At 37.1% G+C, this 72,089-nt stretch overlaps 1 pseudogene; it reads left to right on the top strand.

Annotated features, from left to right (window-relative positions):
* The first annotated feature begins 13,354 nt into the window (after positions 1-13,354).
* Positions 13,355-50,986, top strand: LOC132677037 (elongation factor 1-alpha 1 pseudogene; annotated as a pseudogene).
* The last annotated feature ends 21,103 nt before the right edge of the window (positions 50,987-72,089 follow it).

The raw sequence follows: 72,089 nt of genomic DNA, 5'->3' as shown, positions 1-72,089 counted from the left end.
TTATTCATTCATCCAACGATGGACATTTGGGTTCTTTCGATACTTCGGCTATTGTTGATAGTGATTCTATAAACATTGGGGTGCATGTGTCCCTTTTTTTTTTTTAATTTTTTAATATATGAAATTTACTGTCAAATTGGTTTCCATACAACACCCAGTGCTCATCCCAAAAGGTGCCCTCCTCAATACCCATCAACCACCCTGCCCTCCCTCCCACCCCACATCAACCCTCAGTTAGTTCTCAGTTTTTAACAGTCTCTTATGCTTTGGCTCTCTCCCACTCTAACCTCTTTTTTTTTTTTTTTTTTCCTTCCCATCCCCCATGGGTTTCTGTTACGTTTCTCAGGATCCACATAAGAGTGAAACCATATGGTATCTGTCTTTCTCTGTATGGCTTATTTCACTTAGCATCACACTCTCCAGTTCCATCCACATTGCTACAAAAGGCCATATTTCATTTTTTTTTATTGCCACGTAGTATTCCATTGTGTATATAAACCACAATTTCTTTATCCATTCATCAGTTGATGGACATTTAGGTTCTTTCCATAATTTGGCTATTGTTGAGAGTGCTGCTATAAACATTGGGGTACAAGTGCCCCTATGCATCAGTACTCCTGTATCCCTTGGATAAATTCCTAGCAGTGCTACTGCTGGGTCATAGGGTAGGTCTATTTTTAATTTTCTGAGGAACCTCCACACTGCTTTCCAGAGCGGCTGCACCAATTTGCATTCCCACCAACAGTGCAAGAGGGTTCCTGTTTCTCCACATCCTCTCCAGCATCTATAGTCTCCTGATTTGTTCATTTTGGCCACTCTGACTGGCGTGAGGTGGTATCTGAGTGTGGTTTTGATTTGTATTTCCCTGATAAGGAGCGACGTTGAACATCTTTTCATGTGCCTGTTGGCCATCCGAATGTCTTCTTTAGAGAAGTGTCTATTCATGTTTTCTGCCCATTTCTTCACTGGGTTATTTGTTTTTTGGGTGTGGAGTTTGATGAGCTCTTTATAGATTTTGGATACTAGCCCTTTGTCCGATATGTCATTTGCAAATATCTTTTCCCATTCCGTTGGTTGCCTTTTAGTTTTGTTGGTTGTTTCCTTTGCTGTTCAGAAGCTTTTTATCTTCATAAGGTCCCAGTAATTCACTTTTGCTTTTAATTCCCTTGCCTTTGGGGATGTGCTGAGTAAGAGATTGCTACGGCTGAGGTCAGAGAGGTCTTTTCCTGCTTTCTCCTCTAAGGTTTTGATGGTTTCCTGTCTCACATTCAGATCCTTTATCCATTTTGAGTTTATTTTTGTGAATGGTGTGAGAAAGTGGTCTAGTTTCAACCTTCTGCATGTTGCTGTCCAGTTCTCCCAGCACCATTTGTTAAAGAGACTGTCTTTTTTCCATTGGATGTTCTTTCCTGCTTTGTCAAAGATGAGTTGGCCATACGTTTGTGGGTCTAGTTCTGGGGTTTCTATTCTATTCCATTGGTCTATGTGTCTGTTTTTATGCCAATACCATGCTGTCTTGATGATGACAGCTTTGTAGTAGAGGCTAAAGTCTGGGATTGTGATGCCTCCTGCTTTGGTCTTCTTCAAAATTACTTTGGCTATTCGGGGCCTTTTGTGGTTCCATATGAATTTTAGGATTGCTTGTTCTAGTTTCGAGAAGAATGCTGGTGCAATTTTGATTGGGATTGCATTGAATGTGTAGATAGCTTTGGGTAGTATTGACATTTTGACAATATTTATTCTTCCAATCCATGAGCAGGGAATGTCTTTCCATTTCTTTATATCTTCTTCAATTACCTGCATAAGCTTTCTATAGTTTTCAGCATACAGATCTTTTACATCTTTGGTTAGATTTATTCCTAGGTATTTTATGCTTCTTGGTGCAATTGTGAATGGGATCAGTTTCTTCATTTGTCTTTCTGTTGCTTCATTGTTAGTGTATAAGAATGCAACTGATTTCTGCACATTGATTTTGTATCCTGCAACTTTGCTGAATTCATGTATCAGTTCTAGCAGACTTTTGGTGGAGTCTATCGGATTTTCCATGTATAATATCATGTCATCTGCAAAAAGCAAAAGCTTGACTTCATCTTTGCCAATTTTGATGCCTTTGATTTCCTTTTGTTGTCTGATTGCTGATGCTAGAACTTCCAGCACTATGTTAAACAATAGCAGTGAGAGTGGGCATCCCTGTCGTGTTCCTGATCTCAGGGAAAAAGCTCTCAGTTTTTCCCCGTTGAGGATGATGTTAGCTGTGGGATTTTCATAAATGGCTTTTATGATCTTTAAGTATGTTCCTTCTATCCTGACTTTCTCAAGGGTTTTTATTAAGAAAGGGTGCTGGATTTTGTCAAAGGCCTTTTCTGCATCAATTGACAGGATCATATGGTTCTTCTCTTTTTTTTTGTTAATGTGATGTATCACGTTGATCGATTTGCGAATGTTGAACCAGCCCTGCATCCCAGGAATGAATCCCACTTGATCATGGTGAATAATTCTTTTTATATGCCGTTGAATTCGATTTGCTAGTATCTTCTTGAGAATTTTTGCATCCATATTCATCAGGGATATTGGCCTGTAGTTCTCTTTTTTTACTGGGTCTCGGTCTGGTTTAGGAATCAAAGTAATACTGGCTTCATAGAATGAGTCTGGAAGTTTTCCTTCCCTTTCTATTTCTTGGAATAGCTTGAGAAGGATAGGTATTATCTCTGCTTTAAACGTCTGGTAGAACTCCCCTGGGAAGCCATCTGGTCCTGGACTCTTATTTGTTGGGAGATTTTTGATAACCGATTCAGTTTCTTCGCTGGTTATGGGTCTGTTCAAGCTTTCTGTTTCCTCCTGATTGAGTTTTGGAAGAGTGTGGGTGTTTAGAAATTTGTCCATTTCTTCCAGGTTGTCCAATTTGTTGGCATATAATTTTTCATAGTATTCCCTGATAATTGCTTGTATCTCTGAGGGATTGGTTGTAATAATTCCATTTTCATTCATGATTTTATCTATTTGGGTCTTCTCCCTTTTCTTTTTGAGAAGCCTGGCTAGAGGTTTGTCAATTTTGTTTATTTTTTCAAAAAACCAACTCTTGGTTTCGTTGATCTGCTCTACAGTTTTTTTAGATTCTATATTGTTTATTTCTGCTCTGATCTTTATTATTTCTCTTCTTCTGCTGGGTTTAGGCTGCCTTTGCTATTCTGCTTCTATTTCCTTTAGGTGTGCTGTTAGATTTTGTATTTGGGATTTTTCTTGTTTCTTGAGATAGGCCTGGATTGCAATGTATTTTCCTCTCAGGACTGCCTTCGCTGCATCCCAGAGCGTTTGGATTGTTGTATTTTCATTTTCGTTTGTTTCCATATATTTTTTAATTTCTTCTCTAATTGCCTGGTTGACCCACTCATTCGTTAGTAGGGTGTTCTTTAACCTCCATGCTTTTGGAGGTTTTCCAGACTTTTTCCTGTGGTTGATTTCAAGCTTCATAGCATTGTGGTCTGAAAGTATGCATGGTATAATTTCAATTCTTGTATACTTATGAAGGGCTGTTTTGTGACCCAGTATATGATCTATCTTGGAGAATGTTCCATGTGCACTTGAGAAGAAAGTATATTCTGTTGCTTTGGGATGCAGAGTTCTAAATATATCTGTCAAGTCCATCTGATCCAATGTATCATTCAGGGCCCTTGTTTCTTTATTGACTGTGTGTCTAGATGATCTATCCATTTCTGTAAGTGGGGTGTTAAAGTCCCCTGCAATGACCACATTCTTATCAATAAGGTTGCTTATGTTTATGAGTAATTGTTTTATATATCTGGGGGCTCCGGTATTCGACGCATAGACATTTATAATTGTTAGCTCTTCCTAATGGATAGACCCTGTAATTATTATATAATGCCCTTCTTCATCTCTTGTTACAGCCTTTAATTTAAAGTCTAGTTTGTCTGATATAAGTATGGCTACTCCAGCTTTCTTTTGGCTTCCAGGAGCATGATAAATAGTTCTCCATCCCCTCACTCTCAATCTAAAGGTGTCCTCAGATCTCAAATGAGTCTCTTGTAGACAGCAAATAGATGGGTCTTGTTTTTTTATCCATTCTGATACCCTATGTCTTTTGGTTGGCGCATTTAGTCCATTTACATTCAGTGTTATTATAGAAAGATATGGGTTTAGAGTCATTGTGATGTCTGTATGTTTTATGCTTGTAGTGATGTCTCTGGTACTTTGTCTCACAGGATCCCCCTTAGGATCTCTTGTAGGGCTGGTTTCGTGGTGACAAATTCCTTCAGTTTTTGTTTGTTTGGGAAGACCTTTATCTCTCCTTCTATTCTAAATGACAGACTTGCTGGATAAAGGATTCTCGGCTGCATATTTTTTCTGTTTAGCACACTGAAGATATCGTGCCAAGCCTTTCTGGCCTGCCAAGTTTCAAAGGAGAGATCAGTCACGAGTCTTATAGGTCTGCCTTTATATGTGAGGGCACGTTTATCCCTTGCTGCTTTCAGAATTTTCTCTTTATCCTTGTATTTTGCCAGTTTCACTATGATATGTCGTGCAGAAGATCGATTCAAGTTACGTCTGAAGGGAGTTCTCTGTGCCTCTTGGATTTCAATGCCTTTTTCCTTCCCCAGTTCAGGGAAGTTCTCAGCTATAATTTGTTCAAGTACCCCTTCAGCACCTTTCCCTCTCTCTTCCTCTTCTGGGATACCAATTATGCGTATATTATTTCTTTTTAGTGTATCACTTAGTTCTCTAATTTTCCCCTCATACTCCTGGATTTTTTTATCTCTCTTTCTCTCAGCTTCCTCTTTTTCCATAACTTTATCTTCTAGTTCACCTATTCTCTCCCCTGCCTCTTCAATCCGAGCCGTTGTCGTTTCCATTTTGTTTTGCATTTCGTTTAAAGCGCTTTTCAGCTCCTCGTGACTGTTCCTTAGTCCCTTGATCTCTGTGGCAAGAGATTCTCTGCTGTCCTGTATACTGTTTTCAAGCCCAGCGATCAATTTTATGACTATTATTCTAAATTCACTTTCTGTTATATTATTTAAATCCTTTTTAATCAGTTCATTAGCTGTTGTTATTTCCTGGAGATTCTTCTGAGGGGAATTCTTCCGTTTGGTCATTTTGGAGAGTCCCTGGCGTGGTGAGGACCTGCAGGGCACTTCCCCTGTGCTGTGGTGTATAACTGGAGTTGGTGGGCGGGGCCGCAGTCTGCCCTGATGTCTGTCCCCAGCCCACTGCTGGGGCCACAGTCAGACTGGTGTGTGCCTTCTCTTCCCCTCTCCTAGGGGCGGGATTCACTGTGGGGTGGCGTGGCCCATCTGGGCTACTTGCACACTGCCAGGCTTGTGGTGCTGGGGATCTGGCGTATTAGCTGGGGTGGGTAGGCAAGGTGCACGGGGGGTGGAGGGGCAGGCTTAGCTCGCTTCTCCTTAGGTGATCCACTTCAGGAGGAGCCCTGTGGCAGCGGGAGGGAGTCAGATCCGCTGCCGGAGGTTTGGCTCCGCAGAAGCACAGAGTTGGGTGTTTGCGCGGAGCGAGCAAGTTCCCTGGCGGGAACTGGTTCTCTTTGGGATTTTGGCTGGGGGATGGGCGGGGGAGATGGCACTGGCGAGCGCCTTTGTTCCCTGCCAAGCTGAGCTCTGCCGTCCGGGGGCTCAGCAGCTCTCCCTCCCTTTGTCCTCCAGCCTTCCCGCTTTCAGAGCAGAGCTGTTAACTTATGACCTCCCAGACGCTAAGTCGCGCTTACTGTCGGAACACAGTCCGTCCGGCCCCTCCGCTTTGCCAGCCAGACTCGGAGGCTCTGCTTGGCCGGCGAGCCGCCCCTCCGCCCCGGCTCCCTCCCGCCAGTCCGTGGAGCGCGCACCGCCTCGCCGCCCTTCCTACCCTCTTCCGTGGGCCTCTCGTCTGCGCTTGGCTCTGGAGACTCCCTTCTGCTAATCCTCTGGCGGTTTTCTGGGTTCTTTAGGCAGGTGTAGGTGGAATCTAAGTGATCAGCAGGACGCGCGGTGAGCCCAGCGTCCTCCTACGCTGCCATCTTCCCTCCAACCCCTGCATGTGTCCCTTCAAAACAGCACACCTGTATCCCTTGGATAAATACCTAGTAGTGAAGTTGCTGGGTCGTAGGGTAGTTCTATTTTTAATTTTTTTTTTTTTTTTTGAGGAATGTCCATGCTGTTTTCCAGAGTGGCTGCACCAGTTTGCACTCCCACCAGCAGTGCAAGAGATCCTCTTTCTCCTCATCCTTGCCAACATCTGTTGTCTGACAGGTGTGAGGTGGTATCTCATTGTGGTTTTGATTTGTGTTTCCCAGATGATGAGTGATGTTGAGCATTTTTTCATGTGTCAGTTGGCCATCTGGATGTCTTCTTTGGAGAAGTGTCTATTCATGTCTTTTGCCCATTTGTTCACTGGATTCTTTGTTTTTTTGGGTGTTGAGTTTGATAAGTTCTTTATAGATTTTGGATACTAACTCTTTATTTGATATGTTGTTTGCAAATAACTTTTCCATTCTGTCGGTTGCCTTTAGTTTTGCTGATTGTTTCCTTCACTGTGCAGAAGGTTTTTATTTTGATGAGGTCCCAGTAGTTTATTTTTGCTTTTGTTTCCCTTGTCTCCAGAGACGTGTTGAGTAAGAGGTTGCTGCAGCCAGGATCAAAGAGGTTTTTGCCTGCTTTCTCCTTGAGGATTTTGATGGCTCCCTGTCTTACATTTAGCTCTTTCATCCATTTTGAGTTTATTTTTGTGTATGGTGTAAGAAATTGGTCCAGGTTCATTCTTCTGCATGTCGCTGTCCAGTTTTCCCAGCACCACTTACTGGAGAGACTGTCTTTATTCCATTGGATATTCTTTCTTGCTTTGTCAAAGATTAGTTGTCCATACATCTGCGTGTCCATTTCTGGGTTCTCTATTCTGTTCCATTGATCTGTATGCCTGTTTTTGTGTCACAGCCCAGTGTTTTTTATGGAACTTCTTGCCCTGTTGCCAGCTTACTAAACTGTTTTTGTTTATCATTTTCCCTTACCCTTAGCTCTTATATCTTGTGGTAATATAATACAATCACATTTATAACAATTGTATTTTCAATACATGTAAAAATAAACCATACAAGTAGAAAAGATATAGTTTTAACTGTGTAAACTATTTGCTTTGGTAATTGAAGTCATGAAGTACAGGATAAATGCACCTTTCTAAAAATACATCTTCATTTTCAACTGTAAGCTTAGTAATTTTCATCAAGAATAGACCTAGTATGCTTCCCTCCTTTTGATGACTGGATTGACCTTTAAAATGCAGCAGTACGTGACCATTCTAAGGCCATTCACTTTTCAAATGTTTGTCCTTTCCCTCTTTTGTTAAAATCATCCTTCCACCAAATTATTTTCATCTCATCAAAAATATGAAACAGGTGATGCTTACTCAAGACCTCTAGCTTAGAATGAAAATTTTGGAAAAACACTAACTATATTATCTAATGGTCTGCAAAGAAGCATTCTCTGGGAAGGTCCCTGCATATTTGAAATAAAGTAATTAGTTGCTACCAGCGAGCGAGCGGGGTTCACTTGTTTTATTGTATATAATTTCTTATCTAGAAGTAGCCAATATTTACAGGTTTGTGGAAAAAAAATGTACTAGTATTTCAGTCACAGTATGAGCAGATAAATACTCTTCTGCAGAATGCCAAGTATGAGTGGTTCTCAAAACTTGACTATATATTGGAATCATCTGGGGAGCTCTGAAAATATTGTTACCTGGATTCCAGCCCCAGTGATTCTGATTTAATTGGGCTGGACACTGGTTCCTGGGCATTGCAAATATTAAAAGCTCTCCAGGTAATTTTAATGTGCAGTCAAGTCAGGATCATCCTTTTCATACTGTTAACCAGCAATTGTAAATGTGCAGGTTTCCCTATAGCAAGCATAAAATATTTTTATTGCTTCTGTAACAAATTACTGCAAAATTAGTGAATTAAAACAATATAAACTTACTGTGCTAATACTTCTGTTTACTGAAAGTCCAGTGCAGACCTCACTGAGCTAAAGTCAAGATGTCAGTTGGTCTGCTTTTCTTTCAGAAGGCTCAAGGGAGGAGAATGTTTTCTTCTTTTTCCACTTTAAGAGGCGACCCACAGTCACTGGCATGCGGCCCTTTTCTCCATCTTCTAAGCCAGTAATGAGGAGAAGAGGCAAGATGATTCCTTCTCAGATTGCTATTTCTCTGGTTCTTTGTGGCCTGGAGAGACTCTCCATGGTTAAGGACTCTTGTGATTAGATTGGGTCCCCTGGGATGTACTCTTCCCATCTCAACATAAAGTTTGCCATGTAAAGTAACATTCACAAAGTTCTAGCAATGGGATATGGTTGTGAGTCCCAAACTAAATCGGAGTCATTTAGGAGGCATTGGGGTGGTAGCTTCTGATGTTGGACATACTGGCCCACTTGAAATATGTCTGTGTCCTTGCAAATCTGAGGCCCATGCTTTAAAGACTTGGAAAAATATTTCCAAAATAATGACAGTAAACCTACATTGAACTGAAAACTAAACCTGCTTAATAGGCTTTTCTGCTTCCTTATTCCATGAATGAGTCAAGACTGGGATTCGAGTGTTGGTTTGAGTGATGATCCTGATCACTAAAGGGGAATACGTTTTTGCTACACCATCGAGGCGAGAGAAATATGGAAGAAAACAAATCATCTGAGCAGAAAGTGAATGAAAAAGAAGGGTACCGGTGATGTGATCTTAATCGGCCAATATCTGGGACCACTTGTTATTGCATTTCCTAGTTCCAGTGTTTATGGACATTCAGTAATAAACCTGGGGTCAGTCTAATAAATTATTTTTATACTAAATTATTTTTTAAATAGTTTGAGTAATTGACAACTATAAAATCTAACGTTTACAGACAATATTATGTATTAGATAGTGAATCCATGGCAAGGATGCCAGTCCCATCTGTTAGCACATTAGAAATACAGAGAAATGCACTATATCGCACACCTGAAACTAATATTACATTGTGTGTTAACTAACTGGCATTTAAATAAAAACTTTAAAAAATACAGAGAAATGAAGTCAGAATTTAACTAAACATCGTAGAAGGGTGGGGAAGGAGGGAAAAAAAAAAGAAAAAAATGAGATAGGAGTTGAGATTATAGGTACAAGTTTCTAAGTGTCAGAAAAAGACCCATGATGGAGTTTACATAAGAATGGAATAAAGACATTGATTTTGACTCCAAGCAAGTGCTACCAACTACTGGGAAGTTTAGAGTGCTTTGGTGCAGTTACTACAACTTGCATTGCCACAGTGGTGCTACATTATAGGTTTTGCTCTAGTGTGGGTCACAAAGAGGAAGTTCACACAACTGTTCATCCAAATGGCAGCATTGTTAAGAATAAGAGGTGGTTCTATTAATAATTACACTGTTGTCATAGCATAAACTAAGATTGTCTCTGGCAAACCGGTGTACAAGGTCACCAGTTATTCAATTCAGAAGTTCATCAGAATTCTTTATTGAATACCTTCATATCTAAATAATCATGGCACTTGCAAAGGTAAATAACAGGTTACAACTATCTGGGGAAAACATAATTTCTAACAGAGGAACCAAGCAAGTGAACAGTAAACCAATAGGAAAGGCAGAAATTGATTGAAATTATAAGAAAATTGAAATTTTAGGGGGAATAAATAACAATTAATTTTAAAATTGATTTTTTATAACTGAAAACATTTTGATTCTAAAAAATTTTATTCTTCTGTATGGAAGAATACAGAAGGGAGGGAGACTATTAGAATGGTAAGGAGAGGGGTTAGAGGAGGTGTTAATTGGTAAGGTAGAGAGGTGAAAACATTGGATTTTGAAAGAAGTTGAGTATTTTGGTCATTTTTTATCTCCCATCACTTTTCACATGATGCCTTTTTAAATATAGCTACATGAAAATCCACATAGGAAATTCACACAAAATACTACACTTTTGTATAATTTCTCCATTCTTAATCTCACAACACCCCATCCTGTCTTGATTGCCTAAATAATTTCAGAATGACTATAATATGTTCCATTATGTACTCATGAAATCATTCAAAATGTTCCTCCTAACACCTCCTTGTTTAATACAGCTTCTTTTGAGCTTTTCTAGTACCTTTTGCAAGACTTTTTCCATATATGTGTGACTAGGGTAGAAAGTGTGGTACGCGTGCACACACACTCACACACACACACATACTTGAAAGTGGCATCCAAAAAGATTGTGAAATGATGATTATTTTTACATGGATTATTATGAATGAGAATAAGCTATAAAGTATTTGTATCCATCAAAATGCATTAACGATATGTTTGTAGGAATCACATCAACATTTGGTAATCTATATAGAAGAAATATTTTGAAATTTAAAATTTAAGAATAAATTGATGCTCTGATATGGATCCCTAAAGAAAATTGGGTATAGAACTAACGTCATTTATTTATTAAAGTGTATGTATGTATGTGTGTGTGTGTGTGTAGGTATATATATATATATATATATATATATATATATATATATATATTCATGACTATGAGCTGTCTGCTGTTCAGGATAAGATAGAATGTTAAGGGTCTATAAGTGAACAAAAAGAAAAAAATAAAATCTTTGACAATATTTTTCAAAGAGTTTATATTCTATTGTAAGAGATAGATATTAAACAGAAAATGTGATAAATTCAATTGATTTGGCAAGTGTTCTGGATAAGGAGAAACAATGGAACAAAGTGGGGAGGATTGAGAGTGTTGTCAGAAAGGGATTGCAAACCATTTATTCGCTTAAGGATAGGCATCTGAGAAGTTGACATGTGAGCAAAGACTTGAAAGAGCCAGAAGGTAGCTAGGAAGAGCGATTTTTAGAAGAGAAGAGAGCCAGTGCAGAGTTCTGTGCTAGGAGCCCTTATCGGATATTCCAGAGGGGGAAGGAAGCTTGTGAGCTGGGGCACAGCAGTAGGAGATGAGGTCAGAGAATTTTAAAAATAGGGAAAAAAATCCAGAAGGCCTTGTAGACCATTAAAAGGCTATTGACTTTTACCCTAAATAAAATGAAGAACCATGGAAAGTTGCTGAGCAGGGAAACATGACCCAGCCCACGGTCAGTAAGGTTCACTTTGACTATTTTATTGAGGACAGACTGCAGGCTGTAGGGGTGGAAGTAGGGAGACCTGTTAGGAGCGTGGCCATTGTGGCCACCATGCTGGCCCTCTCTAGTGCATCTATGTGTCCACTATGTTTGCTCATTTGCACTCCCAGCCCAGGGCTTTTTCAATGAGTTCTGCAATGTCGCAATGCAGTGACTTTCTGCTTATTCTCCCCTTCTCTCTCTGCTCCTCATCTTTTCAGCTTTTCTTTCCCTTTGCTTTTACTCTCTTTGCATCCACTTCTTACCACCCCTGTGGCCTCTTATTCTCCTCTCCTTCCTCCCACTCCCTCCCCACTGATTGCTTCCCTTCTTTCTTTCCTGTTCCAGGCATTTAAAAAGAGATCTGGCAGGGGCACCTGGGTGGCCTGTGCCTGTGGGTGTCTCAGTTAAGTGCCTGACTCTTGCTTTCAGCTCAGGTCATGATATCACAAGATCGAGCTCCATGTTCAGCTCTGTTCTGACAGCTTTCTGGCTTCTTCTATTTCTTGTTTGTGTGGGTATCTGTGAAATTATCTGCTACCTTTAATTAAGGGAGTTACATTATTTAAAAATAACAAAGCCCAATATATAACTGTTGTCTTATTTGATTATCCCATAGCTCCATAAGCACAATAAACCATAATGTATTGATCTTAATACTTCTATCTGATGATATGCTGACACACTGTAGTTGCTCATTTAAGTTGATGAACTAATGAAACCGATATTTTATTTAATTATGCCCATCTTGTTTCAAACAGCAAATTAAGGGCTTGTTCTCTACTTAAAATGATCTTGGTATTGTCAGCACGGTGATCATTTCATAGAGATATGAAAACACAACATTACCCTTATTATGTAGAACAAATTGGTGACAATTTAAAGAGCACCTACTGTAAAGTGATTTGGAGTTTACAATTCACTTTTGGAGTTTAGAATTCACAAGTCTTAGGCAGAAATATATTTAGTGAGACCGGGATGTTCATATCCCTTATTTGGTAATATAAACTCGTATGTAATCTAATTTAGGCCATTTTGGTAGACTCCTCTGAATAGATGTTTGGGTGTTTTTCTTAATCATATATTTTTTCACATTTCTTTTATTTTTAAAGTGTGTTTCTCCATGTCAGGTTTTTATTTATATTAATTTTTAGTGTCACCAGAAATATTTCTGTATTTTGTGGAAGCCTAAGTGTCTTTAACAAAACAAATGATTTCTTTGATCTCCCAGGGGAAGTTCTGTTTCCTTCTCATGTACTGTTATAGAATGCTGTCTGTGGCTTTTGTTGCCTTGTATCCAATGTAATTGTTCAACTTGGCATTGAGCTCCAAAGCCAAGATTATATTGGTTTTTAACTGAAGGCTAAGATGGTACAGAGTAACTGTTTTTGATATTTTTATAAAGAAAAATATATAACTAACAAACATAAGTAAGAAAATGACAATTTCCTGTATATATATATGTGTGTGTGTATATATATATATATATATATATATATATATATATATATATATGTATGTATATATATATATGTATACACACACACACACACACACACACACACTGTCAGGGAATTCTCATTATACAAAAACACACACACACACACATACAAAAATATAAGCTAGCTGGAGTTTAAAAACTCAAGATTAGGGACACCTGGGTGGCTCAGTCGGTTAAGCGACAGACTCTTGATTTCGGCTCGGGTCATGATTTTGCGGTTCATGAGTTCGAGTCCCAAGTAGGGCTATGCATGACAGAAACACAAACAAAGCCTGTTTGATTTCTCTCTCTCTCTCTCTCTCTCTCTCTCTCTCTCTCTCTCTCTCTCTTTCTCTGACCCTCTTCCCTGCTCAAAACAACTAAATAAACTTAAAAAAAATAACCCTCAAGTTCATTGTCTGCCTATTATTTGCTCTGACTTTCTTCTTGAAGAATGGGGCTACCCTCTTTCTTGCATTAGTGCACATAAGGAATTCAGCTGTTAACAGCTGTGCAGTTAGTAGCCATGAGCCCTACTTCATGCCAATGGTATATAACTGGAATTTCCTGGGTGTGGCATTTGGCAAAGTTCTTGCTTCCCTGATAAAATGAGACAGACCTGTCTGTCCTGGCCCTTTGATTTAGCCCTCTTTATTTCTTCCTGCTTGGAATCTGGGGTGATGCTTAAAAGTAGAGCCATCATCTTGTGACACAAGGGAATGTGCTTTCCCATTAAGTAAGGAATGGTTTATAAAGACTGCATCTCTGATGAAGTCATTAATCAGCTTCATCATCTACAGACCACCTGTGGGCTTCTTGCCCTGCAAGTGAAATTAACTCTTATTGAAGCTAATTTTGTAAGACTTTCCATTACTTGCAGGTAAGTATAACATTAACTGATACAACTCTCTTGCTGATTAGATTTTATAGTTTGTAGCTTCTATACTTTTTTTTTAATGTTCTTAGTCTATAATAACAGGCTGTTTTTACTTTGCAAACAATGCAAAAGATGCATCTTCCAAAGGGTATAATACCCTTTATTAAAAAAAAAAAAAACAAAAGAAAATCTCACCTCCATTTTTTTTAGTAATGTGAAAAGAAAATATCAGGACCCACATTTCCAAGTTCAGCCAAAGTAGTTGGCTGTTCCTTCTGTTTTTCTTTTTTTAACAATTTTTTAATGTTTATTTATTTTTGAGAGACAGACACAGAGTATGAGTGGGGGAGGGGCAGAGAGTGGGAGACCCAGAACCTGAAGCAAGCTCCAGGCTCCAAGCTGTCAGCACAGACCCCGATGCAGGGCTCGAACCCATGAACTTTGAGATCATGACTTGAGCTGAAGTTGGGACTTTTAACTGAGTAAACCACCCAGTTGCCCCACTTCCTTCTATTTTTAACAAACATAATGCTAAAAAACATTCAAATAACACCTGTTTCCCAATTGTTGCTAAATGGTTCTTTGGTAATAAAAACAACTATCTTGGACCTCAGAGGTGGTGTGCCTCATTTGCAAGTGGGAAGGGCACAGAGAGGGAGAGCTCAGTCCATGGTCATGTCTCTGGGGGACAGATCACTGCAAGTGGGCCCAAGTAACTTCGTATAACTTGCTTAACACAGTGGCTCCTGTAGGGAAACTATTACAAGGCAAGGCAGGAGTTAAGGGCCCATAGAGTGGGATTTGACTGAAGATATCTACAATGTAATCCTTTCATGACTTGAACCTCTTTCAGTTCCTTACATTCTGTCCCTCCTTTCTCATCAAGTCCACTGAGGTGACATTTTGCTTTTGTTTCAAGTAGGCCCTATCTACTCTTAAACCTTATGTGATAAATTGCCTTGCCTATGTGCTTCAGGCTCCTGAGGTGAACTTGTCTCTTAGTTGCTCTCCCTAAATAAATAGAGTCCAGTCTCCTGACATGTAACTCTTGAAGTTTGGTGAAACAGGAAAAAAATATATATACATATATGTATATGTATGTGTGTATGTATATATAAAGAAATGGAAGTGATTTCTAATTTTTCTGGTTTCCAGTTGGATGTTAAATTGTGTTTTCCCATCCTCATAATGTCAAAGAACAGTTTCACTCAGATAAAACATAAAAAGCCAGATTATAGATGGAGTTTTAACAACAACAAAAAAATGTTCAGTTCAAAGTTATTTCTCCCAACAGATGCATCCTGAGGTACCTGGAAGTTTAAAATGATTATAAGATGAATGGTAACATGAGTGGGAAACTGAACCTTCTCGTTTCATTAGGGATGGTTTAATCTGTAATGCATAAAGTCAGCATCTCTAATCCCCTAACCCCTCACCTTGAAAGAGACATTGCATCAAGAAAGTGATCTTTTTTTTATATTAGTAAATTTTTAAATGACCATCGTGCTTGAATATACAACCATGCTCTGCTATAGTTAAGAAGATGTATGCTAGAAGCAGGATGTGGTCTATGTCTTGTATTTTCGGACTAATACAAGATTTTTACCAAAATCCCTATATACTCCCTAAAGATTGTAGTTTTAAAATGGATGTAATAAGTTTTTTGAGGGGATGTCAGTCATCGTACACTTTACTGTTTTAAATTTGTGGAGTGTCTCCTTTTATGTTCTGGGTTTATAGATATGAATAATGTATGAGATGTCAGAGCCCTTGGAGATCAGCTAGTCTAACCCCCTCAGTACCCAGATGAGAATATTGAGACATCAAGACCCACATAACCGATTTTGGTGTCATGATGCCCTCTATCAAATGGAAAACAATTTCAAGCACCAGCCCTCCTCACCATACCTACCATAAATCACTGATATAGGAGTAAATTTGACAAAAGCCTTTGAATTACTGAATTAGGGAATGATATCCAGTAGGTCCCTTGGAGTTTTAAAGTTGCACAGATTTATATCCTCTATATAAAAACAGCAACATATATAAAGAAAATATTTTAAAAATATTTCTAATACCAAATTCCTTAAAATCACACACATATGTCAACACCTGAAAATAACATATAGTATACAGTATACAGTTAAAGCAGCCTGCATTTGATAGTATTAGTAAAATCATTTACTTAGATTTATCATTTATCATTAGATTTATCATTTATTTATGTAGATAATTTTTCAAAAGGAGATATTCCTATTTTTTGTTGGAGATTCTCTTTCTTCATGATATGTAGTTTAGTGTATTATCCATCCTTAATATATTATTCATTCTGATTTTTATATATATTGCCTGAAAACATAACAGTAAAGTAGTTGGATATATGATCTGAGGTTAAAATGCTTAGTACATGGAAAAGTAAAGTTTTTTTTAAGGCTTTATGTCTTTTTAAAAAAAGCTCACAAATTGTGTTTTACAGTATAAGAGCTAAAAAGTCCTATTAATGACACTTGAAGTTTTATAGTAGCTGCTACTTGCCAGTGATCATTAAGTGAATAAAGCATCCATCAGTGGTATGGAAATCAGCCCTGTTCATAAATCATTCTACTCAATCTGTTACCAGAGGTGAGCTAAATGAACATTTTAGGAACATCTATAAAAATTTAAGACCAGGAGAGATGATTTTCTCAATCTATTTAGTAGTCAGTACTGATAGAAGTCTTCTAAGAAAAAAATTTGTCAATTTCTTCATTTTACATAACATATGATCTAAACAAGTACATTTCTTCTTGAAAATGCCATGATTTTAATACAGACTAAATTTTCTTTGCCTAAACAGACTAGTTTTATGAGTGAGAAAAGTGTTCACTAGGGGAGGGAATGGCACACGCCTCTCTCTGTGCTTAAGTTACTTTTCCTTATTTGTGACTTCTACTAGACCCCAACCCCCATCCCTGGCACCCCAGTGCCCTCATACATTTTTGGTTTGTATAGAAGGTACTTCTTAGGTCCCCAGAAATTCCAGTTTACTTCTACCTCAGAACATGCTTTATAGGATTTTGAAATTGAGCTCCTCATGCTTGCCTGGTCTAAGTGGTACACATAATCTAGCTGTGCAGATTATGAGAGAAAGATGGCCTGACAGTGTGCTAGGTGGGCTTACACTTCCTACTGAGAAATTACAAGTCTCCTTGTGGTTTTGCTTGACTTTTCTGTCCCAAAACTTCTGGGCATCTTTCTTGACTTTACTTCAAAGACATTCTGAATAGAAACTGGACTAGTCCCAACCATTCTTAGATCATTTGCTTCAACTTTCCGAAGTGATATAATTTGTTTTCATTATTTTTACCAAGCAATCAAAACGTTTTTTTCCTTTTATTTTTCTTCTCCTATTTTCCATAATCTGTACCTTTTCCTCCCTCAACAAAATCCCACATGATCTTCACCTTTCCTGTCCACCAGACTTCAGAAGGAAGGATTCGATATCTTGTCATGAGTTCTTAGAGAGTAGAAATCACTGGGTCAGCTAGGTCCTTTCCAATTAACACTCCAAATTACATTTGTGAAGTGTGAGCTTCAGTGCTATGTTCTCTGCTGTCAGACCTGGTAAAAATATTCCATCAAAAATAGCCTCAGAGATTCACATGACCTTGGGTATCATTGAAGATGTAAATGCTTTATAAGGTGTTTAGAAAGAATTGACAAAATGCTTCTCTGACTAGAGCTGAAACCAGTAAATCATGATTTTATTTTATTTCATTCCCTTGTGTGATTTTTTTTTTTACAAAGGCTGGGGTAGGAGGGAGGAAATAGCCCATTCCCAGGACAAGCAAGAAATGACAACTATGATGATCAGAAATGAATAAATAAATGAATAAATAAATAAATAAATAAATAAATAAATAAATAAAATTTGGGCCTGAAGAACCTCCATTTTATGAGAGTAGTTTGGAATCCCAATTTAAAAGTGAAATGTTTTCCTCACAAATAGGCAAAATGTTTTATGGAGTAATGAAGAGAAGTAGAGTGTCCTGTAGCTGCTGGATTGAATTACATTACTCTTGCTTTATTGCTTTGAGGAAGTATTAGCCAGATTTCTTCTGTATGTCCTTGAAAAAGAAGGATTTTTTTTTTCTTACTACTATTGGGGGAAAATTAGAGAAGGAAAAATTAGTATGTGTCCAAACAGAATAAAAAAGCAATATGCCTGGATTTATTCAAATCGCACATATCTGTATATATTTGTAACACATTGTCAGATTGATCTGCATGTGATTTTCAGTGTGTTTCAGTCTTGTACCCCTCTGTGCCTTTGCAAGTGCTATTTTCTTTCTGACATTGCCTCTTTTCTTCTCTTTTCTATGCCCTGTGTGTTCTTTATTTTAGACACTGCATTCAAGTATTTTAACATCTGTGAAACCTTCCTTGCCTCTCTGTAATAAATATCCTGCACACTCCTTTTCCTATACTGCCACAGATTGTTATATAAATCTTGATCAAAGATTGTTTATTGTATACTCTAATACTTTTTAATGTATTCATCTCCCCACCCTGACACCAAGCTCCACAAGGCAAGACTATATCTCATTTTCTTTTATGTGTTTTATTTCTAGCACATAATACACATTTAATAAATACATTTTCGAATGTCTACATAGAGACATGCAATTCAATTGTATCATGTAACCTTTTATATGCAAATGTGTGTATACATATATACATATAAAAGGTATTAGAAAGAAGATGCTAAGATAGTGATATAAAAATACAATACAAAAGATATATAGAAACCTAAAAGGACAAAAGGAATACATGTAGATAATTTTAGATACATCATTGTTGCTTAACTAAAGCTTGTAAAAATCTATCACAATTCAGAGCAGAATGCTATAGTTTAGAAACATCATAGAATCAGGTTCACATTCTATTTCTTAGAAAATTACATTTCTCTACATCAAATCAAGGAACTAATACTTGGTTTTCCCACTCATACATTTGTTTTTTCAAATGCTCATACTATAATTTGTTACCACCATCTCTCTGTTAACTTAGATAAAATACATGTGTCTAACAATCTCCCTAAGTAATCAAATCAGTAGGTAATATGACAAAGACCCAACTCAGTTACTTCTGGTCCACCCTTTTTTCCCCAAATTCCACTGTTTATTTTATATTTGGTTGTATGCTCTGCTTGCTCAATGTGCCTTTATCTGTTTCCTCTGACATTCATAGTTACCATGGCTCGTCTTCTATTCCATAAGGTGTACACCTTATATAGAATACATACTACAGAGTTAATATGTAATACGCCATATTTCATTCTGAACCAGGAACAACCTTCCATCCTTGTTCCTGTGTAGCACCTAGCCCATTTATATTAATCTTAACAACTGTTGCTTTTTCTCTTTGTTCAAATGATTGTGAAGCAGAATATTTTAATGGAGATATATATTTATCAATTCTAATGGTTGTTCTCATTGTGTCTTGATGATAATTTTCTTTAGGGAAATCGTTTTCAGCTATTTTTTCCTGTGATATTTTTTTCTACTGATTCAGAGAATATAGATTGAGCACCTGCTCTGGTGTAGGCAGCATGCTAGGAACTAAGGAAATAGATATAAAAGTCCAATCCCTACATACCCAAAAGATTTGCCTTCCTGAGGGCCACAGGCAAGCAATTCTATGTTTAAAAAAAAAAGTATGATATCACCTAGGAGAGAATGTCAGTTAAGGCTTCCTAGGGGAGTTGATTATTTTATTATCATGGTGTTTTTACTTACAGAGCATCTTTTATCAGATTATGTTATTTTTAGTAGTGTTACAACTCTTTTTGTAAAGGACAAAAGCTAGTGGAAGAAACAGGAGTGTCTGAAAACTGTACCATTAAAATCAGATGCTCTTTCATGTTTTTAGTATCTGACTTTATCATTTAAATGTCTTCCAGGTAAATTCTAAGAGTTTTAGATAAATCATTGTTGAAAATTTTGAAAACCACTTTTATTTTATTTTTTATTTTTTTTAAATTTTTTTAATGTTTATTTATTTTTGAGACAGAGAGAGTCAGAGCATGAACAGGGGAGGGGCAGAGAGAGAGGGAGACACAGAATCTGAAACAGGCTCCAGGCTCTGAGCTGTCAGCACAGAGCCCGACGCGGGGCTCGAACTCACTGACCGTGAGATCATGACCCGAGCCGAAGTCAGACGCTTAACCGACCAAGCCACCCAGGCGCCCCAGAAAACCACTTTTAAAAACTCTGAACCACTGTATCTATAGCTATAGGTACAGTCATAGCCATCTAAAATATCTACGCACACATGTATCTACATGTACACTTACACAGTTTAAGTCTATGCAAAATATTAATTGATTACAAAAAAGAAAACTAAATCAACATGTGCTTAGGTAAATGCGTTGGCACTGTTGCACATTTATTTTTTATGAAGACCAAACGGTAAAACAGAAAACAAAGAAAAGCATGAGCACATGTGCTCATACACACACACTCACACACACACACATAGACACACACACACACACACAACTACACATGTACACACATACAGGTCAGTACCTAGATACTGGCCATGCATGAGTTTTGTTATTGATTTATAGAGATCATATTCCAAAGCTGAAATGCTCTGAATACACTTGGCCTAGATCAGTTACTGTTTGATGGTAATTTGTGCAGTTTAATTTTGTATCATATGTTGGTTGAAATCAATGTTAAACAGATCAAAGGCCAAGGAAAATCTTGTATTGATATTGATGTTCTTTCCAATATATAAGAGACATGGGTAGCAATCTAAAACAATATAGAAAGATTACTGAAATATATAAATTCATATGGTCCTGAAAAAAGTCCAAATTTCAGGGTATATTGAGTGTGTTCTACAAGATAATTTGTCCTCTTTTCATATTGTGTTAATGACCAGCACTGTAAGATAAGCTAGTATAACCTATACTATACTGAGTGTAAAATATTTTAATTGCAACATTCTGACTTATGGGTGTTGGTTGGGACATGCTTAATGGTGTTGTAAAGGAAATGTTTTGACACAGCTCCCATTTTTTCATTTTTGCCTCTAATCAGGAAAATAGTCTTCTCACAAATTGTTTCAGCACCTTAGCATTGTAATGCTTGCTATGAGAACAGAGGGTGGCCTAGTTGAAGAATGGAGTTCATTGAAGAGTTTACATTTAGAGGCAGATTTATGTCATAAAGCAGCCATTATGACTATTATAGTCAGTGATTGGAAGTTCTAGTTTGAGTCAATGTAAAGATAAAGTCTAAGACATAGAAAGAAGGGTCTGAAGTAATATGCTGATTTCTCAGACAGGCCACATGGGCAAAACTAGCATGAGAAACAAATCAATATCCAGAATGGATCAGAGTTATCAATAGGTACTTGAAATATACACTAGGGAGAAATAGCATTGATAAGAAATTCTCTATAGGTAGTAATCTATAGCTATGGTCAGTCAAATGTATAATAATGTTTCAATCAAATTCATGGATGTTTAACCAAACTTCATACTTACTGTGTAGTATTAAAATCTTTAGGCACACCTGGGTGACTCAGTTGGTTAATCATCCAACTTCAGCTCAGGTCATGATCTCAAGGTTCATGGATTTGAACCCCATGTCGGGCTCTGTGCTGACAGCTCAGAGCCTGGAACCTGCTTCAGATTCTGTGTCTCCCTCTCTCTCTGCCCCTCCCGACTCATGCTTTCTCTCTCTCTCTCTCTCTCTCTCTCTCTCAATCTCTCTCTCTCTCTCTCTCCCCCTCTCTTTCTCTCTCTCTCTCAAAAATAAACAAACATTAACAAAATAAAATTAAGAAAATCTATAGAATGGATGGTACCCATTTTCTTTTTAGAATTAAGATTCTGGTGCTCATCTAAACAGGTAAGGAGAACATTTCAGAATTGTTTCTCAGTACAACATATTATAGCATTAGTTACAATTAAAGCAATGAACAAAGATTCGTGTTAAATATTCGAATCTTTTTTCCACAGTCTCTTGTGGCCAAGACTCTATTATATAGGAGAGAAAAAAACTTAACTTGAGGATTTAGTATGACTAAGAAAGAGAGAAAAGCTAACTAGTCCGTATAGAAGGCCAAACTAGCACACCTGATTTAATTGCTCTGTAAACTAAGACAGCTAAGATAATTAGAAAAACATACATTCAAAATGCAAGATTAATGGTGAAAAAAATCACATTTTGTTGGCTTACAACTTGCTTAAATTTTGGCTGATAACTTACATGCAGTACTGGGAATACAAAAAATTTAGGTATGTTCCCTATTATGAATAGTTCTCACAATAATGTTCTTTTTGTTCTTTTTTTTTCTGACACTAATGTTCTTATATTTTTATATTCCATGCTATGTTAGAAAAAAAAAACCGTGAAAGATTTTGAAATGGAGTAAAAGATTACCAGGTATTCTCTCTAATATTCCAAATTATCCATACCTTTCATTATATTTGAGCTATTTCAAAACTCTGTAAGTTGTAGAAAATTGATAGTAATGCCAATGATTAGTTTTCATAAAAATGAAAATGGATGTGTCCAATTGAGGTATGATTGGCCCTTCTCACATCAGTTTTGAATTTATAACCAACTTATTTCTTGTGAAACCATTCCTGATTTTCTATGTATGTGTGCTTACTTTGAATTATCTTTCAAACTAGTTTTAACAGTATAGTTTTAATTTTAACTAGTTTCTTACTAGGTAACTAAAGAGTTAAACACAATCTTTGAAATATATTCACTTTCTGTTTGACCAGAGTCATTATTTACCTTTTAAAAAATATATGGTATGAATAGATAATATCTAGGAGCTATTATGAAATATATGCATGACTTCAACCTTCAACAGATTATTAACAGCTACTATATGCCACAAAATTTTAAGATTTTATGGTTTCATGGAGCTTATTTTCTAATGAGAGAGACAGATGATAAAAATGCAAAAATATAATATATTTTAATTTAGTAATAAGTTTAGTGAGGGAGAGTAAAGGAGGATAGGAGGAGAGCAAGTGTCAGTAAACATTATTAAAGACTTTGAAGTGGGAAAATAAAAAAGATTACTGAGTGTGTCCCATCTAGTGTATTCTTCCAAGTAATCTCTTCCTTTCATTGCCTTTGAGCTAATTTGCAACTCTAAAATGTCGAAAACTGGTAATAATAAAAATTGCATTCATAAAAATGCAAATAAATCATATGTGACACAGTTCTATTGATCATTGCCCCATGGGTAGACTGGTTTGGCATCTATTTATAAATTTATTTAAGAATTCCTTATTGCATATATATGTATGATTGTTTAAATTCTCCTTTGAACTGCTTATAACATTTTGCTGATCCCTCCCTAATTAATGGATTAAATGTAATCTTTGACATGTTTTTATAGTTTATATTTTTATGAAAGTCTTTATAAAAGTATGAATGGAGGGCGGGATCATGGTTTGAGATATAGCTGAGTAAAGATTTACAAGAAATGGGTGTGGACTATGTGGATATCTATGGAAACAACATTTAAGGAAGAAGTTAGAAAGTAGAAAGACTCTAAAGTAGAAAAAAATAGGTATGCTTGAGAAGCATCAGGAAAGAGTCAGTTGGAAGAGATGTAAACCATAAAAAACAAAAGTAGGGAGATGGTTTTAGAGAGGTGAGCACCCGCTAGGCCAAGCTAGTCATTGTATACCAACATAAAGAATTGGCATTTTCTACCTGTGATAGGATGGAACAAAGGAAGGATTGGATCTTCCTTGCCTTTGAAAAAGATCACTGAGGAAAACTGTGCTGAAAATAGATTTCAGATAAGAATAGCGGAAGAAAAAAGACCCATAGGGACCTATGTTTGTATTTCACAAGAACTGTGGTTGTGTCTTAGACTAGGGTGGTAATACATGGAAAGAGGTGGTCTCGTTTGTGGTATATTTTGAAAGAAGAGCCAATCGTGTCAAAAAATTGGATGGGGTATGAGAAGGAGAGAACAAAATGTGACAGTGTTTCCTAAGTGTTTAGACTGAGTCACCAGGTGAATGATGGTGATCTTTATCGATTAACAGAAGACCCACGAGGGAAAAAAATAGTTTGAGGGTAGCTTCAAGAGCTGTCCTGGCTATGTTCAATTTGGGATATGTGTTAGACTTCTGAGGACAGATGATAGGTAAGTAAATGCACACCTGAGCCTGGAGGCCTGGGCAATGACATCCAGGTTAGAAGGGGGAAAATGTGGTAATCAATAGCATGTACAAGTAGCATAAAGCCATGGGAATGAAAATGATGACTCAGAGAGTGAACACAGTGAAGAAAAAAGGGCAAAAGATATTGAGAAGGAGCTGACAGCAAAGGAGGACTGACAAGAGTGTGTAGTGCCCAGGATGCTGAGTGAAGCAGGTGTTTCAAGAAGGGGAAGGAAATCAATTTGTCATCACTGCTGAGAGGTCCAAACATATTGGCAAGATGAAAATTCTTGGCTGCAATTACAAGAGCTCTCCCTGGCTTAGTAGTGTTATTGGGATGGAAGCATAATGCAACTGACTTTTGAGAGCAGTTGGACAGGTTGGTAGACAACACTTTCAGTAAGTGTTGCTATAAATTGTACTAAATAAAGAGATAGGAGCTAGAGGGGATTCTGTGAGAACTAAGAGTGTTTTTCTCCTCTACATGAGAAATATTGCAGCATGTTTATATGATGGTAAGGATAGTCACAGTGGATGCACTGATGACAGGAGGAGTAGAAGATAGCTGAACGATAAACTGGAGAGATAGAGGGTGGTAATTTTAGTGGGTACTTAAAACTGCTTGTATGAGACATAGTGCTGTCTCACATGGGAGCAGGTGGATGATAAACGGTGGAGGTAAATATTGCTAAAGGTGGTCAACTGAAGGAACTGAATCACTAAGGTGTTGGATGGGTGATACAGTTGAAATTATGAGTCACTAAAAGTACAACAAAAATAGTGCTGGAGAGAGAACCGGATAATATAATTTTTGAGAAAGGAGGGGGAATGATTTGGAGATTAGCAGATAACCACAAAAGCATACAGTGTCTCAGTAGTATAGTGTGAAGTCATGCCTTTTAGAAAGGAAATGGCATTTTGAAGAACAAGGAAGACACCTAGTCGACCCCAGGCTCCCTGGTAGGAGAAATGTTGGAATAATCTACACTGGAGGTGTCTGCAGGTAGGTTTCAGATTGAACAAAATGGTGAAGGCAGCAGAGTTTGGGGTATAGGATACAGTTCACTGATGACGGCTCACATACACTCTAGAGGGCATAGCAGAAGGGTTTGAAAAACCCAGAGGGTAGAGCCCCACAGGTATTTAGTTCAGTGGATAGAGACATAGGAATAAAGGCCCATTTGATGAGGGGCCATTATTGGTAGAATGTACATATGTCTGTTTCCATTTATGCCTGCGCCTATTCATTGTAGTTCTTGATAGTGTTTCCTCCACTTTCCAAAGTGGCCTCATTTGGAAGACAAAGTATAAGATTGCTATACTTAGAAATGAGTGAGATACACAGGAATAAAAAACCTAATAAGATTTGTGCTGATACTCTTTTGGAAATAAGTGGTAATCAACTCTAATTATAGATTCCTTTTTGTAATTGGTCCTGTAAGTGGTTGATTTGCAGTGATTTAGCTGGAAGTGTCAACAACAGGGAAGGGGTGGTCCCAGCTAAAGCACATGGAGTGCTAGGGTGTCTCTTACGTGCTGCCATAGGTAATATGGGCATATCTGGTGAGGGCAAATCCTAGTGTTACTAGGATTTAGTGGAAAATGGACGATTGAATTAATATTAGCTTTTAAAACGATTTGTCTGTAAGATTCATTTTCAGAAGTGTTTCCGTATATAGTCTTCTACTTTATAGATGCAGATTATAATGGTATCCCCCCAAATTCATGTCTACCTAGAACCTTAGAATGCAATATCTTGGGGACATTCAGTGCTTGCATATGTGCCCAGTCAGGAAGAGGTCTTATTGGATTCAGTGGGCCCTAAATCCAATGACACGTTCTTTAGAAGAGAAAATAGAGGGAGATTCAGAAAGAGAGACATGCAGAATAGAAAGCCACATAAAGACATAGAAAAGAAGGTTGTGTAAAGACAGACGCAGAGATTTAGCTTGATGGTGGTTACAAGTCAAGGAATGCAGGGATTTCTGGGAGTTGCCAGACGCCAGGAAAAGGCAAGGAAAGATTCTTCCCTAAAGCCTTCAGAGAGAACATGACCTTAAAGATGCCTTGACTTTGTACTTCTAGTCTTCAGAACCAAGAAAGAATAAATTTCTGTTGTTTAAAACCACCTGGTTTGGGACTCCTGTAAGGCTCAGTCACTTAAGTCTCCAACTTCAGCTCAGGTCATAATCTCATGGCTCATGGTTTGTGGGTTTGAGCCCCATGTGATACTTTGTGCTGAGAGCTAAGAGCCTGGAGCCTGTTTCAGATTCTGTGTCTCCCTCTCTCTCTGACCCTCACCTGCTCATGCTCTGTCTCTCTCTCAAAAATAAATAAACATTAAGAAAATATATTTTTTTAGTTAAATAAACACATAAATAAATACATAAATAAAACCACCCAGTTTGTGGTAACTTGTTATGACAGTCATAGGAAACTAGTAGAAAGGCCATGAGCTATTTTTTAAAGCCAAATTATTTGAATTTGTATCCCTTTTTAGACATTGTTTTCATTTCAAGGAAAAAGACAACAGTCTTGTTTTCCTATCTTTAAAGAAATTGCCAAATGTTATTATGAATGTAGTTTCCTTATCACTGTGCTTATCTTCAGGAAAATGATGTATGGTGTAAATATGGCTTATGGCAAAGGGAATTCAGTATATTAATTAGGTTTCTTTCAGATGCACATTTAAATATTTTTTAATATTTATTTTTGAGAGAGAGAGACAGAGTGTGAGTCGGGGAGGGGCAGAGAGAGAGGGAGACACAGAATCCAAGGCAGGCTCCAGGCTCTGAGCTGTCAGCACAGAGCCCGACATGGGGTTCCAACCCATGAGCCGTGAGATTATGACCTGAGCCGAAGTCAGAAGCTTAACTGACTCAGCCACCCAAGTGCCCCCAGATGCACAGTTAAAAGAAAGAAACTTTGAGGCACCTGGGTGGCTCAGCCGGTCAGGCTCTAGGTCTAGCAACTTAGGCTGAGGTCATGATCTCACCCTTCGTGAGTTTGAGACCCCATGTCCGGCTCTGTGCTGACATCTCAGAGCCTGGAACCTGCTTCAGATCTATGTCTCCCTCTCTTTCTCTGCCCCTCCCCTGCTGGCACTCTGTCTATCTCTCTCAAAAATTAATAAACATGAGAAAAAAATTTAAAGTAAGAAACTTACAGTCAGTAATGCTTATAGACACTAAATACTGTGGAATTTTAGATAAACTAAAAGCTAAATACTATAGAATAGAGATATTTTGTTACTCCAAACGTCAAACTGAATTATAGTATTTATAAGCCAATAAGTTTTGAAGCTCCAATCCCAAATTGAAAGCTATTCCTTAAGGTGTTATCCTAAGTAAGGATAAAAGAAAGGTTTCCTTTAATTACAAGAATATTTGCCTCTAAAAATCAGAGCATACTCACTTATCAGAGGGTGAAGTTCTTGGGGCTATAGTCAAGTATATTTGAGAGCTAAGGCTATTTAGTATGCTATGTGTCAATCAAATCAGGAGAAAACATAGAAATTTAAAATATGCCAATGCTAGAGGTAACATAATGTAGTTGTCAAGAAAAATTAGATTCCTGATGTGTTTCAGTCCCTTTAGCATGCAACCACATGTGTCTGAATTCAAAGGATATGACAAATTACTGAGGGTGGTAAGATTAAGCAAAATGGAAAAATAATTAATGACATATGAAATGTCAGAAAAGTCACCTTGCTAAAGGAGCAGCAAGGTGGGGGTTAGCATCAAAAGTATAAGGGAGGAAACTTTCCTCTACAGGGCATGCCCGTGCTTCCTTGGGCAATGACTTATTAATAGGACATGGAGTGGAAATAATTCTTAGAATATTCTTTGAAAATATAACTGCAATTTGTTTTTGGTCCCTTAACTCCATTTTGAGCTTCCTAATGTACAGCAATGAATAGAAACCAAGGGTCTGATGGTTAAGATTGTAATTTCTTTTTAGATAGCAGATTTCTATGGCCTAACAAATTTCTTTATGTGAATATATATTTCATAAAATGGAATGTTCCCTTAAAAATGATAATTAAATTTGCAACAATGAGAAATAAAAGCGAGTAGACTCAATTCAACAATCACAAATGACTGATTGACTACATTTTGGATTGTAACCCAAAACAAATATTACGCAATAATTCTACTGAAAATGTATTGGGCAGTAAATCATAGGGCACAGTTAGAGGAAGAAGTGATGAAGGGAACAGGGGAACAATGGAGAAATTGAGAACTAATAAGATTCATCAAGCTCTGCATTCCCTAATTTTTGTCATCTAATACTAAATTAGTGTTTTAGGAAGTTTGCTCACATTCTTAAGAAAAACACCACCATATTTATGAGTCTGGGCATCCTTTCACACCCAGTTAAAGATGCAAATGAATTGTATTCTATATTAGAAGAAAGTCCTACAGCAATTCCTCTTAGCATATGTTGATACATTAAACAAACTACGTATTATTTTATAAATATCAACTTCCTCAGTAGTACAATGCTACAAACATTTTCTGTTTTTCTGTCCATGTTTTCCTCTACTTTTTAGTCATTATTTAATTGATGCAACAAATGTTTCTTGAGGACTCACTAAGTGCATGGCATTCTTCTAGGCTCATGAAATATTAGTAAACAAAGCAAAGATTTCAGTCCTCTGTATCCTTGATTCCTGAGTCACCGCATGGAAAGGGCTCCATGGAGGGCAGCCTGATCTGCCTCAGACATGACCGACAAATAAACTTTATTGTGATATTTCAGGGTAGTTTATTATAATAACATAGTATAGCTCATTCTGGTTAATATAGGAATGAAAAATAATTTGTAATTCTACAATTTTAAAACATTCAAATTTTCATTTAAATTTGAGAAGGTAATAAAGATGTTCTAAGGCATCTCAGATGTTTGAATGTTTGGCAAACAGAAACCTGTTTTGAAAATACTCAAATATGAAGTTTTAAAAACCAGTAATTCAGGTGTGAAAAAAGATATAGGATTAAAGGTTGATCTAATAATTTATGAAAGCGTATTGTTGTTGTCCTAAAACCTCTGATTCCAAACCAAGAAATTATGTCCATAACAACTCAAGAAACAAAACTCAAATTTTTCAGTATGAAAGTTATAAGTGAAATGAGAGAATATTCTTGTAACTATATTGTTACACAGTATAAATATCAGTGGGTAAAATGACTATGTAAGTATTAAGAGAGTAACTGAGAGAAAAATAATAGACCTAAGATAGAAGAAAACTTGACCTAATCAAGACAAAAAACAAAACAAAACAAAAGACAAACAGCAAACACAACAAAAAAGCAAGGGAACAGAACCAAACATGTTCAAAGTGAGTTTTGATATATCAGTCCTTATATGAATACAGAAAAAACAAATTTATGTACTAAAAAGTCTTTCAAATTAATTTTAAGCTTCAACAATATGTTGTCAAAGATGAAAAAAAAGAACAAAATTTGATAAAAACTGAAAATTTAGAAAATAGTATAAAGGTGGACAATACAAAACAAAACAAATCTGGGTTTCTGATTGTATCATGTGTTATTATTTTATTCAGATAAAAAGGGAAAAATCAGGGAAGAATGAAATAGAACCTAGTAAAAGAAAGAACTAAATAAAACAAAATCATCATAAAAATAATTGTAATTAACAAAATATTATCTCATGTATAAAGCATCAAGAGACAAAGCTCCAGGGGAAATACAGATAAATTAAGAACTTTGAAATAGTTACAAATTTTTAACACAACATTCTCTGAAGCTAGTGGATGGAGAAGAAAAAAGGTGGGGAGGTTAAAGATCTGAATAGCAGTATAACATTAAGACTTTATTTTTATTTAGAGTTCTACACCTGATAATATGCATACTTTTGAATATTCATGAAACATGTTAAAAGATCTTAATTTGATAAAATAAAAAATACATACAAATAGAAAAACTAGATAGTAAATCAAAAGAGACCAAAAAATCTGTCTTAGGAACCAACTATTATGATATAACTTGAGTTATCCAGGAAATTATAAAAGAAATTAACAAATGCAAGAATAATACATGAAATGTTAATGAAAAACATGTCAATGTAGGATACCACTAAAACAGAATTAAACATAAATAAATAGTTTATGATCGCAAATAATACTAGTTTTTTGTTTACTTTTTATTTTTTATTTTTTTTTTAACGTTTATTTATTTTTGAGACAGAGAGAGACAGAGCATGAACAGGGGAGGGGCAGAGAAAGAGGGAGACACAGAATCTGAAACGGGCTCCAGGCTCTGAGCTGTCAGCACAGAGCCCGACGCGGGGCTCGAACTCACGGACCGTGAGATCATGACCTGAGCCGAAGTCGGACGCTTAACCGACTGAGCCACCCAGGCGCCCCTTGTTTACTTTTTAAATAACATATGCTGAACTAAAGGATCTGGGGGAAAAAAGCAATAGAATAAAAATAAAGTAATTATGGGGTGCCTGGGTGGTTGGTTAAATGTCCAACTCTTGATTTCCACTCAGGTCATGATCTCAAGGTTTGCAAGTTTGCCCCCTTCCCCTGTCAGCTCCCTGCACACAGTTTGAAGCCTGCTTGGGATTCTCTCCCTCTCTCTGCTCCTCACCCTCCTCCCTGCTCCCTGTCTCCCAAAATAAAGAAATAAACTTTAAAAAAATAAAGACATGAGAAGAAAAAGCATTGGTATGATTTATATTATTAATTATTATTTATATTATCAATGAAATAAAGACCCTCCCAGCCCTGAAAAATAGTGAAGTTTAATAAACTGAAATGGATCTGTACAATAGATACTTCAGATACCTTAAATTCCAATACTGAAGAAGAGATGGTTAAATAGGAACAACACTCACAAAATATAAAATACGATTCATTTATTGAATCTCTGAAGAAGGAAATGCTAAACCACAAAGCCACTGGAAGAACATGGAGTAAGACTCCAGTAAGACTCTGAAAATATCTGGGAACAGGGATTCTACTGTTAACAGCATATTCTTAACTGTTAACATACTGTCTCCCTGTTTTTGTATGTTTAGCTTCTCTTATTTAGCATTAAATGATTTTTTGTTAAAGATAGGCTATTTTCTTTTACTTTTCTAAGAACCTATATAATCAATTATTTTTTTTCTCATTCAAGAATCACCTACCACCAATTAACTCTGCCCCCCCCCCAACCATTTTCCAGTTTGAAAACCTTAAAGACTGCTCATTTTAATAACCACTCCTTGATGACTATGTCCCAGGTTTTATCTGAGTTCATCAGATAAAAAAATAAAGGAGAAGTTCTCAGAAGAGACTGGATGGACGCTGGCAGACAGTCCTCAAATGTCTGCTCTAGGGGTTTTCATTTTCTTCCATACAAATTAAATTGTGTGAATAAGAATGTTATTCTTTGTATGAAACCATTTTGAAATAGCTCTATCCACACAAGCCTCTCTTATGCTCATTTTAACTCATTCATCTTTTCAAATTGAATACCCATTAAAAATATAGTTTCCAAAGTATTTTAAATAACGATCACATTTTCTCTCTTTTTCATTGCTCTACAATCATTGAACCAATGTCGCCCTATAACCTGGGGGTTAACAGTCATAAGAATTTCCTCACAAAGATGTTTACCTGTGCTTGGTCACCCTTAGGAAATTTGTCCTGCTTCCATAATGACTCTGGAATTATACAGTCGACACTTTCAAAGATGAAACAGTGCTTTCTAGCTAATTCTCTTCCATCTAAATGGTTCTGGGAACTCCATGGTCTCAAGTCCAGAAAGTTACGACACCCAGAAGCTTCAGTGTTTTTGGTATGACCTTTGACCTCTAAACTAAAGAAATGAAGAAAAACGAAATGGCAACAAAACTTTAAACCTGAGATCAGTTCAAATCCTAACACAGATTCACACGATAATTTGTTGACCTGATGTATCGCTGAAAGTGGATGCTCACTCTGTTTATGGTTATTCAACATGAGAATTCTAAAGACAACTGTAATGCACCATTAAATAAGAGAACAATTGTGGAAAAATTACAGCTGGTCCACTAATTTTCAAAAATTATATCTTAATCTAAGCAAAGTTGCTTTATATTGTTGATGGTGTGAAACTAAATTTTAAAAAGCAAAAATTTCAGGTAGGCACCGAAGTTGACTATGTGAAATAAAGTTTCAAATAAAAACTAAGTTTAAAACAAATGAAAATGAATGCCTAATTTTATCTCAGTCAACAAACTCAAATATCTTAAAAGCACCTAGCCTTAAGGGCGCCTGGATGGCTCAGTCGGTTGAGAACCTGACTCTTGATTTTGGCTTAAGCCCCACCCACATCAGGCTCAGCACTGAGCCTGCTTAACATTCTCTCTCCCTCCCTCTGCCTCTCTCCCCAGCTAGCACTCTCTCTCTCTCTCTCTCTCTCTCTCAAATAATTAAAATGAAAAAAAAATAAAAATAAAAAGCAGCTAGACATATACGTGAGGATCTTGTGACTGTAATGTCTAACAATGTCTAAGTGAAAGCCATGGTTCATTTTCGCAGACTGGCCAGATTAGGTAGCTTTCTTTCCTTCCCTCAGTCTTGATCCATAGTCCTCCAGAATCCATGATTTTCCATGGTAAGAAAAATCCTCCTAAAAGGATTTTTTAGAATATATGTGGCTATGCTTCTAAAATATATGTTGTTAAAATATAAAGGAAATAGTGGAAGAGTAAAATTCATCCCAGAGAAGTAGTAAGAACGAAAACAACAACACATTTCACACATTTTTGTTACTGCATTTTGTTACACACACTTTGATATCTGCAACCAGCTATCCCAAACTATGAGTTGACAAGCAAGCACAGGGTGAGGGATGGGCTGCAGGTGGGTGAAGGACTAAAAAGGGAATAACATTTGGGGCACTATGAAGCTTACATGTAGGGGTTTTGCCTATTTCCTTCATGGGAACAATTGCAGTGTGTGATTATATTTTTTCATTTATTGGCTTAATGGCTTGTTGTCCACTATCCTACTAGAAATGTTAATGCTCCAGGGGGATAAGGACCACAGTACTTTCTGCACAGGCTGGATCGCAAAGGAAGGCAGTTGGTGAATCATTTCTGAATTCACATCTTTTGAATTCAGCTTATGCTATGGTATATCTCTCTTAAGATGAAACACATGGGACAGTTTTTCAGCTTCATGGATTTACAAAACTAGTATGAAGATAGCACAGAGTTCTTGCATACCCCACATGCAATTTCCTCTATTACTATCTTACACTAATATGGTACAATTGTAACAATTAATGAACCAATATTGACACACTGTTGTCAACTAAAGTCCATATTTCATTAAAATTTGCCCAGTTTTCCCTCTTTTCCTTTTTATGTTCTTGGGATCCTATCCAGGGTAACATATTGCATTAATGGTCATATCTAGTAAGACTCCTCTTGGCTGAGACAGTTGGTCAGACTTCCTTCGACAATTTTGAGGAGTTCTAGTCAGATATTTTGTAGAATATCCTTAAATTTTGGTACGTTTGATGTTTTTTTCATGGTTAGTCTGGGACTACGGGTTTTTGAGGAGGAAGACCACAGAGGTAATTGCCATATTCTTCACATCACATCAAGGGTGCATACTATCAATATAACATATTGGTGCTGATGTTAAACCTGATCACCTGGCTTGAAGTAGTGTTAGTCATGTTTTTCCACCGTTGGTTGTCTCTCTCTCTCTCTCTTTTTTTTTTCTTTCTCTTTCCATACTGTAGTCTTTGGAAGGTGGTCACTATACACATCCTGTACTTAAGTAATGGAGAGCTTTGCTTCACCTCCTTGAAAGCAAAGTGTTGGCATAAATTATTCAGAATTTTTCTGCATCAGAGATTGGTCATTATTTACTTCTATATTTAATCATTTATATCTATCAGTATGGACTAATGGATTTTTTTTTCCTTACTTTGGGTTTAAATGTCATACACACACACACACACACACACACACACACACACACACATATGTATTCTCCCTGTCCTATCTCTGGAACTTTACATAGACTCTTGCTTTTGCCTAAATATCTTATGTACCCTCCCCAATAAACATATATTGCTGATTTCTCTGACTTTGGTTTTCACCTCCTCAGAGGTATTATCCTGATTGTAGGATTGCTGAAGAGCCTAAACTTCAAAATGAATTTGAATATCAAAATTTTAGAGTCAGAATTATTATTTGTGCTCTCTTGCAGTAAGATATGTAGACCTGAAAAAAGTTTGGACCTTTTAGACTAAACTGATTTATAGGCTGTGGATAAATTCACAAAGGGCTAAGGGATTCAAATATAATGTAAGCAAATGTATACTTTTTCCAAAATAATTGAATATCAGCAACTAAATGAGTGATATAATTTGTGGTTTTGAAATGCTCTGGTATGTATATAGGCATCCCTAGGATAATAAATAAAAAAGTTTATAAATCACAAGTGTTTATATCCAGGAGATAGATCCTTTGGAAATTTAAATGAAACCTTCAGTCAGGGCCATAGAATATAAATATTCTCCAAAAATTTACTTTTCTTGCTGGGAAAAAAAATTCCCACATTATATTGAATTCTTAGTATAGTTGTAACCAACAACACTCTCTGGATATAATATCATTTTTAGAACCTCAATTGTTTGGCTTTTTTTTTTCTCTAAACAAGGTATGATTAACATCCTTATACCTACATTTTATGCAAAGTTTATACCTTTGTTTCAGAATTTTTAAAAATGCAATTTCTTGGGCAAAATATTTATTTATGCTTATGGTCACCATTGCCAAATTTTAAGCCAACAGTTTTCATCCCTATCCACGTTGTTTGATAATGTCCTCCACATTGAGCTATGTACTGATCTGAATTCTGAGACTTTAGAGTAAACACATTTTGGGGGTTTCATTCCAGCTTACAATGCCTACTTTCCCTATTTTCATACCTTGATTGGTCTCCTGACAGGTGTGATGGTACAGTTCACTAAGGCCACTATTGACACCTGACACAAGTTGGGCAAATGAAATTATCACCCTTGGACATTTGGAATTAGGATGAGGAAATTCTAATTTATTTTGGTATAGGTTTTTGAGGAAAGATGGGTAACCTACTTTTACCTGTTATGTATAAGAAGAAGAACAAGGAAAGGTCATGTTCTGGAAGAGATCTTGGAAGCACTGCACAGAGAGAAAGGCAGAGTCAAGTGCTGAAGAGTTCAGCCAATTTTTCAGTTTTCATTTTTAGTTCCTTGCTGAGGTTCTACTGCCATCTTATTGGAATCAGCCCCTAAATCCTTAAAATAAATTCGCTTTTTTGTTTCTACCTGGTCAAGTTGGTTTGGATACTTGCATCCAGAGAATCCTTTTTTTTTTTTTTTTTTTAATTTATTTCTTCTTCAGAGAATCCCACTTAATATAGGCAACTAGTTCCTCCAATACCTGGACTGAATTTGTAGATTCCAGACCCTCATAAATAACCCAAGACATCTTTGCTTGTGTTTAAAATTCTGCCTTCTGAATATTACTGTGTACTCTTATGTGGTATTTTAAGACATGATTTTTGATCCAGGATGAAGAGCTATTTCTGATTCTCTTAAGTTGCAGTCTCCAGTTGACCTTGTCTTGTCCTTTGCTGCCCTCAGTGACTCTCTCCCCAAGCATTTGTACCTAAAACACACTAGACATGAAAGAGGTCTCCTTTTCACTGTCAAAACAAAGTTGATGTAAGTGCAATTGAATTTACATAATGGTAAAGTGCTATAAGAACTCAGATTATTTTTAGGAAAAGAAAAAAAAATGGAAAAAAGAAAAGATATATGACAGAATTCCTGAAAGCAAGAGAACTATGGGAATTAGCTTTTCCCATCAAAGGATTGAAAGTCCTTGAGTTTCATGATGTTCTTTTAATTTAATTTTCTTTAATTGAGTCTCTTTTATTGAGTTTAAAATTGAAAACAACTGATAAATTTGTTGGTGGATAAATATATGAAATTGCAAAGAATATACTGGTATTTATTTAATAATTTGAATTTTTCTGTGATCTAGTTTCATATCGCCAAAAAACAATACAACTATCTATGATAATATTGAAATGCTAATGGAATACCAATTTAGTAACTTAGATGTCATTAGAAGATAATCACCCACGTTTATTTAAAATCCTGTTTATAGTGGCACTTGGGTGGCTCAGTCAGTTGAGCCTCTGACTTTGGCTCAGGTCATGATCTCAACAGTTCTTGAGCCCCATGTAGGGCTCTGTGCTGACAGCTTGGAGCCTGAAGCCTGCTTTGAATTCTGTGTCTCCCTCTCTCTCTGCCCCTCCCCGCTGACATTCAGTCTCTCTGTCTCTTAAAAAAAAAATAATAAAATGCTGTTTATATGTTTACACAGTATTTTATGTGGAATTCCTTAGAAAAATTAAATGATTTAATAAAACTAATGGGTCAGTTTCATTAAATGACAAAAATTTCTTATTCAAACATATTGTATCAAGTGCCCAAGAGTCTCAGCCAATTTTGGAATTTTCCAATATGGAGAGGCTATGTTGTTTAATTAACATGGAAATAAAAATTAATTGACTTGTGGTTTACTTGAAACATTCTAGCCAAATTGATTCCATGACATTTACCTTAAATCCTTTTCCTTTCCCTTCTAATATAAATGCTTGTTGAGGCATTTAGCCACTGGATAACTGTGTATCGTTCCGTGCAAAGCACTGTGTTGGTTAATTTAAGGGGGAAAAATCTGAAATCCACTTATCTGAATGCATGTTTATAAACAATGAGAAAATAGAGGAGAAACTGAGGGTTTCCTAAGGAGTCTGCAGATACATGGTTTTAAGAGGTAAGAGGAAGAATGACACAGCTGAGGGAAGATGGAGGCACATTTAGAGTTAGTTTAATGTCTGAAGGAAGGGCACCTTGGTAGGTCAGTCCATTGACTGACTCTTGATTTGGGCTCAGGTCATGATATGACAGTCACTATATCGAGCCCTGCATTGGGCTCCACACCAGAGCCTGCTTAGGATTCCCTCTCTTCCTCTCTCTCTGCCTCTCCCCTGCTCACGCTCTCTCTCTCTCAAAAATAAATAAACTATAAAAAAAAAGTATGAATGAGATTTCCAGGTAAAGATATGTGAGGAACTCCTGGTAGGATCAATGTTCCGAATGCAAGAAAATGCAGATAAATCAAGGATGACACCAAGAGCATCCTGTGAGTAATGTGTACAGTGATCACAAGGGATGCAAGAAGGAAAAAAAAAAATAATGCAGATAAACAGACATTCTTTCATCCTAAGAATAGTCTGCAATTTATAACTCAAGTGTAAATAGATGTTTTAGACTAAGATTTGATAACGTATAAATGGCCCAGCCAAATCTGCCCCACAGCCCACTTTAATAAATAAACTTTTATGGGAGCACAGCACTGACTTAATTTACATATTGTTCATGGCTGGTTTGGCACTATAATGCCAAAGTTGAGTGGTTGCAACAGAGACAAAATGGCCTGCAAAGCTTAAAATATTTATAAACTGGCCTTTTACAGAAAAAGGTTCCTGAACACTGTCCTAGATTTCTGTGCAAATATTAATGATGGGGTTGGTATTAGTTGTCAAAATAGCTCCAAGATATGCTAAAGTTATGGCACATTGAATTCGCTGGAATAGTATCATAGATCCTTTGGCAAATTTCTTACTTTTTCCACACCTAATGTAAGGAATGATTTAGAAGAAGAATCACATAATTGTACCTAATGCATTCTCAATCCTATTTGAAGCCTGAAAAGATGTCTTCTGAATGAGAGAATGTTGAATTTTTTTTTTCTTTCTGGACTTTAGAAATCACAGAAATGCTTTTTTTCCCCCAAGTAGTTATTTTCTGTTGTTATTAATTCAAATATAATAAATGAATATGTGAAAAAACATAGCCTCCAGAACTGCTCCCTGTCTCTTCACTCACAACTTAGATTAAGACTGGTTTTGAACTCTGGATCCTCTAAGGTATAATTTGCACTGGTTGCTTTTACCTACTTTGAAAGTATATCCATTCCCCAGTGCCATCAACTCTCTTTTATCAGCAATTCTCACACTTCTGAAAGTGTTCATTCTCACTATGTGGCACTGAATCTTATATGTGTATCACATAGTTTGGGGGAAGCGAGCAGTGATGCCCTGGGGTTATTTTCTTTGTGATAGAGAGTTATAACTCTTCAGAGTCCATTTCCAAGGTGAACTTGGCTCCTGTGGTTATCCACCTGCTTCCTTTAGAAGTGCTTCTAAGTCATATGTATGATTGCTTCTGAATACTTCAGAAGACCACTGTGGTTCTGCAAAGAAGGGCTTGAAAACAAAACAAAACAAAAAGTGACTGGTAAATCTATTTTTAGAAAATTTAAACACTGCATCTTTAGCAATGGATAGTAACATTAAAGAAAAAAAAAACAAATGAAAGTCAACTACAAGTATTTGGGAGTGATGTGATACTAGAGAGAAATCACTCTCTGAGAGCACAATTAAATGATCCCATTGTTGCACAAGATGAATGCTGGCAAAGGTTATTAGGCAAATATTGGAGCAATATACAATCTTCCTCAACTTATCATGGGGTTACATCCAATAAATCCATCATAAATTGAAAATATTGTGAATTGAAAATACCCGACCTACCAAGAATCATAGCCTAGCCCAACCCACCTTAAACACGCTCAGAACACTTACATTAGTCTACAGTTGAGCAAAATGATCTAATACAAAGGCTATTTTATAAAATAGTGTTGACTGTATCATGTAATTTATTGAATCTTATACTGAAAGTGAAAACAGAAGGTTGTATGGGTACAGGACAGTAATAAGTATATTTTTGTTTACCCTCGTGATGCTGCTGCCCTGCATCACGATAGAGTATCACACTGCATATTGGTGTCTGGGGAAAAGTTCAAAATTCAAATACTGAAGTATAGTTTCTACTGAATGTGCATTGATTTCACACCATTGTAACATCAAAAAAATCACAAACCATTATAAGTTGGGGCCCATTTGTGAATAGTATAATTGTATGAGAAGATATAAATTTTAGCAAAATGAATTCAACAATACATTACAATTTCATACACCATGATCTAGTGGGATTTATTCCAAAGATGCAAGGGTAGTTCAACCTTTATAAGTCAGTGTCTTATACCACATTAACAAAATGAAAGATAAAAATTAAATGATCATCTCAATAGATGCAGAAAAAAAAAACATTTGACAAACTTGAACATCCATTTATAATAAAAAAAACTCTCAGTGAAGTGGGTACAGAGAGAACTTACATCAACATAATAAAGACCATATATGAGAAGCCCATAGCTAAACATCATACTTGACAGTAAAAAACTGAAAACCTTTCATACTTGACAATAAAAAGCTGAAAGCCTTCATCTAAAGCCAGGACCACAAGGATGCCCAGTCTTACCAAGTCTTATTCAAGATGGTAATAGAAGTCTTAGCCAGAGCAATTAGACAAGAAAAAATTTGAAAAAAATTCAAATTCAAAAGGAAGAAGTAAAACTGTCACTACTTGTTGATGACGTTATATTATATTTGGAAAACCCTAAAGACATCATCAAAAAAATTTTAAAAAAATATTAGAACTTATTAATTCAATGAAGTTGCAGGATAAAGAATCAATCCACAAAAATCTGTTGCATTTTTATACACCAATAATCAAACTATCTGAAACAGAAATAAAGGAAACAATTCCGGGGGTGCCTGGGTGGCTCAGTCAATTAAGCATCTGACTCTTGATTTTGGCTCAGGTCATGAGCTCATAGTTTGTGAGATTGAATGCCACATTAGGCTCTGTGCTATCAGCACAGATTATTACTTGAGATTATCTCTCTCTCTCCTTCTCTTTCTGTCCTTACCCTGTTCTCTCTCTCTCTTTCTCTCTCTTTCTCTCCCTGTCTCCCTAAATAAATAAATAAATATTAAAAAACAGAAACAAAAACAAAAACCAATTCCATGTATGATTACATGCAGGAGGTTAAAATACCTAGTAATGAACTTAACCAAGATGGTAAAAGACCTATATATTGGAACTTCTTTAATGAAAGATATTGAAAACACAAGTAAATGGAAAGATATTTATGCTTATGAATTGGAATGATCACTATTGTTAAAATGTCCATACTATCCAAGGTGATTTACAGATTCAGTGCAGTCCCTATCAAAATTACAGTGACATTTTTCAAAACAATAGATAAGTAATTCTAAAATTTGTATAGCAACACACACACACACACACACACAACCTAAATAGCCAAAGCAATCTTGAGAAAGAACAATACTAGAGGTACCATGGTCCCTGATTTCAAACTATATTACAAAGTTATAGTAATTAAAACAGTATGGTATTGGCATAAAAAGAGACACATAGGTCAATAGAATAGAATAGAAAGCTTAGAACCAAACCCATGCATATATGGTTAAGTAATTTATGACAAAGGGGCCAAAAATATACAATGGGCGAAGAACTGTCTCTTCAATAAAACTGGACCACTGTCATATAGCATACACAAAAATTAACTCAAAATTAATTAAGTCTTGAAGGTAAGACATGAAAACTAGAAACTCCTACAAGAAAATACAGTCAGTAAGATCTTTGACATAGGTCTTGGAGATTATTTTATTTTTTTAAAATCTGACACCAAAAGCAAAAATAAGTGGGACTACATCATACTAAAACATCCTTCACACTGAAGGAAACTATCAACAAAATGAGAGGGCAGTCTGCTGATTGAGAAAAAATAATTTTTTTGCAAATCACTTATCTAATAAAGGGATAATGTCCAAAATATGTGCAGAACTCATACAACTCAATAGCCAAAACAAACAAACAAACAAACAAAAAACAATCTGATTTAAAAATGGACAGAAAACCTGAACAGACATTTTTCCACAGAAGATGTTCAGATGGTCCACAGGTACATGAAAAGACGTTCTGCATCATTAATCATCAGGGAAATAAAAATCAAAACTACAATGAGATATTACCTCACGCCAGTCAGAATGGCTTTTATCAAAGAGACAAGAAATGATGATGTAGACCAAAGGGAACCCTTGTGCACTGTAGGTGGGAATGTGTGTAGCCACTATGGAAAGAACTATGGAGGTTCTTCAAAAAATTACAAAAAATGCACAACTATCTTATGATCCAGCAATTCTCCTTCTGGGTATTTATCTAAAGAAAATGAAAATAGTGATTTAAAAGCATAAATGCAAAAGAAGATATATGCAACCCTGTGTTCATTGCTGCATTATTTACATAACCAAGTTATGAAAAAAACCTGTGTCTGTCATGGAAGTGGATAAAGAAGACGTGGTACACACACACACACACACACACACACACACACAGAGGAATATTATTCAGTTATAAAAAGTGAAATCTTGCCATTTGCAACAAAATAGATGGACCTGAAGGATATTATGTTAAGTGAAATCAGACAGAAAAACAAATGCCATACAATCTCTCTTCTGTGTAGAATCCAGTACAAACAGTTTTATAGATACAAGTTCGTGGTTGCTAGAGGTGGGAGGTGGGGGTTGGGAGAAATGGATAAAGAATTATTAAAAAGAAAAAATATATACACAATTAAAAAGAAAATATTGTGAATAATCTTAAATATCTTAAGAAAATTAGGAATATGATATTTTATTAAGACATGAAAATGTTGAATAAATGATAAATGAAGAATATGGATGGAAAGTTTCAGCCATGTAAAGATGTAAACCATTCTAAAACTAGCTTAGGACTTAGTTTTTAGAACTTGACAACACATTTCTCAAGTTCATCTGAAGAAAATAATTTATATGAGTACCCAAAAAAATGTTAAAGAAAAATAAGGACATTCTTCTTTGACAGGTAAGAAAACACACTAATGATAAAAAAAAAAAAAAAACAAAAACACTTAAAATCTAAAATAACTCTAACCTTTATATTTTCTAAATGTATCAAAAGCTAAAATGTATCTCATAATTTAAAAAGTAATAATAAAGGGAATTAATGAATAGTCTAGAGAAAAGTTGGAATCCAGAATATAGAAATCAAAGATCCTGGAATGAATAAATACTAATAGATATATTAATACTAATACTAGGGTATAGTAGTTAAAAACCCTTTATGAAGAGGATTATCAAATACTTGATATTAATTGTTTTTTCAATGCTTTGCGAAAAAAGTCACTAAAATTTTTCAGTAAACTATGCCATAGGACAGAAACCTGAATACCTGAGGAATAGACAATGTATCAGCCATGTTTCAGTGTAGGAAATGGAAATCACTGCAGATATTTATAGCAGAAAGAAATTTAAGAGAGGTGCTTTCAAAATTTTCAGAATGGCTAGGGAAGTGGGATTCAGAGAGCTGCCGGAGTCCAGCTCCAGCAGGTCCGGGGGTTCCCGAAGGATGAATGGCATCAGTGAAAAAGTGAAAATAAAATAAAACAAAAATAAAAATGGACACAGACAACAGCAACGTGTTGGACTGGCCACTTTATTGTGGCAAACGTGGCATTATATTTGCTAGCAATTTCCTTATAGCGTGCGTCATCTATGTTTTCTGGCATTACCTAATTCTAAAATTGTTCCTTTGTGTAATCACCCTTTAAGGAATAACATGATTGTTTTCTCGTAATGTTCCCTCCTGCCCTTTGCTTATTGATTAATTTCTTTCATTGTTTTCATTATGTATCTACGTTTATCTATAATCTATAAAGCATTTGCTTTGCTGTTTTCATGAAAGGTCATTTATCTCTCATACCTCAAGTGGAACAGTTACAGGGACATGACCTCTTAGTTGTTTCCCTGAACCATTTGTGGTTTTGAAGAACAAAAGTGTTCACCTCGGTGTGAGGTTCCAGGAGGGGGCCAAGAGGGCCTTAGGAACCCACACCTTATGCATTCCCAGAGAGACAATGCACCTGGGAACTAATGAACCATTCTGTACCTTAACTGACTAGGTTCAATCATCATCTGGAATGCCTCCTGGGGGCCCAGTGGGCCTAGGGGTTGGAGTGACCTGTGCCCATAGATACACTCCTTAGTTACCTGAGTGGGGCTTTCAAATCCGTTTGTTCCTTCCTTGGCTGGGAAATGTATGAGGCTATCCTTCCTTTAGGTAGAGGAGTCTTTATAGGGGGTGGCAAGGGCTAAATGTAGGACCGCACAATTTCCTTGCAGAACCTTATTTCTTTCCCAATGGTTCTTTTCCCAGGGGGCCTGTCGAGGGCAATTCCCCAACAGACAGTTCCCCAGGTACTTTTATTAAGGCCAAATTACATAAAAGCAGGAGTACAAGAAGCTTCTCTGTTTGTGGGCCGCCTTGCAGTTCCGATCCATCCACCGCCAGGCCCTGCCATCAGGCTGGTTGGATAGCTCGGCTTCAGGCAGAGAGCCACAGTAAGATTTTTGCCTTGAGAATGGCCAGGATCCCAATTTTGCTCTGCTAGAAACTTTGCTGTTAATGTCACAAGTGCTCCACATTGATGAAGCTGGTGAGTAGACAACAGAATTTGGAAAATGGGCACTGCCAATATCTACATGCTCTGGAAGCCGCTAGTCTGCTGGTACCACAGCAGAGAGGTGGCATCAACCTCCACTTCCATCAGAACTCATGCTTTCTGATGGGTACAACCCAATTCACATTAAGGGACTAGAGAAAAATACAGATTTTTAGCTTAACCACTATGAACAGGAGAGTAAAATAGAGATCGAAAAAGCCTTTGCAATCATAAAAGACTAAGAAGTTGCTGAAGAAGGAGTATGAATGGTACATTTTTATGAGAGAAAAAAAGTTTAATTTTAATTCTCAGTAAAGAAATAGAAATTAAAACCAAAATGAATGTGCTGACAGCTCAGAGCTTGGAGCCTTCTTCAGATTCTGTGTCTCCCTCTCTGTCTGCCCCTTCACCGCTCACGCTCTGTCTCTCTGTCTCAAAAATAAATAAACATTTGGGGCGCCTGGGTGGCTCACTCAGTTAATTGTCTGACTTTAGCTCAGGTCATGATCTCACAGTTTGTGAGTTCGAGCCCCACGTTGGGCTCTGTGTTGACAACTTGGAGCCTGGAGCCTGCTTTGGATTCTGTGTCTCCCTCTCTCTCTCTGCCCCTACCCCACTTGTGCTCTGTCCCTCTCTGTTGCTCAAAAATGAAGAAATGTAAATAACATAAACAAACAAACATTAACAGAAACAAAATATTTTTCTTCTAATATTCTAGTGATGAGTTCTGAGAAGACTCCAGTGGGATGAAAATTCCCAGGCAGCAGAAAAGAAGTGCAAATAGATTCAACATACTGGCTGGCAATTTGGCAGTAGGGTATCTAGAGCCTTAGAAATGACCCCATCCTTTAATAATACAGTAATCTGCTTCTTGGAATCTAGCTTAGGAAATAACATGTCTCCAATTTATGATCTAGAATATCGGTAACAGAAAAAATAGGCAGCTATTTTTTGTGAGTGTGAAAAATAAGAAAATAACTAGTACCCAAAAGTGAATAGTTAAATAAGTTATATTACTTCTGAATAATTGGTTACAATAAAGCTTTGTAATGACATTGGAAAATGTTCAGGCTAAGTGAAATGAAGTAGGACACAAAAATATTTATAAAATATGGGCCTATTTACACTATTGACAAAGAAAGAAAAAAAGGATATGATTGTCTGCTTCTGTTCTCTAACATTTTTATTGACTTTTCATAAATGTCAGCATGAAAAATATAACATTTTTTTTAACTCACCAGTATTCCTACCATTGTTCATAGTGTAGAGTTTTATTTATTTATTTAACCATTGATAGTATAATAGATTGGGGAAAAGGAAAGCTTTGTGGACCAATAAAATCTTTAATTGGATGTAAACCAAAGCATTTATTTAATAGGAGATATGAACAGAAACATGAGAAAAGCTAATTCATAATCAGCATAGACCATACTAATTCTCTTCTTTGTTCTCAGACATTGGTGTTTGCAAATCCTACAAGTTACCATCATAGTAAATTGTTACTTGCCTTTTCAAGAAATCACTAGGTGCCATGAACATTTTAGAGAAGCTGTATGATTTTAGTATTTTAATTTTATTTATGAACTTTTCTAGACAGACTAGAGAGGCTTGTCTTTCTCCCTGCCCCAGCTTTATTGAGGTATAATTGATAAATAGAATTATAAGCTATATTTAAAGTGTACAGTGTGATGATATGACTTGAAACACAGTGAAAGGATTCCCACTCACCCCTCAAGTTAACATGTCTTCACCTATTTACAGCTTTTATTTATTTATTTTTTGTGAGGAAATTGAAGTTCTACTTAGACTTTTCTAGGAATTCTAGCTACTTTTGTAGATCTTTTTTTTTTTTTTTTCTTCAAATAGGATACTGGCAAAGTTAGACATGGTGGTAGTAAGAAAAAGAAAAATCACTGAGTCTGAGTGATTTTTCAAAATTACAGCTAGGGTAGGTGGTGTGACATTCGCCTGTGTTACTCCTGGTACCTTAACTTTGATCTCTTTCTCGAAAAAAGAGAAAATAAAGACACACAGATCCAAGAATTCAGGAGGACTTCAACTTCCTGAATGCCAGAAAGAATGGTGATTTAGTGACTCTGGTATCAGTGGACTCCATTTGACCAGTAGGAGATTCTGATTTGTTGGAGACGGGCATGTTGTATCTGTGTGAACCAGCATCAGAAACTTTTATTTTGTCTGACAACATATTTTTATTTATTTTATGGATAAGAGCAGTCATCTCAGAATATATCTTAGTGGTATTGGAAATGTATTTTGTATCTTTGGGTTCTGACTGGCTGAAATGAGCTGGTTACCCAAAATGGCCCCATCACACATCAGGGTGGGTAGGAAGATTTCCCCTCGTAGTGTGAGTTCTATAACCTCTGCCACAGATTCCTTTGGGGAGTGATAGATACTGGAAACTACGCATAAGAACCAAAGGGCAAGCCTATGTTTTTTTAGCAGTGAAATGCAGTGTCACAAGTGGGAATCAGGGCTATAGGTTCTTAGTAGGTCTTTAAAGTGAGTTCTAATGCTGTCCTATGATGAACTCGATAAGCAGACTCAGGGCAAGGGGAGCATGACGGCAGTATCAGTAATTGTAAAAATAAGGTCTTGGAGACACTGTTTCCTTTACAAAGAGGTTTAGAATAAAAAAAAAAAATAGTAGATACTGAGTTTGCAAATGTGTTTTGTCGTGGGGCACATACCTCCGAGGTGTCTCTTGTATTTCTGCACAATTATTTTATCAAGAGGCATTGATAGTTCTGCTCCAAACCATCTTTTAAAAGATGTTTTTATAGCTAACAGCTTTCAAAGACAGAGACAGTATCTCCCTTTGGTGCAGAGGACAGATTTGTTACCTGAAGGGCATGATAAAGATAATGTCTCCCTTTGGAGACAGGTTTGCTAGAAGCTTCCAGAGATCTAGATTTCATAAACTCTGGGTCCCTGGTCCTAAACCGCATCTTCTGCCCTACCCCTGTGGGACTTGGGGGCAAGGAGACCAATGTGAGTACGAGGCTCATGCTGCTGGGTCAAGAGTAATAAATACCTTTGCCTTTGACAACACCTGTGAAGCTGTGGCAAGCTGACTGGTTACCTTACATGCAGAGCAAAATTTTAGTCTCAGCAATTTATAGCTTTTAATTTGTGAAGATTGTTTTCTGATTGCAAAAACAGTGTTTTTTTTTGTGCAAGGAATAAGTAGAAAAGATATGTAAGAAGAAAAAAATACATAATCTTACCTAGGGAAGGATAATATTTCGATTTTAGCACAAATTTTAATATTTATCTATATGTACATATAAGTAATATTATATATACTTGTGATTAGCATAAATTGTATTTTGCCTGCTGCTTTTGTCTCCTAAAATTAGGTTGGATATTTCTATGTCATTAAATTTTTAAACATGATTTTGAAAATCTGCTTAAAAATCTCTTTTATTATAACTAAACTATTATTTACTCAATCATTCTCTTTTTGAATATTTAGGTAATTTAGAGCTTTTAGTTATTAAAAATAATAATTCTAGGGGCGCCTGGGTGGCGCAGTCGATTAAGCGTCCGACTTCAGCCAGGTCACGATCTCGCGGTCCGTGAGTTCGAGCCCCGCGTCAGGCTCTGGGCTGATGGCTCGGAGCCTGGAGCCTGTTTCCGATTCTGTGTCTCCCTCTCTCTCTGCCCCTCCCCCGTTCATGCTCTGTCTCTCTCTGTCCCAAAAATAAATAAAAAAGTTGAAAAAAATAATAATAATAATAATTCTACAATGAACATCTTTTCATACTCATAGTGTGCTTCTCTTCTTTACATGTAAAAAAAAAAAAAAAAAAAATCCAGGGCTCCCTGATGGCCCAGTCAGTTAAGCATCTGACTCTTGATTTCGGCTCAGGTCATGATCTCACAGTCAGTCATGAGATGGAGCCCTGTGTCAGGCTCTGTGCTGACAGTGCAGAGCCTGGTTGGGATTCTCTCCCCTCTCTCTGTACCCCCCAGCTCATGTGTGCTCTCTCTCTCTCTCTCTCTCTCTCTCTCTCTCTCTCTCAATATAGATAAGTAAACACTTTTTTTTTTAATTGGCAACATAAAACTGCTAGGTCTCAGCAATTTTTCATTTAATATTTTTTTCATGTGTGCTTTGGTTCTCTCTGAGCTGAGCCAGAAGTTCTACAGAATCGGAATGTGCACAGGAGGTGGTTTCTCTCATCCTTAACCTTGTTAGACTTTTAACTGGGTAAATGGCCTTTGTCTTTTACTTCTTTCTCATGCATTCTTCCAGAAGTTTTGATCTGTTTCATAGATTCCACTGAAGTTATACTTTTTACCTTTCAGTTACTGAGTCACACATCAGGGCATGTGACTCCAAATTCTCTCCATTTCTCTGGCCTCTTCAGCAGATTTCACTTCATCCTTTCAAAATAAAGACACATGGATACAGGGTAGTAGATTTACTTCAGAGTTCTGTCAAAATCTATCTTTAGTTCTTGAGTTAGTTCTTAACATTATTAAATAGCTGTCATTAATAGGTTGATTGTAGCACATTTTTCTCCTCATGGCTTTGGAAAGGGTAAGTGGCTTCTTATTCTAGGATTAGTGTCATAATGAATGTACTTTACCAAGTTAAATATTCGTTCTAGATAATACCATCTTCTAGATAATACCATTTCCAGGAGAGTACCTGGAAAGTACTCTCACTTTGTATACCTGTCTGATGTCTGCCACATTCTTTAAAGTACTTCTGTTCCTTCTCTAAGAGAGTTGAGTTGTTATTTTACTAACTGGTTGTACAATATGATGGCTTAGGTATATACCCTAGAGGTGAAGTTTAGGCTCTAGTGGACAGGATCTAATTGTATAGTTGTATCAAATTCAAAACAATGGTCCCTTTGCCTCCTCCCAAATCAGTATGAAGGACTATAGGGTAATGTGGCTGACATCTCTGGGGGTAGCACACCGCTGTTCCATCAGGCACTTACACATAAAGTTTAAAGTAGATTTCCCTCTCTAAGAAGGGATGAGCAGAAAGACAAAGCACCTATTCAGCTTTGCATTTGCATGCTCATATCTGAAAGGAGTATAAATGAAGCAAATAATTCAACGACCACAAAAAGAAGTGAATAAAAGCTCTTCTCTTCTCCTGACACCAAAATCATTGTAAAAAAACCTAGCCTTCTGAAATTTCTGTTTGTGGCTTTGTTAAGAGAGTCTGAGTCCTTTTCAGGATTCTGGCTCAGGGAAGATAAATAGCAGAATCAAACAATCAAACAAGATAAATAAATAAAAATAAACAAATGAAAAACTCCTGAGTAAATCATGAGGCTCCAGATTGGGTAAAGCTTTTTTCTCCCAAAGGAATCTTTACTTCCAACATACACTTTACAAATAGAATTTTAAGATTTCTGGCCATTAAAATATAAGGAGTGATGATATTTCATTTTTTTATCCCAACACTCGAAAGACTCTTGCATGTACCAGATTAATGAATAAATGTGAGTTCTGAATCAAGGAATGATGAATGGATGATGGCTGTGTTTTCTTATGAAGATGCAAAATGTGGATGCATATGTCAAAACAAACATTTACACTGGGCAAAGTTAAATTGGCAAGGAAGGCTTTATTCAAGAATATTCCAATAGTGGAAGGAGGCCAGAACTCAGTCTGGCTCAGTTCCATTGAAACAAAAGTTGCAAGGTTGTATTCTCTCTCTCTCTCTCTCTCTCTCTCTCTCTCTCTCTCTCTCTCTCCGTTTTTAGCACTAAGGTGAGCTAGTACAGATAGAGGAGGTTGACTAATGGAATGTGTCCACCACATTGAATTTTTCCTGAGTTTGCAAATGATTTTCTGTGTGAGTAGCCTTGCTAACTGGCACCCACTGAACCTAGGCTCCTGCTTTCTTAACAGAGATGTATGATACAGGCTCTAATTTTTCTTGGTGATTACAGGAATTGCTTCCAGATACTTGACAATCTTGGGTCATAAAACTGGCAAGATGATTTAAAAAAAAAAAAAAAGATTTGCGTATATCTCAAAGGGACAGGGAAATGATTCACAGTTACCAGTTTTCCAAAATAAATGCTCTACAAAAAGGGAAGTTCCTTTGGTCAGGAAGAAGCCTTGAGTTTAATCAAACTGAGGAGAATGTTAAAAGCCACTTTGTCACATGCATCTTCTTAATTTGATAGAAATTGATTATAAGGGAAAAATTTCTTCCTGTCCAAATGTATGAGAACTGGTAACTATTTTTGTTATATGAGTATCCTGGGTGGGTCAAATATGAGAATTTCATTACATGCATTCAGTGAGAAATAAAATACACCTCTTACTTTGTCACAGTGGGTTTGCTGGCAGAACACAGGTGTCATGAAAACCACTTGTAAACCTACACCAAAACGGGAAGGGAAAGGAATCATATCAACATCATTGTCATTAGACATGGAGACTTGGGCAAGTCTACCACTACTGGTCATCTGATCTATAAATGTGGTGGGCTTGACAAACTATCCAAAAATTCAAGAAGGAGGCTGCTGAAGTAAGAAAGGGCTCCTTCGAGCATGCCTGTGTCTTGGATAAACTGAAAGCTGAATGCAGCATCACCATTGATAGCTCTCTGTGGAAATTCAAGACTGGCCAAGTGTTTTGTGACCATCACTGATGCCCCAAGACACAGATACTTTCTATCAAAAATGTGATTACAGGCACCTCTAGGCTGGCTGTGCTGTCCTGATTGTTGCTGCTGGTGTTCGTGAATTTTAAGCCAGTATCTCCAAGAATGGGCAGACCCATGAGCATGCCCTTCTGGTTTACACACTCCGTGTGCAACAACTCATTGTTGGTGTTAACCAAATGGATTGCAGTGAGCCACTCTACTGCCAGAAAATATACAAGGAATTCATTAAGGAAGTCAGCAGCTACGTTAAGAAAATTGGTTACAACTGTCACACAGTAGTATTTGTGCCAGTTTCTGGTTGGAATGGTGACAACATGCTGGAGCTAAGTGCTAACATGCTTTCGTCCAAGGGATAGAAAGTCACCTGTAAGGATGGCAGTGCTAGTGGAACCATGCTGCTTGAAGCTTTGAATTGCATTCTGTCACCAACTCATCCAACTGACAAGCCCTTGTGTCTGCCCCTCCAGGACATCTGCAAAATTGCATTGATATTGTCCCTGTGGGCTGAGTGGACACCGGTGTTCTTAAACCTAGAATGGTGGTCACCTTTATTACAACTGAAGTAAAGTCTGTTGAAAGCAACCATGGAGCTTTGAGTGAGGCTCTTTTGGGGACAGTGTGTGCTTCAGTGTCAAGAATGTATCTGTCGAAGATGTTTATTGTGGCAATGTAGCTGGTGACAGCAAAAATGACCCACCAATGAAGCGGCTGGCTTCATGGCTCAGGTGATTGTCCTGAACCGTCCGGGCCACATCAGTGCTGGATATGCTGGATATGCACCCGTGCCGGGTTGTCCTGCAGCTCACAAATCTTGCATGTTTGCTGAGCTGAAGGAGAAGATTGATCCTCGTTTTTGGAATAAGCTGGAAGATGGCCCCAAGTTCTTGAAATCTGGTGATGATGCCATCTTTGATATGGTTCCTGGCAAGCCTGTGCATGTTGAGAGCTTCTCTACCTGTCCTCCTCTGGGCTGTTTTACTGTTTGTGACATGAGATAGATAGTCACTGTGGGTGTCATCAAAGCAGTGGACAACAAGGCAGCTGGAGCTGGCAAGGGCACCAAGCCTGCCTAGAGAGCTCAGAAGGTTAGATGAATGTTGTCTCCAATATCTGCTACCCCAGGCTTAATCAGTGGAGGGAGAAAGGTCTCAGAACTGTTTGTGTTAATTAGCCATTTAAGTTTAAAGTAAAAGACTGTGAATGATCACAGTATGTTATAGAGCCTTCAGAAGGAAAGGAGAAGGTTCTGTGGACCATTTGTTTGTGTGTGTGTGTGTGTGTGTGTGTGTGTGTGTGTGTGTGTGTCTATGTGGCCATTTTAAGTTATTAGGTTTTAAAATCAGTACCTTTTAATAGAAACAACTTGACCAAAATTCTTGGTCAAGACAGAATCTTGAGACCCATTAAAACAAAAGTTGAATGATAAAAAAAAGACAACTATTAAATAACAAATCACTTATGTGTTATTTAATAGAAAAAGAAGCTTAGTGCATGTGGTATTTCTCTGTCTTTAATCAGCTGGTATTAAATACTAATCCCTTAATCTTTGATTTATTTTTTTTATCCCATCACTTCTGTTGGATGATAGCCATGCTGGATTGTAGCCCCCGCTGATTCTCCATGCTACAAAATCTTTCCTCTGATTTGAAGCCTGAGGCATCAGAGGTAAGTGAGAAATGGGTTGTCATTTATGTCAAAACTCCTATCTTCGTCCCTGTTACATTTCACACTTTGTCAGTTCGTGTCTCAGGTCTTCTTGTCATGCATCTTGCATGGCTCTTCTGATTTTCTCTGTAACAAAAACCAACTTGTTCCTGCATCTTCTTCTTGGCCATAAATGTACATGCTTAACTATGTAGTGGATGGAGGTGAAACTAATATTTCTGATAGTCCTATATTGGTTATGCATTGTGCAGAATATAAGAGAAGTACTTGAAGAACAAATATACTTCCTAAGATTATGGCAGTCCATTGTATGGATGAGACTTCCATTTGAGTTCCGTGGAATTTTCTATGCACATGTGGAAATAATTAGCATATGGTTTTGTCTTAAAACTGTAATTGAGGGGTGCCTGGGTGGCTCAGTTTGTTGAGCATTCAACTTTGGCTCAGGTCATGATCTCGCAGTTTGTAAGTTCGAGCCCCGTGTGGGGCTCTGTGCTGACAGCTCAGAGCCTGGAGCCTGCTTCAGATTCTGTCTCCCTCTCTCTGACCCTCCCCGTTCATGCTCTCTCTCTGTCTCAAAAATAAATAAACGTTAAAAAACAAAAAACAAAACAAAAACCCTGTAATTGATATAGAGGGCACCTGGGTGGCTCAGCTGGTTGAGTTTCCGACTCTTGATTTCAGCTCAGGTCATGATCTCATTTTTTGTGAGATCAAGCCCCGCATTGGGCTCTGTACTGGCAGCATGGAGCTTGCTTGGGAATATGTCTCTTTTTCTCTCTCTTCCCCTTCCCTGTTCATGTTCTTTCTCTCAAAAATAAAATATAACTTAAAAAAATTAAACTATAATTGATATGAATTTATAATTATTTTAAAATATAATGAGCACACTTTTTAAATAATTGTTTTAAATTTTTTGTTCGTTTATTTTGAAAGAGAGAGAGAGACAGAGCATAAGCAGGGGAGGGCCGAAAAAGGGGGAAAGAGAAAATCCAAACAGGCCCCATGCCATCAGTGCAGAGCCAGACGTGGGGCTCAATCTCATGAACCACGAGATCATGACCTGAGTGAAAATCAAGAGCTAGACACTTAACCGGTTGAGCAACCCAGGTGCCCCAATGAATACACTTTTAAATTTATGAGATAACATATTGTCAGTGAGCAAAGTTTATTTTTGAAAAGGAAAATTCTAAAGCCTCGGCTTTACCTTCTGTATAATAGAAGTAATGTTTTGAGGATACAATGTTGCATTAGAACAGAGTGGATGCCTTGCCCTGGGGCAATGCAAGAGCATATTAGAAACAGACCTAAGATGAAAGTTTATAAAGATAAGAATATTTATTTAAATGTAAACTTTTCAAGGTAATATCTTTAAAAAATTAAGAATGTAAGAAGATCTCTAAGAGTAAGTGCATTATTTTCAAATGTACTTAAATCATTAGTCAAGTGGCACTGTGTTTATTGCATGATGATGGGTTTCCTCAGAGGAAAAACAGCTTGCCTCCCTCTGATAAAAACATTCCAGGAAGACAATTGCTTCTGGCTTTGTTATAAATAATCCTGTGTTACTTGTCTCTTATAATTCTAAAACACAAGTAATTTTTCTTTAATATAACTACAAACATATAACCTTGATTAAATTGACTTGCATATACAAAGTTGAGCTTTGATATTTTATAGAAAGATTTTAAGGATAGTTCTATGTGGATACTGGAAGCTAATTGGAGATATGCATTACCAACTATAACATAAGTGGGAATTTTGATGGAGTCATAGGTGATACAATGTGGCCATAATTTCCTCAGAAGAGAACTGGGTCAGAAGAAATGCATCCCTCCTAACAAAGCTGAAAAGCATCTACCTGATAGGAATTCAAATAAGAACTAAACTATTGTATTACCTCCAAAATCAAATTTCTGTCAAATCACTTACAAACTGAGTTGAAATTAATTAGAATCTTTAATTTGCTCTATAGAAAAATTCATTCAATTGTATTCATTCTTCTACTCAACCAACCAACATAGAAATGAGTTGGAGTTCAAATAGAATTATTGGATTTTGGCGGAAGATGGCGGCGTAGGAGGACACGGGGCTCACAGCGCGTCCTGCCGATCACTTAGATTCCACCTACACCTGCCTAAAGAACCCAGAAAACCGCCAGAGGATTAGCAGAAGGGAGTCTCCGGAGTCAAGCGCAGACTAGAGGCCCACGGAAGAGGGTAGGAAGGGCGGCGAGGCGGTGCGCGCTCCACCGACTGGCGGGAGGGAGCCGGGGCGGAGGGGCGGCTCGCCGGCCAAACAGAACCCCCGAGTCTGGCTGGCAAAAGCGGAGGGGCCAGACGGACTGTGTTCCGACAGCAAGCGCGACTTAGCGTCTGGGAGGTCATAAGTTAACAGCTCTGCTCGGAAAGCGGGAAGGCTGGAGGACAAAGGGAGGGAGAGCTGCTGAGCCCCCGGACGGCAGAGCTCAGCTTGGCGGGGAACAAAGGCGCCAGCGCCATCTCCCCCGCCCATCCCCCAGCCAAAATCCCAAAGGGAACCAGTTCCTGCCAGGGAACTTGCTCGCTCCGCGCAAACACCCAACTCTGTGCTTCTGCGGAGCCAAACCTCCGGCAGCGGATCTGACTCCCTCCTGCTGCCACAGGGCCCCTCCTGAAGTGGATCACCTAAGGAGAAGCGAGCTAAGCCTGCCCCTCCAGCCCCCGTGCACCTTGCCTACCCACCCCAGCTAATACGCCAGATCCCCAGCAACACAAGCCTGGCAGTGTGCAAGTAGCCCAGACGGGCCACGCCACCCCACAGTGAATCCCGCCCCTAGGAGAGGGGAAGAGAAGGCACACACCAGTCTGACTGTGGCCCCAGCAGTGGGCTGGGGGCAGACATCGGGTCGGACTGCGGCCCCGCCCACTAACTCCAGTTATACACCACAGCACAGGGGAAGTGCCCTGCAGGTCCTCACCACGCCAGGGACTCTCCAAAATGACCAAACGGAAGAATTCCCCTCAGAAGAATCTCCAGGAAATAACAACAGCTAATGAACTGATCAAAAAGGATTTAAATAATATAACAGAAAGTGAATTTAGAATAATAGTCATAAAATTAATCGCTGGGCTTGAAAACAGTATACAGGACAGCAGAGAATCTCTTGCCACAAAGATCGAGGGACTAAGGAACAGTCACGAGGAGTTGAAAAATGCTTTAAACGAAATGCAAAACAAAATGGAAACCACGATGGCTCGGCTTGAAGAGGCAGAGGAGAGAATAGGTGAACTAGAAGATAAAGTTATGGAGAAAGAGGAAGCTGAAAGAAAGAGAGATAAAAAAATCCAGGAGTATGAGGGGAAAATTAGAGAACTAAGTGATACACTAAAAAGAAATAATATACGCATAATTGGTATCCCAGAGGAGGAAGAGAGAGGGAAAGGTGCTGAAGGGGTACTTGAACAAATTATAGCTGAGAACTTCCCTGAACTGGGGAAGGAAAAAGGCATTGAAATCCAAGAGGCACAGAGAACTCCCTTCAGACGTAACTTGAATCGATCTTCTGCACGACATATCATAGTGAAACTGGCAAAATACAAGGATAAAGAGAAAATTCTGAAAGCAGCAAGGGATAAACGTGCCCTCACATATAGAGGCAGACCTATAAGACTCGTGACTGATCTCTCCTTTGAAACTTGGCAGGCCAGAAAGGCTTGGCACGATATCTACAGTGTGCTAAACAGAAAAAATATGCAGCCGAGAATCCTTTATCCAGCAAGTCTGTCATTTAGAATAGAAGGAGAGATAAAGGTCTTCCCAAACAAACAAAAACTGAAGGAATTTGTCACCACGAAACTAGCCCTACAAGAGATCCTAAGGAGGATCCTGTGAGACAAAGTACCAGAGACATCACTACAAGCATAAAACATACAGACATCACAATGACTCTAAACCCATATCTTTCTATAATAACACTGAATGTAAATGGATTAAATGCGCCAACTAAAAGACATAGGGTATCAGAATGGATAAAAAAACAAGACCCATCTATTTGCTGTCTACAAGAGACTCATTTTAGATCTGAGGACACCTTTAGATTGAGAGTGAGGGGATGGAGAACTATTTATCATGCTCCTGGAAGCCAAAAGAAAGCTGGAGTAGCCATACTTATATCAGACAAACTAGACTTTAAATTAAAGGCTGTAACAAGAGATGAAGAAGGGCATTATATAATAATCACAGGGTCTATCCACCAGGAAGAGCTAACTATTATAAATGTCTATGCGTCAAATACCCGAGCCCCCAGATATATAAAACAATTACTCATAAACATAAGCAACCTTATTGATAAGAATGTGGTCATTGCAGGGGACTTTAACACCCCACTTACAGAAATGGATAGATCATCTAGACACACAGTCAATAAAGAAACAAGGGCCCTGAATGATACATTGGATCAGATGGACTTGACAGATATATTTAGAACTCTGCATCCCAAAGCAACAGAATATACTTTCTTCTCGAGTGCACATGGAACATTCTCCAAGATAGATCATATACTGGGTCACAAAACAGCCCTTCATAAGTTTACAAGAATTGAAATTATACTATGCATACTTTCAGACCACAATGCTATGAAGCTTGAAATCAACCACAGGAAAAAGTCTGGAAAACCTCCAAAAGCATGGAGGTTAAAGAACACCCTACTAACGAATGAGTGGGTCAACCAGGCAATTAGAGAAGAAATTAAAATATATATGGAAACAAACGAAAATGAAAATACAACAATCCAAATGCTTTGGGATGCAGCGAAGGCAGTCCTGAGAGGAAAATACATTGCAATCCAGGCCTATCTCAAGAAACAAGAAAAATCCCAAATACAAAATCTAACAGCACACCTAAAGGAAATAGAAGCAGAACAGCAAAGGCAGCCTAAACCCAGCAGAAGAAGAGAAATAATAAAGATCAGAGCAGAAATAAACAATATAGAATCTAAAAAAACTGTAGAGCAGATCAACGAAACCAAGAGTTGGTTTTTTGAAAAAATAAACAAAATTGACAAACCTCTAGCCAGGCTTCTCAAAAAGAAAAGCGAGATGACCCAAATAGAGAAAATCATGAATGAAAATGGAATGATTACAACCAATCCCTCAGAGATACAAACAATTATCAGGGAATACTATGAAAAATTATATGCCAGCAAATTGGACAACCTGGAAGAAATGGACAAATTTCTAAATACCCACACTCTTCCAAAACTCAATCAGGAGGAAATAGAAAGCTTGAACAGACCCATAACCAGCGAAGAAATTGAATCGGTTATCAAAAATCTCCCAACAAATAAGAGTCCAGGACCAGATGGCTTCCCAGGGGAGTTCTACCAGACGTTTAAAGCAGAGATAATACCTATCCTTCTCAAGCTATTCCAAGAAATAGAAAGGGAAGGAAAACTTCCAGACTCATTCTATGAAGCCAGTATTACTTTGATTCCTAAACCAGACCGAGACCCAGTAAAAAAAGAGAACTACAGGCCAATATCCCTGATGAATATGGATGCAAAAATTCTTAATAAGATACTAGCAAATCGAATTCAACAGCATATAAAAAGAATTATTCACCATGATCAAGTGGGATTCATTCCTGGGATGCAGGGCTGGTTCAACATTCGCAAATCAATCAACGTGATACATCACATTAACAAAAAAAAAGAGAAGAACCATATGATCCTGTCAATCGATGCAGAAAAGGCCTTTGACAAAATCCAGCACCCTTTCTTAATAAAAACCCTTGAGAAAGTCGGGATAGAAGGAACATACTTAAAGATCATAAAGGCCATTTATGAAAAGCCCACAGCTAACATCATCCTCAACGGGGAAAAACTGAGAGCTTTTTCCCTGAGATCAGGAACACGACAGGGATGGCCACTCTCACCGCTGTTGTTTAATATAGTGCTGGAAGTTCTAGCATTAGCAATCAGACAACAAAAGGAAATCAAAGGCATCAAAATTGGCAAAGATGAAGTCGAACTGATACATGAATTCAGCAAAGTTGCAGGATACAAAATCAATGTGCAGAAATCAGTTGCATTCTTATACACTAACAATGAAGCAACAGAAAGACAAATGAAGAAACTGATCCCATTCACAATTGCACCAAGAAGCATAAAATACCTAGGAATAAATCTAACCAAAGTTGTAAAAGATCTGTATGCTGAAAACTATAGAAAGCTTATGCAGGTAATTGAAGAAGATATAAAGAAATGGAAAGACATTCCCTGCTCATGGATTGGAAGAATAAATATTGTCAAAATGTCAATACTACCCAAAGCTATCTACACATTCAATGCAATCCCAATCAAAATTGCACCAGCATTCTTCTCGAAACTAGAACAAGCAATCCTAAAATTCATATGGAACCACAAAAGGCCCCGAATAGCCAAAGTAATTTTGAAGAAGAAGACCAAAGCAGGAGGCATCACAATCCCAGACTTTAGCCTCTACTACAAAGCTGTCATCATCAAGACAGCATGGTATTGGCATAAAAACAGACACATAGACCAATGGAATAGAATAGAAACCCCAGAACTAGACCCACAAACGTATGGCCAACTCATCTTTGACAAAGCAGGAAAGAACATCCAATGGAAAAAAGACAGTCTCTTTAACAAATGGTGCTGGGAGAACTGGACAGCAACATGCAGAAGGTTGAAACTAGACCACTTTCTCACACCATTCACAAAAATAAACTCAAAATGGATAAAGGACCTGAATGTGAGACAGGAAACCATCAAAACCCTAGAGGAGAAAGCAGGAAAAGACCTCTCTGACCTCAGCCGTAGCAATCTCTTACTCGGCACATCCCCAAAGGCAAGGGAATTAAAAGCAAAAGTGAATTACTGGGACCTTATGAAGATAAAAAGCTTCTGCACAGCAAAGGAAACAACCAACAAAACTAAAAGGCAACCAACGGAATGGGAAAAGATATTTGCAAATGACACATCGGACAAAGGGCTAGTATCCAAAATCTATAAAGAGCTCATCAAACTCCACACCCGAAAAACAAATAACCCAGTGAAGAAATGGGCAGAAAACATGAATAGACACTTCTCTAAAGAAGACATCCGGATGGCCAACAGGCACATGAAAAGATGTTCAACGTCGCTCCTTATCAGGGAAATACAAATCAAAACCACACTCAGATACCACCTCACGCCAGTCAGAGTGGCCAAAATGAAGAAATCAGGAGACTATAGATGCTGGAGAGGATGTGGAGAAACAGGAACCCTCTTGCACTGTTGGTGGGAATGCAAATTGGTGCAGCCGCTCTGGAAAGCCGTGTGGAGGTTCCTCAGAAAATTAAAAATAGACCTACCCTATGACCCAGCAATAGCACTGCTAGGAATTTATCCAAGGGATACAGGAGTGCTGATGCATAGGGGCACCTGTACCCCAATGTTTGTGGCGGCACTCTCAACAATAGCCAAATTATGGAAAGAGCCTAAATGTCCATCAACTGATGAATGGATAAAGAAATTGTGGTTTATATACACAATGGAATACTACGTGGCAATGAGAAAAAATGAAATATGGCCTTTTGTAGCAACATGGATGGAACTGGAGAGTGTGATGCTAAGTGAAATAAGCCATACAGAGAAAGACAGATACCATATGGTTTCACTCTTATGTGGATCCTGAGAAACATAACAGAAACCTATGGGGGAGGGGAAGGAAAAAAAAAAAAAAAAAAAAAAAAAGAGGTTAGAGTGGGAGAGAGCCAAAGCATAAGAGACTGTTTAAAACTGAGAACAAACTGAGGGTTGATGGGGGGTGGGAGGGAGGGCAGGGTGGGTGATGGGTATTGAGGAGGGCACCTTTTGGGATGAGCACTGGGTATTGTATGGAAACCAATTTGACAGTAAATTTCATATATTAAAAAATAAAAAAAAATAAAAAAAACAAACAAACAAACAAACAAAAAAAACAAATAGTAGAATTATTAAGATATCATCATATGAAGTTAGAGAATTCTAAGTTTGAATTATAGTTCTGTATTCCATAAATCATGCTAATGTTTTTGTGATAATTAGGTGACAGAATTTATTGTCCACTGATAATCTGCTGAGATGTTCTGTTTTTGTTATGAGTAAGTCAAGGCTTGCACGTGACCGAGTGCCTCTAGGATGCAGCTCAGTGTTCAGTATTTCTTATGTTTTCCTAGGTCGCTGGGATCTATTCTACTCTCCCTTGGTGCCTGGTATTCCTAGTATTGTGATAACCCTTTATCACTTTCATGCTGTCTTTTGGAACATAGAAATTATGTTATTATATCCACATCTTGCTAGAGTCATAGGGGAACCTTAATGAGATCAAACCAGGACCGTGGAGCCATTCCCACTATGGGGTACTTGCTTCCTTCCTGGGCTTTACTTGAGAGAGGCAGCGAATGTCCCCTGCCTTTGGATTTTAAAAATACTAGTTTCTGTCACTACCTTCCTCTAAGCTTGAATCAGGATGAAAGGGGTATGGGGAAAGTAGATGTAGCTTGGGGGGACAGTCCCTTTCTAGAAACCTGTTAGCATTTATTCACTCCATATGTCTTCAAGTCTTAGGAGAAGAACTAGTAGAACTTTTTCACTAGTCCTCCAAGTCCTAGTTTAAAGAGCAAAAAATGGAGGAGCAAAACACGTTAATAAATTTGTTTATGACTGTGTCGCATGTAGCACAGAATTAATTCAGGAATCATTTTAACTGCTTAGTTATGAATTATTCATTTAGTGGAAAAATCACTGAAGATCAGGAGATACTGGTTAACTTAATTTGTGCAGCTTGTGATTGATTTATTACAAGTGATTCTTAAAAAAATATTTAACTTCTCAGTAAAAACAGTATCAAGTAAAATTAGTAACTACTTTGAGGAATTACTGTAACCTAACATAATATTATTAATTTCAATAAAATCCTTTTTTTTTTTTTTTTTGGTTTGTTTACAACAAAACAGAGAGGTTTTAACATCTCTCTGTCTTTAAAAAACGGACATCCCACAGTAATTTTCAGTAACCTGCAAAGTTTATTTTTGTGGACCATTCTGAATCTCAGAAGACTTGGCTTTTTGGTATTTGATGAAATGAGTTCTTTCAAGTAGTCTTCCCTGGACGTTAGGCAGAAACATAGACATTTGTGTCAGAATAGCCAGGAAAAGGGGCAAGATAAAAAAAGAAAGAAAAGAAAGAAAGAGAAAGAAAGAAAGAAGAAAGAAAGAAAGAAAGAAAGAAAGAAAGAAAGAAAGAAAGAAAGAAAGAAAAGAAAGAAAGAAAATGAAGAGAGTATAGAGAACTCTGGAATAGAAGTTGTCTATGGCATTTTCCCATTCTGCTAGAGGTTCCTTGAAGTTAATTATGCCACCGATTAGATCACAAAGTGTCAGAACAATAATCACTCCCTCACCCCACACCTACTTAATCTACTTTGTTGAACTATATTATCCATACTCTCACCCACTCCCACTTCTTCATTGAGTCACCTCAAAGGTTGCATCTTTGAACACAAAGAACACATTACAAAATCAAGGGGTAGCATTAATATTAAGAGTTTCATGTGACAGGATTTTAAATTGACATTCTTCTCATCCCCAACCCCAAAAGAAGCTAACCATCTAGGCGCAAATTCTTAAGAATACAGCACACAATTATTTTTAAAACACCTAATACTTTGACATTTCTAATTTTAAAGTGGAAAGATGATTTGCTCCTCAAATATCAAACAGTACGTCTTTCATTTTCTATGTATTGCTATTACAGGATTTTAAGATGTGATTCTGACTTGATATTGAATTCCCAGCCTTCTTTCTTGTTGTCTTCTGCTTGCATTATCATTTTTATGCTATATGATTTATCCCCCGGGGTTCCAAACATATTGCCACACAGAAAAACAATAGTCAAATCCAAAATCTTTTGAATCTTGGAACATGGCTCAGCACATTTTCTAAAACCTGAAGGCTTTATCATAGTAGATTTGGAAGTCAGTTTGTGAGACAGAAGAGTAATTATAGATGTACCTGTTTATTTATTCTTCCATTTATATAAGCCTCTCAAGGCCATCTTTAAGGTGCTAAGTAATTTGAAGTATGATGAAAGACAGGGAATGGCATCTTTTTATATGCGAGAATATCCTTGTCATAAAGTTATACAGACTTTGTGAAGTCAAGGTTAAAGCTAATTTAGTTAACATTAGGGAATGTAGCTTTCATTAAGTCTTGAATTTTCATTCATATCATCTTTCAAGTTGGACAGATAGCTGTGTGACAATTAGGCAAGCAAAATGTGTGTGTTTATGAGTGAGTTACTTATCAGAAGATACTAAGCATTTGTTTTATGAAGTACACATTGCTATCAAACTAACATTTAAGAAGAATAGTTTTATGAGTGTCTGTTTTTCAGCAATGATGTAAACAACATCTAATTTCTTTCAACCCAAGGGTCTGATTTATCAGCATTGCCCTAATTAGTTGTTGTTGTTATTTTTCTTTAGTGGTGTTATTTGGTACAGCTTACCAGGAGCATTTAGAGAATGCTAACAAAGTCAGTGTATCCAGAATAGTCATTTTCAGGCATTTCTGTGTTAGGCAAAGCTTTCATGTATTTCCTGATAAAAATTGGTACTTATTCTGGTAAGACCACAAAACTGATTTGCTAAACCGACATTTACTACAAAGTTTTGACTCCAATGGGGAACATAGGTTGTAATGTTTATGTTCCTTTTTTCCTATCCTCATCCTCAACACAAAATGCTCCCAAATGAATTTCAGAATAATTCTGGAGGAAAATAGTTACATGGGGATTCTATAAGCCCCATGACATCCATCCATTAAACACACACACATACACACACACACAAAGTTTATACTTCTATCATGTTAAAAGAAATGGACTGAAAAGTATTTGCTTTCCTGAATTGTGTAAATTCTCAGCTTCAATTTTTATTTGTTCTTGAGACACAATTTGGAAAGTATTCAAGGCCTATAATTTTCTTCTAGAACACCTTCTTTAAACACATTGTCTCCATTTACTTTTATATTTGTAGAAGTAATATGTAAAGCAACACAAAGAGTGGTATATAGCAACTTTTTAAGAAAAAATTGAAAATAATTCTCTAATATTAGAGAATTCCATATGATCAAAGTTTCTTAATGATAATATAAATTAACCTTCATTTACAACTTATCTAAGATAAAGAAATTTACATTTAAAAGTTCTGAATTAAATCTTTCAGAAGACAGAAATATTAAAATTTAAGCAACGAAACTTTTGGATATTGCTAGCCATTGACATACTAAAAAGGCAGAGTATAAAATTTTGTTAAGTGTTTTTGGTCAGGAATTATAAATATGTACTTTTTACTTTCCAAATAAATGTGACACTGACACTGCAGAGTTTTTCATATAGAATGTCAAGAGTCTACTTGTTACAGATTTGATTCTAGTTAGAGTTTATATGATACATTGTAAAATAATTTGTTTCTGGTAAGCTTTGTTGTTGTTTTTTCCTTCTATACCACATATGCTGTAGGATAGGGGTTAAGGAATTTGTCCTAGTTGATTCTCATTTTCATATCCAAATTATTGCCACTACCCCCCTCACTCCACAAATAAATGAATAATGAGTTATTTGAATCCTGTGACATAAAATTATTGAGTCAACTGAACTCCCAGTCACTCTCCTTCAATCACTGAAGATTTTAATGCACGTGTCCCTGTCTTTACCTCAATCATTACTTTTGTCCTTATTCTTGTGGAGTTCACTATCCATATAAATCACTCACTTTCTCTGTTTTTATTAATATTTTTGCCTCCACTAATCTGATTTTCATTTTCACCCTAGTGACTATGCCCACAATACATGCTCCAAATATTTCCATTACCAACAACCATGCCATTTCCAGACTCAAAATTTTTCATTATCTTATTCTTTGACTACTCTCTGTCTTTAGGCCTTACTTCCTCAAATACACCAGTCTCATATTGTGATTCCACTACTCTCTGTTTGTCCCCCTGTAGTGTGTTTGTCCCCCTGTAGTGTGTTTTCTCACTCTTCTTCTTACCTAATTTAGACTCCAGTGTTCGTCATTTTACCCCCTTCTTCACCAACCTTGCCCTGCCTACCCAAAAACCTATGAAATTCATGTATGTCTCCACATATGCATCCAAACAGTTGAATAGAACTGGAGGAAAGAAAAATAAATAAATAAATAAAAGAAACCCAGTGATTGCCATCTCTTTATTTAAGACCATAGTACATCTGAGGCCTAACTACATTTTGATTGTTTTTTTTTTTTACCTTTGTATTATCCCAAAGAACTTCTCCAAGCCTCTCTCCTCAAAAATACAACACCCCTTCACCTATTTTAAATGTGTTTATACATGTGTTTCTTATTCCCTTGGTATACAATTGTAAGACTATCTTCCCATCTTTCTGTTATCTAAATCTAACAACTCACCATAATTTATACCTATATAATTTTTGATATTATTTTTTTTCTTGTTGTATTGCAATGAGAAACAATGCAAGTACAATGGCAAATAGAAGTAAGGACAGTGGTTATTCTTGTCTTGCTTCTAATTTTTTTTTTTTTATTACGTTTATTTATTTTTGAGATAGAGAGAGACAGAGCATGAATGGGGGAGGGGCAGAGAGAGAGGGAGACACAGAATCTGAAACAGGCTCCAGGCTCTGAGCTGTCAGCACAGAGCTCGACGCGGGGCTCGAACTCACGGACCGTGAGATCATTACCTGAGCCGAAGTCGGACGCTTAACCGACTGAGCCACCCAGGTGCCCCAACTTCTAATTTTAAAAAAGGTAGAAGACTGTGTCTAATGTGTCTCCTCCGAGATTTTTATCTTGTATCGTCTTTGTGTAAATGTTGTCAACTCAATTAAGGGAATCACTTGCAGATGACTTATAGCCATATCTGGCTGATTTATTTATTTTTCTTCTCCGAACCCCAGTCAGGTCCTACTTGAGTCAATCTTAATCATTGATTCATAACATATTCACTTCACTCATTCACATGTGTTCTTCTTTTGTTTATTTAGCTACTTAATTATTATATCTCTTTCGATTCAGTAGGAACATAAGAGCCACAGCAAGCATTACGAAAATAAAGATTTTATATAGGACCTAGAGGTAACACCGATGTATGTAGAGTTGGGTGAGAGAATGTCTAGATGGCTGTGGCCAAAAGATCAGAAACCTCTTACTATGATTTTGATCTTAAGCACTCCAGCGACGAGAAAAACAGACAGTTGGGGAAATCTGAGACTCTACTACAACAATTACAAAGGAGGTAATAGCTAGGTCTAAATAGCTGCCAACGTTTGTAGAAGTGTCTGTATCTTTAGAAGTTAACGTGTCAATCACCACTTCTGACCATGACATCTGACAGCTACAAACAGTTTAGAATAATAACTCAACTTCATGAGTGCCTTCAAACTTTAGGCAGTTACCTCTGGTGAGGAAACTAACCAAGACACATATTGGGAAGGGAGTTCTGAAATATTAGCAAAAGTGATGATGCTACCTTGAAGCAAATAATTTATTATAATGCATCTCTTTGTCAATGCAGCATTCACACATGCCCCTTATAAATATATGCAATTTCTGAATGAAGACACTAATTAAGCAAATTTTCAGTTTAACTGAATGGAACTCTGTCACATAAAACTAAAGACATGCCAACACTAATTTTCTCATGCCAACGTCTCTCCCCAAAAGGGGTAGACGCAAAGTCCTATAGAATTTCTGGGTGATGTTTATTCTCTTTCCAGTGAAGTTACACTTTCCCTCTGATGTTCTTTAATTTAAATATGAGTTTGAGATTTAACCTCTAATAACACATACTAGAGTTAAGAGAAGAAAAAATAATTATTCGATATATACAAATAATATCAAAGCAAAGAAGAAAATACATAAATAACATAGCAATTAATAAAGTGGTAGCAGAGGACAATTACAAGTTTCTTATTCCAAAACCCATTGTATATCTGTATTCTGATTATGGTATCTCACTTCTTAGGGCAACTCATATGTCTTTATTGAAGTGTTTACACTATTAGTTGTCTCTGTTATATTTGGTTACTGTGGTTTTCAGCTAATTATAACCATAAGACTTAGGATACTTGGAGTATTCCTGGAAAAAATCTCATGGTTCCAGTCACATCCTGGGCTTCTTCTTTCTCCTTGTGGAGTAACAACCTAATTTCCTCATTACAGATAGGATTAATCAGCACAGCACAGTAATTCTTTTCTTTGTGCATCTTCTGCTTCCAATCAGATGGGCCATGGGTTTTACTTGTTAGAAGTATTTCTTTCTTAGATTATAAAAGGTAATAAACAAAGCATATGGTTTCCTTGTTTTCTTTCCTGTGACTATGTATCATGGCTATGGTTTAAAAGATACCAAATATCAGAGCTTCTGGGTGGCTCAGTCAGTTAAGTGCCTGACTCTTAATTTCAGTTCAGGTCATGATTTCACAGTTGTGGGACCGAGCCCTTCATTGGGCTCTGTGCTGACAGTGCAGAGCCTGCTTGGGATTCTCTCTCTCTCTGCTCCCCTCCCATTCACATGCACGCGCTATGTGTGTGTGTGTGTGTGTGTGTGTGTGTGTGTGCGCGCGTGCATGCGTGCATGTGCGTGTGTGTCTCAAAATAAATAAATGGACATTTTTTTTTACAAAGGTACTATATATCAGTTACTGATTCAGAGCATAAACACTACCTGGCAGAACACTACTGCAGTACCTCGAGGTGTGGTCATTCATTTGCTGCCCTGACAGTCTTCCAAAGGCCGTCGAATCCTTCCATCAAGACAGCTGCTTCAGAGTAATGGGGAAAATACTAAGATCTATGGACATTTTGAGCCTGAGAATATTGTTTTTGAATTTATGTAAAATGTATTTCCTGGAGATAAGCATTGGTGTCTGGAATAGCATGACAAAAGTAAGGCATTTTGTTAACTCTCCAGATGATAGTTTGGGCAGATGCATTAGTAATACTGAACATGAGTTTTTATCTAGATATGTTCCTATTCCAGAAAGTGCAAACAGTTCCCTTCAACCAGGTGGCTGCATGGTCTCCTGGGAAGTGATGCTGTATCAGTGTTATTATCTGCTGATGATAAATTGTGGTTATTATCTGCTGAAGACTGTGGTCTGATCAACTGTAGTTGATGGTAATATGCCATGTAGCTTTCTTTGCCCATGATAATTTCCATATTTGTCACAGTGAGTCCATTATTTAAAGGCAAGGGTGGCTAAGGAAAGAGGCTCACTGATATCAGCAGAATCAGTCATTTTTGCCACATGATTTTTGACAGTCCGTTGTACTGAAGATATTGTTGGTGAATACATTCACATTAGAATAAATATCCTCACACTTTATGCCATTGACACTTTTCAACTTTATTCTTTCAAATTTTTTAATCTCCAGACCAACTGCTAGACACTATTTATTAATCAGTGTATATCAGTATCTGTAGCCATTTCCCTTTAAGGTGAAGTGAACAATCATGTACTCTGCTTAAAGTTCTGCCACTTGGAGTTTTTCTCTTCACTACTGCCTTTCAGGACTATTCCCGAGTGGGACTATAGTGCTGTGTCCATTCACTTTTAAAGGGCTGAAATTCTCTATTAGGTCCCATATGGGCCTACCGAGTTCCCCTTCCCAACATTTCTACTGTCACAGACACTTTATGTACCATGTGACTGACAGAGTCATATGGCTGAAGTGACAAAGCAGCTTTTGGAGTAACCTGAATCTGTTGAAAAGTCTCCTTTTCCTCTTGGCCCTTTGCGGGTAATTCAGTAAATGTGTTTAAGGAGCATGCAACTGAAATACATGTTAACTCTGAAACCCAAAGATGCCCAGTAGTACCCATGTTTCTCTTGGTAGTGGTAGGGGATGCCACATGCATCGATTTGTCCTTTCATTAGACCCTTGGTATTTCAGTGAAATGGCAAGTTCCTTAATTATGTAAAATTTTATTTCTACACTTTGGTCCACATGTGTTTCACCAGTGCCTAACCCATATGATATCATCGACACAGAAGACAAACACTTTGTCCTATGGAATGAAAAATGGACAATGTTCCTGTAGACCACATTATGACAAAAGGCTGGAAAGTTGGTATAGTCCTACAGTAAGGCAGCAAGTAGTCTCATGGACAGGTGAGAGAAATCTGAATCTGGTGGTTTTTACAAAGATGTAGAACTAAGCCACTCATGAGACTTTGGTTAATACCAGATGAGGTTGGCAGAGAACCCACTTCTGGAATAGCAGATGTAAGAATTAACATCTGATTAAGTTCATGATAATCCACTATGGGTTTCCAAAGTGTCTGTCTTTTGTATAGGCCATTTAGAGGTATTAAAGAAAGATATAATAAAAGTCACTACTTTTGTAACTTTTTCTTAAGTTTATTTATTTATTTTGAGAGAGACAGAGACAGTGTGAGTGGAGGAGGGGCAGAGAGAGGGAGAAAGAGGTAATCCCAAGCAGGCTCTGCATTGTCAGTACAGAGGCCGATGCAGGGCTCAAACTCACAAACCATGAGATCATGACCTGAGCCAAAACCAAAAGTCAGACACTTAACCAACTGAGCCACCCAGGTTGCCCCCCCCCCCACCAGCCCCGACATTTGTAACTTTTATGTTTAAAGGACACAAAGCTCTGAAATTCCTCCAGAATGTGTTATTGCTACCTTGCTAAATTGGTTACTAAACCAACATGGGGAATATTCAGGTGCTAAATATGTTGACTTCCACAGTATATTCTGGAACTTGGAAAATAACCATAGAATGAGCAATGGTATAACAAATTTCTTCCTCAAGACAACCTATTTTCTCCTGCATTCACAGGGCCCTGGATCTTTGAATTTGTTAAATCTGGGAATTTTGTGAGGGATCATGATTTTCTATTGCCATGATTCAAGTTCAACAGTCCAGCAGATATTTTCACTTATATAAATTAAGACTTAGTAAACTGCCCATTTTTTCAGACTTAGAAAATTCTCATAACCAAGGATTTTTATTGGTCAAACAATTCTGATAATGGCCCATTATGGTAACTTTGTTCATATTCTTTCTTTTTAGAGGATAATATGTGGCCTCTACCATTCTGGTATCTCATCATCCCCATTAATGTCAGGGAGCCCATTTCAGTGGAGGCATTTTCTGTTGTGACTCCTGGGCTACAGATTATAGACACAATAGGACCTTTAAAGGTGCTGTTACTGCCTGATTTGTATATTTCTAGAAATGTCTGTGAAAAAGGTATCCTCCTGGCCTTTGTATAGTATATAATGAGGAGGTAGGTTAGCAGAGAATCAATAATAAATCCATTCCAGCATTTCCATCTCCCCAAACCTTTTAATTATTATTACTTGTTTTTCCTACAAAATACTAAGGAAATTTTGACATCTCAACTTAATTCACTATATTCTACCATTGGTGTCCAGTCTTCAGAGTATCAACTGTCGGAGTCACTTCCAGCCACTTCAAAGTAACACACTAAATCTGGACTGTCGTGTTACCATAGTTTCAATAATAAATTTAACTCCATCCAAAATTGCATTCCTTCCAAAATGGTACAAAAATCTAAAAGTCCATTAAGTATATATTCTCTGAGGTTCCTGCATATATTATTTGGCAGAATCTTGCATATATTTTGGTGTTTTTGATATCTCCTCCTGGATCAAACTTAAATGTGGTTATACACTTAGAAGGCGCTAGCTGCATATGAGTGGGTCCTTAGGGAAATCAGCATTGTAGTGCAGGGCACCTATATCAAGAGATATAAATGAATGGACTCACTTCATACTTCACTGATAAAAAAGAAAATATCTCATAGAAATTTATTTTAGTATACTTAGTTTAAATGCCTTTGTATGTCATTTCTTCCATATATAGTTAGGTGACAACCTTTCTTTTGATGCATATATTGCATGATCACATTGGTTGACATAGACACGATCTTCAGAAACAATTAGTAGTGATTGTCCTCACTTATTAGTACATATGTGGTTTTATGTTTTAGTCTTTGAATGTGGTTTTTTAATCACACAAATAAACTCAAATAAACTCAAAAGTTTCAAAAAAGATAAAGGTGGTCACAGATTACAAGTGACAGTTTAAATTTTGTACAATACCTCTAATAAGCATAGTGATTTATATTTGATCCCCACAGTGAGCCTCTGTTTTAAACTCTAGTGTGGCACTTGGGGCAAGGACAACACTCTATGGTCCCAAAGTTTTAGCTATCTCATGTTTCACTCGTTTGTTTATGAATAGTAAAATTCTTCTCTTTCAGCACTTAAAAAAAAATAAAGTACATTTATTGACATATCTAGTGGCTTTATAATAAAAACTAAATGGCAACCTCTCCATTCCTTCTTCATGATCTTTTTCACCTTTGAATTTCCTGTGGTTATCCCTCTCAACAACCACAGTCTTCCATCACTGTCACTGACCGACCTTATGGCGTGCTGCTTATGGATTAATTTGCCACGCCATCTGTCTGATTTCCATAGTTTAAGTATTTCTACATCATATGCCCTGGCAGTAAACTGCATTCGTTCAGTCAGGAGCATTAGTTTAACATGTGAAAGATGCGGCAGTTTGTCTGGAAATTCCAGCTGGTATAGTGCAAACATCAGCACCAGGCAGATGATTTTTGATCCACATAGATGAAAGTAATTCTCTTTTTATTATACTTATTTATGCTTTCCTCTATCTTTTATTGCTCTATTACTACTATTCTTTGTTCTCTGTCATTGTTTGGGTTTTTCTCATAATGCCATTGTATGGCAAAACCTTTTATCTAGTGAAATTATTAGCTGGTACCTCTGATAGAAAGTCACTATTTGATGGACTGATAAATATGTGGCAAAAGATGTGAAAGCTTTGACTCAAACTCTCTTTACTGATAGCTTTGGATATTGAGATTTTCATGATAAACTAAGCAATTCAATGGATTTGGAGCTTTAGAAGCATTATTATTAAACACTGTTCTCAAATGCCAACTATTCTCTTTCTTTATCAAATTATTTTCAACATAAGGCCATTTATTCCATGGGGATATGGTTGAAACCCCAGAAAATTCACTGGTAGGCTAGTCACTATTCATCATCCTCAGAAATACGGATATTGGGAGCTGGGAAATTTTTGTTACAATGACATTGTCTTTTAATTCTGGAATGTTTAGAAGTTCCCCTGACATTTATCCGCTACATGTCAGAAGCACCAACATCCCACTATGACAAATAAAAACTTCTGAGTTATTGCCAATTGTCCATTAGCAGAGGGACAAAATCACCCCAACTGAGAGCTTGTGGTCCACAGGATTAAAAGCTGGTTTAAATGAATGTGAGAGAAGGTAACATTAAATGGGAAAGGGGTAGAGGAACATTGAAGAAAGATGGAGAGGTTGTATCCTTTTAGCTGAGTATAAAAATGTGAAAAAGCACTGGGGATTCTTGTTGCATTTAACCAGTGACACTTATTCTGTACATGAGATTTATAGGTACATGTTCATATATATATTCAGGATGATCCCTTTTGAGGACCAGATCTTTTCTTTCTTTCTTGTTTTTTCCTCCTGTCCATTATATGTCACACATCCTGTGCCCATATTCATTTAAATAACATCTGCCTACTTTCAAGTCCCATGGCCCACTGATTGTCCTGGTGCTACTGATTATAATTTCTCCTTTATCTTCTCTGAATGATTGTCTTTATATAATCTGCTTCCAACTTCACCCTCAGTAGCTGAAGAATCTACAATTGTATCCCCCAAATGGCTGGACTCCTAGAAGCTGCCGTTGGAATTTCCCTGAATGCCTATTAAAAATTCCAATAGTACTTGGTAATCAGCTAATGTTTTCTTAGTCTTATATAAAGTTGCATGTAAAAACTGTTGGCAAGGGCCCCAGTGCTCTTTATTACAAACAGTTGATGCAACCAAGCCAAGAATTCATTGTCTAGTGATTTTTACCAGATACATAGATGTTCTTCAGAAAACACAAAAATGAATATGCTTCCCACAAGACTGCCACATTTCACTGGATGTGTGTGATGCCGGCTGGGTGCCAGCTTTTACCAATCCATCAGATTTCCATGTACTTAATTTGTTCATGAACACCCATGTCCTAAAATGTCACATATAAAAAATTAAGTGTTTTTGAAAAAGTCTGTTGTAGTTAAATTTTGAAATCAACTTTCTGCTGCAATAATTTCTAAATGTTTCCTCCCTCATTTATTTTTGTAAGTATTTCCTCAGTTTCTGACTCATTTCAAACTTATTTATTTAATCCTGCTATATTTCACACACTTTTGGATACTGTGTAGTTAAATTTTGAACCAAAAAGACATGCATCTTGCTGTCATAAAACTTTAGAGGGAAGATACAAATAAATGAGCATTACAGTACAGAATGTCGTGCAAGCTAGTAGTGGGAATATAAAGTGTCAGAGAAGTAGATGAGGGCAGAATAAACAAAACTGGG

Source organism: Panthera onca, chromosome D1 (genome assembly GCF_046562875.1).
Source record: "Panthera onca isolate mPanOnc1 chromosome D1, mPanOnc1 haplotype 2, whole genome shotgun sequence".
Taxonomy (NCBI): domain Eukaryota; kingdom Metazoa; phylum Chordata; class Mammalia; order Carnivora; family Felidae; genus Panthera; species Panthera onca.
The sequence above is the reverse complement of the archived record's forward strand: the minus strand, read 5'-3'. Positions and strand labels throughout refer to the sequence as shown.